This window comes from Syngnathus floridae, chromosome 10, assembly GCF_059516105.1.
Source record: "Syngnathus floridae isolate MCC-2025c chromosome 10, RoL_Sflo_1.0, whole genome shotgun sequence".
Lineage (NCBI taxonomy): Eukaryota > Metazoa > Chordata > Actinopteri > Syngnathiformes > Syngnathidae > Syngnathus > Syngnathus floridae.
In genome coordinates, this window is record NC_142422.1 from 15,734,689 (window position 1) to 15,806,777 (window position 72,089).

Here is a 72,089-nt window from a genome sequence, read left to right on the forward strand (position 1 = left end):
TTGAAAAGGACTGGTTACAAGACAGACTTTTTTAATTTATTTAATGGGAAGAAGACTTATTTAGTTTAATTGATCTATTTTTGTTCCCTGCCAAAATTCGATTTGCTGCAATTCCAAATTTCCAAAGTGAATGAAGGAAAGAAGTCGTTTAAATTATGATTTTGTTTAAATACTAGGCATAGACACAAAATCTACGGCACAAAATGGGCAGACTTTACTTGTTTGAAGAGGACTGGTTACAAGACAGACTTTTCTGATTTATTTAATGGGAAGAGGACTTATTTAGTTTATTTAATCTATTTTTGTTCCCTGGCAAAATTGGATTTGCTGAAATTGTATTTTGCCAAATCTCGATTTGAGACCTGATAGGAAGTATTAAACGCTTAGTTAAATCAATACAAGTTGGTAATAAGAGCGAGTAATGTTGGTTGAACCGATGAATGAAGGTTGAAAGCAATTTAAATTATGACTTTGTATAAATACTAGATATTAACAGAACATCTACTGCGCAAAATGGGCAGAGTTTACTTGTTTGAGAAGGAGTGGCTTATTCAAAACTAAGATTTATGTAATCTGTTTGTTCCCAGGCAAAATTGGATGTGATGCAATTCCAAATTTCACCACATGATGGTGCCCAATTTTGACTTCATAGGACATATTAAACACTTAGCTTGTTATTATGTTCAAGGTAATCAGATTTGTTTATCATTCTAATGGCCTCTTCAAAACTATTCTGGATTACTACTTTGGATCTATTCTACATTACTTGGCAACAACATACTCTGTAACAGATTAGGCAGTATAATCACATATGTTAACTTGAGAGTGCCCACACTCAATCTACTTATCGTGATGTGTTAAATCAATTACTGTTAGACATTATTTGTCTGATAATCTACCAAATCTTTGAATTGAAGAATTTGTGATTTAATTAATAGCTTGTTCAGGGTAATCAGACTTGTATATAATTCTAATGGCCTTCTTTTGAAAACTATTCTGAATTACAACTTTGGATCTTATATTACTTTGCAACAATCTACTCCGTGACAGATTAGGCAGTATAATCACATATGTTAACTTCAGTGCCCACACTGTATTTATTTATGGTTATTTGTTAAATCAAGTACTGTTAGACATGAAATAGGAAGTGTTTAACATAAATGTTATGGCTACTCACCATTGTAGCTCGCTCCTGGTCAATGATACGAGCCTCTTCTTGCAGTGGAAAACTTGCAGCCAACAAACACCGTGGAACCTAAAGGAATGAAATTAAACATTAACATTTCGCCTCGACCAATTTTCACACGTACAACGCAACGCGGCTACACTTCTGCTATTACAAACGTAAATCTCCTTAAACACAATGAGTGTTACTTACCGTGTACGCTCTAGACGGTCCAGTTGCAAGCAGAAAATAAAGATATTTCTGTTGATAATCGTCGCTGCTCAGTGGCTCACGGCCATCGCGCCAACAGATTTGAATTTTGGCGGAGGTTCGGGCAATTACGTCATATCCGCGGCATTTGACTGCGACGTAATACCCGCTTATCTGAAACGGCAGTTAAAAGTAGAGTTACATCAAGTTTTCTTGGAACCTAAACGAATGAAAGAAAACTATCATTTGGCCACAACCAACATTCACAGATACAACACAACGTGCGGGGTTGAGGTTAAAGATTGAGTGAAGGGCCCTCGTTTTAAACTACTGTTTTGAAAAGGAGTGGGAACAAGTAAGACGTATTTAATTTATTTAATGGGAAGTAGTAAGACTTATTAAATTTATTTAATCTACTTTTCTTCCCAGGCAAAATTTGATGTGCTGCAATTCCAAATTTCCAAAGTGAATGAAGGAATGAAGTCCTTTAAATTATGATTTTGTATAAATACTAGGCATTAACACAAAATCGACGGCACAAAATGGGCAGACTTTACTTGTTTGAAAAGGACTGGTTACAAGACAGACTTTTTTAATTTATTTAATGGGAAGAAGACTTATTTAGTTTAATTGATCTATTTTTGTTCCCTGCCAAAATTCGATTTGCTGCAATTCCGAATTTCCAAAGTGAATGAAGGAAAGAAGTCGTTTAAATTATGATTTTGTTTAAATACTAGGCATAGACACAAAATCTACGGCACAAAATGGGCAGACTTTACTTGTTTGAAGAGGACTGGTTACAAGACAGACTTTTCTGATTTATTTAATGGGAAGAGGACTTATTTAGTTTATTTAATCTATTTTTGTTCCCTGGCAAAATTGGATTTGCTGAAATTGTATTTTGCCAAATCTCGATTTGAGACCTGATAGGAAGTATTAAACGCTTAGTTAAATCAATACAAGTTGGTAAGAAGAGCGAGTAATGTTGGTTGAACCGATGAATGAAGGTTGAAAGCAATTTAAATTATGACTTTGTATAAATACTAGATATTAACAGAACATCTACTGCGCAAAATGGGCAGAGTTTACTTGTTTGAGAAGGAGTGGCTTATTCAAAACTAAGATTTATGTAATCTGTTTGTTCCCAGGCAAAATTGGATGTGATGCAATTCCAAATTTCACCACATGATGGTGCCCAATTTTGACTTCATAGGACATATTAAACACTTAGCTTGTTATTATGTTCAAGGTAATCAGATTTGTTTATCATTCTAATGGCCTCTTCAAAACTATTCTGGATTACTACTTTGGATCTATTCTACATTACTTGGCAACAACATACTCTGTAACAGATTAGGCAGTATAATCACATAGGTTAACTTGAGAGTGCCCACACTCAATCTACTTATCGTGATGTGTTAAATCAATTACTGTTAGACATTATTTGTCTGATAATCTACCAAATCTTTGAATTGAAGAATTTGTGATTTAATTAATAGCTTGTTCGGGGTAATCAGACTTGTATATAATTCTAATGGCCTTCTTTTGAAAACTATTCTGAATTACAACTTTGGATCTTATATTACTTTGCAACAATCTACTCGGTGACAGATTAGGCAGTATAATCACATATGTTAACTTCAGTGCCCACACTGTATTTATTTATGGTTATTTGTTAAATCAAGTACTGTTAGACATGAAATAGGAAGTGTTTAACATAAATGTTATGGCTACTCACCATTGTAGCTCGCTCCTGGTCAATGATATGAGCCTCTTCTTGCAGTGGAAAACTTGCAGCCAACAAACACCGTGGAACCTAAAGGAATGAAATTAAACATTAACATTTCGCCCGGACCAACATTCACACGTACAACGCAACGCGGCTACACTTCTGCTATTACAAACGTAAATCTCCTTAAACACAACGAGTGTTACTTACCGTGTACGCTCTAGGCAAAATTGGATGTGATGCAATTCCAAATCTATCTGAAACGGCAGTTAAAAGTAGAGTTACATCAAGTTTTCTTTTTTAATCAACACAATCATTTACAACCGTTGACCAGAAAGAATCGTCGAAATTCGACGTCCCCCACAAACGCCACGCTCACTCGCTTTTCAGGGCAACAAAAGTACTTCTTTTTAAAAACGATGAGTTGTACTTACCGTGTACGCTCTGGACGGTCCAGTTGCAAGCAGAAAATAAAAATATTTCTCTTGTTAGTCGTATGTTACCATCCGCTGTGTCTTTGTCAACATCGCCGCCATTTTCCTACTTCCTGCCGCGAGCCACGCCCACGGATTTAAATTTGGGCGGAAGCTCTTTCCATTGGCGTCGTTTTCGCGTATAGCAAATCCGATTGGTTGGGAAGGGTTATGCAGCCGAGGAGTCCTGTGATCGGTGGGATGTAAAGTAGGCGTCGACGTCACGTCCGCGTCACGTGACCACGACGTGGCAGACGTCAAATAGCAACCGCTGTTTTGTTTAGTAGACTTACAGTTGTTATGCATTGACATAATGGCGCACACACCAAATAGATTTAAATAAATTAAATAATTCTTCTGCCCACTCTCTTTTAAACAAGTTAACTCTCCCCGCGGATTTGAATTCCGGCGAAAGTTACGCCCATCGACGTCACGTATGTCACGTGACCACGACGTGGCAGATGTCATATAGCAACCGCTGTTTTGTTTAGTAGATTTACAGTTGTTATGCATTGGCATAATGGTGTGCACTCAAAATAGATTTAAATAAATTAAATATTTCTTCTGCCTACTCCCTTTTAAACAAGTTAACTCTGCCCACGTCCATTGACGTCTTGTCTGCGTCACGTGACCACGACGTAGCGACGTCATATAGTAACCGCTGTTTTGACCAGTAGACTTAGTTATTATGCGTTGACATAATGGCGCACTGGTTAGCATGGCCACCTCTTAAGCATGATGATGCGGGTTCGACGCCTGATCAATGTTAGCATGGAGTGAGCTGAAGTGCATGGCGCTGAAGATTTGAATCTTTGAAATGCGCTGAGGTCTGACATATCAGGCAGAATGGTTTGCCATCACGTTCAACAAAAAATAGAAACTTTCCCACTCTGATTAAAACGTCCTGTGTTCATCTACGTATTTTTGTTTTGCTGTGCATCTTTTCCCTGCCATTTCGAGAGCCCAATTGACACTCATAGTTTAAAGAAATGTGTTTGCCCATCCTACTTTGTGGAATTTCACCACATGCGCTTTTGACCAAAATACCAAATTGAACTCAAGTGAAGCCAACACGCACAACCCCCCCCCCCCCCACACACACACACACACACACACAAATGTTGATATGAACATAAAAGAGCCGCATGCGGTTCGGGAGTTGCGGCTTGGCCAAACCTGTACTATACAACTTTATTTGTATAAAATTTTCACAACAGCTGTCACACAAACAAAGCGGGAAAAACCGAAGACGTGCGTGTTCCGCCCACGCTGGATTTATTTGCACCTTTGAAAAGACACCGTATTGCCGCAGATGTGGCAAAGAGTACTTTTGGGCATCTGAGACGGAAGGATGTCCAAAGCATCACGTCACCTGCTCTGGTAGGCATGGTGGTGGGACGTTGAGGTCAACCGCTTTGGGGTTGGCTGACTCTTTGATCGCAGGATGCCACACACTTGAAGACAGAAGCAGAAAAGCAGAGCTAAATGCAAAATGTACTCACCGGTGACTCCAATTTTTTTCCCCCCTGAAGAAACAGCTGGACGGGTGGCCCCGGCTGGCCAGTGGGACTCTTGTTATTCTGACCCTTTTTAGTGCGCGTTTGGGGCAACAACCGTTTTTTGTGGCGCTCTCTTCTGGTTCAAAAGTGCCCTGCATGTGAATTTGCTTTTCCTGCCTTCTGATTGGATGAGCGCCGGTGTGACGCGGTGCCTCTGTCACCGTGGCGGGGGGTATACGTTGGCATCGGAGCGTCTGCCAACGTCTGAGACCGGCTGGCAGTGTATCGGAGGTGTCGAGTGCGGTGCCGCTGGAGCTCACTCACCAGCTGGTGTTAGGGCCACAGAATGAAGGCCAAGGAGAAGAATAGAAAGAGAAACAGAAACTTCTCCTCCAATTGTTTGATTTGTCTCTTCTGAGCTTCGATGAATTCTTTCAGCTCTTTGTTCCTCTAGGACGGACAAATGGAAAGTGGCATTCAAAAGCCAGTAAGCGTGCAAGTAAGTGCCGGGCTGGCTTTGGGCCCTTACCTGTTGCGCGCTGTGCAGCAGATCCATTCTCTCTTGGAGGATGCAAGCGTCGCGCTCCCTCAACTCGCACATCAGGGCTCGCTTCCATTGGTCCACGGCGCTCCTAAGCTCTTCTCTCTGATCCGCCGTCAGCACGTCATTCACGCCAGCGTGGCTGGCTTTTTCGCCGTCCGTGGCGGGGCAGTCCCGCTGCGGTAGCGCCTCGTACAACATGGCCTCCAGCTCCAGGATCCTCTGGGCCGCAATCCTCGTCCATCAGTGGTCCGGCGGGAGATTTGAGGGCGGCTTACCTTATGAGCCTGGTCCATGGAACACTTCCTGAAGTCCAACTCTTCATCCAGGTAGCCCTTCTGCTTGCAGAACATATCCTAGCACAGCTCAAGGTCAGAATTGTTGGGGCACATTGCCGGAGTTCCCCTTGGCTGATGTCGCGTGTCTGTCTACCTTCTCACTTTCAATGTCCAACATCTTCTGTTGAAGTGCTGACTTGGTCACTTTGATGTATTCTAACCACTGAGGAAAGGCTGCTGTCACATAAGCAGAATGCGAGAGCGTGCGTGGACGTGCGCGTTACCTTCTCGGCTAGGGTGAGAAGGGTCCTGGCGTGAATCACGACCACCTGCTCCTCGTTGGTGAGATTCTGCAAGAGCCCAAAGGCACAGCGTCAACAAGCTTCTTTCAGCGCAAAGCCTTCCAAAAGTCACATTTGAGCCGCCGAGTCTCGTGGAGTGCGAACATAAGGAGTTCGACATACACTTACGGCGTTATAGCCCAGGATGTCCAGCTTCTTCATCAGATCACTGATGACGATGTCCGAGGGAAAGGCGCAAGGAGCAATGTAAGGTGTTCTGGGACCTCGGGTTAAGGTTAGGGTTGCGAGGGACGCCTTACCTACGCTCACGCCCTCGGCCTCGCAGTAGATCTGCAAAGGGCTGAGGCCGTCTGGGAAACGGACTTGCAGAAACTTCAAGACGGGGGAGCGCCACTCCCTCTCCTGAAAGGCAGAGGCATGCATCCGTCCGTCCGTCCGTCCGTCCGTCCGTCACATCTCTGGCCTCAACACGCTTGTGCGAGTCTTCCCACCTCCAGCTCCAGGATGCGGAACTCAAGCAGTTCGTTTTGGTCTCGGATATCCTGGATGTGCTCTTTCAGACGCGCTTCTTCCGCCTCCATCCGCCTGACCTGAAAAGACAGTCAGACCTCATCTGCGGGGCTTCCCGACAGGTGTGACGCCAAGCGACTCCGCCCAGCGCCTTTCTTTCCGTCACCTTTTCGGCCAACTGCTGATTGCTCTGACGCAGCAGCTGCTTCTCCTCCACCCACTTGACATTCTAGAAGAGACAAACGCGTGGACAGCTTTGGAATGTTGTGTCATTTTCATCCACAAATTCTTTGGTTGACTGGAAAATGACATTTGCTTTTCTCCGCATTTTCCCAGCCACGTTCGGGGGGGGGGTTGGTCCAGTAATGCCAGACGGATGAGTGACTGAAGAATGTAGCTATTTTGTCTGAGAAAAAGGTGTGCTCATTGATGAGCTTACCTGTCCTTGTTGCTTCAGCGCTGACTCCAGATCTGCTACTCTGCTTTGATAGTGACCCATTTCTACCATCAGCTTTTCTCTGGTCTGAAAGGAGGAGGAGGGAGGCTCCTCCTCCTCCTTTCAGACCAGAGAACACCCGAGGCTGGGTGAGAACGGGGAGGCTGCGACCCGGCCGGGGGTTGCGGGAAGGGGCGCCACCTTGATCTCCTTCTCGGCGTCGTAGTCCCCTTTCGCTGGTCTGGGCTAGCAGAGCGTAGGCTCGTTGCAGCGCTTGATATTCTTGCGTCAGCTGGCGGTAGCGAAGCTCCGCCTCTTCATGCACACACCAATGCAACACAGCACTAGTACCAGAATCAGTCAGACCGGCGACAAAGCACCCGCGACGCAAAGACGAGTCCGATTCCAGGCTGAAGAGGAATGTTTGGTGTCAATACGCTGGCAGAAATGGCGGGCTACCTCTTCGGGTTCCGTGTCGGGGGTTCTGTCGGTGTGAAAAGACAAGGACGATCCGTCCGAGTCCACCAACACGTCTTCGTCGTAGCCGTAAAATGTTTCGATGACCTGCGGGCGCGGAAGCAAACATCTCTCTGAACAAACTGAAGCGACACCTCACGATGAATCGACGAGAGGAACGATAGCGAGAAAAAGGCCATTTCATCTTGCGCAACACCAAGCAGCCGCAAACAAACAGACTCACCTTGCAGGACCTCACGCTTTGTTCCTCCTCAGAGATTCTCGACGTCGGTATCGTAGCAGCAAATCTCTCTCCTGTCGACACAAATAATCCGCCTTTGAGATTCTTTGGATGCAAAGGGAACGAACGGCTCCGGCGCAGAAACAAACGCGACTCACAATGACATTTCTGACATGAGCTCCTGTCTCCAGAGCCTGAAAAACACGTCACCGGCGATGATTGGAGGGACGCTCGTCTTTTCCAAAAGTGACAACTACAGGGTGTGTCAGGGTTTTCCAGATTATCTTTATCGTATCATTGTGTTGCTTTGACTTTGACTGCGACCTGTAATAAATAATATTATTTATCCCTTATTTATCCCTATCGCTTATCCCTTCCTACACAAAGTCGTAAAACACCCCTTGCTATGTTTTGACTAGAGGTCAAGGGCTTCCTCTATTCAATCCACTCTTACACCCACCCTGTTTCTCTTAATTAAAATGCTCGTGCAGGAGCCGAGAGTCAGACTTCATTCGTACAACGGATGGACTCTCCACCTGCAGGTGTCCAAAAGAACTTACTTGTCTCCCGTGTGGTTCTTGCAAAATAAGTTGGAGCGAGCGCAACTCTAACAGGGTGCATTTTGCCACTAGCTGCCTACGGACAATGACGTCGCGCTCGCGGCTCATGGTTGACGGGCTGAGCAGCCGGGCAAGTCCGTCGTTTTCAGCGCACAGCGAGTGGCAAAGGCGCTGACAAAACGGGAGCTTTGAGCTGCTGAAAACGGCAAAACAAGTCTAAAGCGTGTTCAAACGCGTGCGCACAATGCTCCTGCTTGAAAGGTCGGAATTTAAGGGGCCAATTTTTTGGATGGCGGCCGCCGGCCAAGCTTTGGACGGAAAAGGTTTCCTGGCGACAGCGAGCGAGCGCGGCGCTGCCGTACGTGCACCGAGTCGCCTGCCTGAAGACCTTGGACAAGTCGTCGATGATGTGCCGCTGCTCCACAACTTGAAGGAACTCCATTTCACCGTCCTGCTGGCCGCAACCGCGGTCCAGGTCATTGAGCGAACTAGGCCTTCTCTGTGGAACACAAATGCAGTGGACTCTGTTGGCACGCCGCCGTTGTCCGCGTCGACTTACCAAGCTTGCCATCTCCTCGTTCTCCTGGGTGACAAAGCGCACTTTGTTTTCAAGGCGACACAGCACCAGCGAGAGTTCTTCATTCTTCCTGCTCAGGCGTTTGTTTTTGTACAGGAGTGGCAGAAACTGGCTTTCTGTTTCTCTCAGTCGCTTTAGCTGCAAGCATGAAGTGCGGGATGTGAAAGACGCACAACACGCGGGCCAGAACGTATCCATTCCTTTTGCATCGGTTTGAACGGAATCGTGGCTTTGGCTCCCAATAAAAGACATCTACCAGGCAACCGACTCGCTGCGCCGCTCAACTAATAAGCAAGCGCAATGGGTGCCTCGCTGGATGGCGCGCATCAAACGTAGCGCAAACCTTCAAGCGTGCCGTCAATAAATTACCAGTTCATTGCGCTCTTCAGAAAGCAGGGCGTTTCGATCCTCCAGTTTCCTGATGACTGCGCTGAGCTCAGCGATTTTCAGATGAAACCGTCGCGTGTCCCGATCCTCCTGAGACTGAAAACGCCCCGCAACACACACACACAAGCACTCGTTCAAAGTTCAAAACTGTTTTTGTGCTACCTTCCTCCAGCAACGAACTAAGTCATGCGTACTGCAAGTGTGTGATGAGGTGGCTTACGCAATGAAGAGGATTGCTAGTAGCGGCGTTGACCCCACTTCCAGGGTAGTTTAGGCCCGCCCTTTGGGAATCCCTCAGGGCAGCGATCTGCTGCTCGGCAGCCTGAGTCTGCAGCTGAAGGCGGTGGACGTGGCCGGCCCCAGGGCTTCATCCAAAACACTAACCGCTCTGTCTTTCAGCTTGATCTCATCCGTCTGGATGTACAAACGGGGAGCGCTCAGGCAGGCGGGCAAACTCATTTGCCAGAATTGTGACAAAAACAAAGAGAGCAACCGGCCAAATTTTTTCTTGAATCGACTAGAACACCTTTGCTGTGACAAAAGCGAAGCGAGCAACCGGACATTTTCTTCTTGTGAAATAGAATAGAATAGAATGCCTTAGGTGTCGTTGCACTGCAGGTATACAACGAAATTGGGAACATAGCCACGCACCGCGCATCTGATCAGTCCTACCAGTCGGCGGATCTCCCTCTCGCAGTCTCTCTTGGTTCGGCTCAGCTCCTCCCGATGCTGGTGATGAGCCGATCGGAGCTCGGCCGCTCGGGACTGCCAGGCCTGCTGGGCCGCTGCCAGGGCTTCTTCCGCGCTCCTGGTGGAGGCGACACCGCTCGGTCTCCCGACACCGCCGCGTCTCCTCCACCTCTGCCAGCAAAGCGCCCCCCCTCCTCACCTGAGCAGACATTGCGCCACACCGGGCCGTTGAGACCGCAACGGAGCGCCGCGACGCTTACTGGGGACAAGCTACACAATACGGTAGCGGCTGCATCGAAGCCCGACGTGGCGTGCGGATAGTCAGACACGGATAGAGCGGATCACCTTGTCCATGGAGCCGTCCCTCAGGCTGAGGACCAAGGCATTCAGTCGCTGGATCTCTCCATCTTTGATTTTGATCACTCTCATCAGCTCCATTTCATGCTGCCGCAGTAATGTCTCCCTGGTAATGGCTAACTCTTTCTGCTTCTCCTCATGGAGTTTGCTTTTGAGTTCCGTCATGGCGGCGGTGGCACGGTGGTGCTCCGCCCGCAGGTCCTGACTTCTCTCTCTCTCCAGACAGCTGACCTGACATGACTTAGACTTAGACAAACTTTATTGTCATCTTGTCTGCACATGGTGCATACAAAACGAAATTCCGTTGCATACGTCTTACAACAAAGTAGTGATATTGCAGTTGAATAGAAGTAACATATCCTATGAAAATATATATATATACATATATACTATATATATATATATATATATATATTAAAAATAAGTATAAAGTGCAGCAGTGATAATTATGCAATAGTGCAAGTAGGCAAAACAGTATTCAAGAGTGTGCAGAGGAATGCTAAACCATGTATTAAACTTCTATTTAAAGGGTTTATACAAGTTCAGTAAAGTTGGTAGTGCGAGATAGTGCAAGATAGAGGTCCGTAGTGTCATAAAGTACAGTTCTGTGAATGTGTGATGCAGAGTTCAGTTTAGAGCTCAACAGTTCTAGTGTTCAACAGTCTGATGACAGCAGGGAAAAAGCTGTTGCAGAACCTGGTGGACCTGCAGCGGATGCTGCAAACCTCTTCCCAGAGGGCAGCAGGGAGAACAGTCCATGGTGGGGGTGTGATGGGTCATTGATGATGTTACGGGCACGGGACATGCAGCGCTGAGATGAAATGTCCTGAATGGAGGGAAGAGGAGCCCCTATGATCCTCTCTGCTGTCCTCACCACTCTCCTCACGTTCTTCCAATCGGAGGCGGTGCAGCCTCCACACCACACAGAGAGACAGCTTGTCAGAATGCTCTCTATGGTGCTCCTGTAGAACGTCCTCATGATGGGTGGGGGCAGGTGGGCTCTCCTCATCCTCCGCAGGAAGTACAAGCGCTTCTGTGCCCTCTTGACCAGTGCCGTAGTGTTCATAGTCCAGGTGAGGTCTTCTGTGATGTGGACCCCCAGGAATTTGGTGGTGCTGACCACCTCCACAGCTGAGCTGTTGATGATCAGTGGAGCGTGGTGAGGCTGTTTTTTCTTGAAGTCGACAATGATCTCCTTCATCTTCTCCTCATTCAGGATCAGGCTGTTTTCTCTGCACCAGCCCACCAGCTGCTCCACCTCCTCTCTGTAGTCCAGGTCGTTGTTGTCTCTGATGAGCCCCACCACCGTTGTGTCGTCTGCTGACTTCACGATGTGATTGGTGGTGAACCTGAGGACGCAGTCGTGTGTCATCAGGGTGCACAGCAGGGGGCTCAGGACGCAGCCCTGAAGGGAGCCTGTGCTGAGGGTGATGACATCAGAGGTGTTCTGTCCGACCCGGACTGACTGAGGTCTGTTGGTGAGGAAGTCTAGCAGCCAGTTGCGAAGGGGGGTGTTGAAGCCCAGGTGTTCCAATTTTCCTACCAGATGCTGTGGGATGATGGTGTTAAACGCTGAGCTGAAGTCCAGGAACAGCCTCCGCACATGGGTGTTCTTCTCCTCCAGGTGAGCCAGGCTCAGGTGAAGAACGGAGGAGATGGCGTCCTGAAGCGAGCGGTTTTGCCGGTCGGCAAACTGGAACGGGTCAAATAATAGGGGGAGTCTGGAAACGATGTGACCTTTAAGCAGCCTTTCGAAGCACTTCATCATAACCGGAGTCAGTGCAACAGGCCGGTAATCATTAAATGAGGTGATTTGAGGTTTCTTCGGCACCGGAATGATGGAGGCAGTCTTAAAGCACGCCGGCACTGTGGCTTGGCCCAGCGAGGTGTTAAAAATGTCTGTGATGACCCCAGCCAGATGACTTGCACATTCCCTGAACACACGCCCAGGAATGTTGTCGGGGCCAGGGGCCTTACAGGGGTTGACTCTCCTCAGGGTCTTCAACACATCGGCGGAGTCAAGGCAGAGTACCTCCTCTTCCTGATGGGGGACAGTTTTAACTGCTGGAGTGCCGTTTAGTGCCTCGAACCTCCCAAAGAAGTTATTTAGACCATTTAGAAAGTCAGCATCAACTACACCCACCGGGGGGGGGGAGGGTGAGTTGTAGTCTGTAATCGCCCGTATGCCTTGCCACATACTCCTGATGTTTTTGACGTCGTGGAAACGATCCTGAAATTTTCGACTGCGGTCTCGCTTCGCTATCCTGATGGCACGGTTCAAGTTGGCTCTCGCTGTCCTCAGTGTCTCCTTGTCGCCAGACTTGAAGGCAGAGTTCCGCGCTCGTAGCGTTTGACGTACCTCCTCAGTCATCCAGGGTCGTTGGTTGCCCCGGGTGATGATATTCTTAGTGGTGCTGACGTCCTCGGTGCATTTGTTGATGTAGGCTGACACAGTCATGGCACACGCATGTCTAATCTACATCGGGAAAACTGGGAGGGAGGGAGGCAGGCAGGGAGGCAGGCAGGGAGGCAGGCAGGGAGGCAGGCAGTGTCTGTCTGTTGAGGTTTTCACCTTGTTCTTCTCCTGCTGAAGTTCTAACTGGACGTCCATCAGTTTGGTTCTCAGCTCGTCATTGGCGGCCTGAAGGGCGTCCGTTCGCTCCGCCTTGGCCCGCCCTGCCGGAGCTCGTTTGGACATCTCTTACTCGAGTCTCGCCCGGTCGTCAGTCAGAGATCACAACATTTGTACCTGGAGAGCACAAACGCAGCGCTGTTTTCCACTGGCTTCGAACTCAACTTCAATCGGTACCGTAACTTACAACATCATAAACATAGAACTAGCTTGACTTATTCATTGAATAAATGCATTTGGTTCTTCAAAACTGCATCACGCAACATAGCGTGACCGAGACGGCCGTTATCCACCTGCGTGAAGTTATTTGGTGAAATGAATGAGATGTTTAAGACACCATCGTTCTGTCTCTATGTAGATGAAGGTAAATAATCGATTGCTGAAGGTCCAAAGGTGTTGTGATAAACAAATAAACATATTAGTGATTAGTGACATATTTGTGATAAACATATTAGGCAGGATAATCACATATGTTAACGTGACTGCCCACACTGTATTTATTTATGGTTATTTGTTAAATCGAGTACTGTTAGACATGAAATAGGAAGTGTTTAACATAAATGGAAGACGAAAGGGGTACTCACCATTGTAGCTCCTGCTGGTCAATGATACGAGCCTCTTCTTGCAGTGGAAAACATACAGCCAACAAACACCGTGGAACCTAAAGGAATGAAATTAAACATTAACATTTAGCCTCAACCAACATTCACAGATACAACGCAACGCAAACTACACAAACGTAAATCTTTTTAAACACAATGAGTTGTACTTACCGTGTACGCTCTAGACGGTCCACTTGCAAGCGGAAAATAAAGATATTTCTGTTGATAATCGTCGTGTTTGTATCCGGTGTCTCGCTCAAGGCCATTGCGCCCACAGATTTGAATTTTGGCGAGAGTTCAGCCTATTGACGTCATTTCCGCGGTGTAATACCCGCATATCTGAAACGGCAAAGTTAAGAGTAGAGTTAAATAAAGTTTTTAGTCAACGCAATAATTTACAACCGTTGACCAGTCGAAATAATCGTCGAAATTTGGCGTCTGTGGCTGGAAGCAGACGCCGAGTTCGACATTCCTCCCAAACGCCACACTCCCTCGCTTTTCAGGGCTAAAAAAAAACAGTTGTAATTACCTTGTACGCTCTAGACCAGGGATGTCAAAGTCAAACACACCGAGGGCCAAAAAAACAAATTTGCTACAAGCCGAGGGCCGGACTGGTTCAATGTTTATTAAAATATATCGGAATGATTGCACATAGCCTATTGAACTAAGACCTAACACAGTGTACATTATTTAATGATTAAATGAATATGGCAATATTTTGTTATGGCTCTGTCAGTAACTTCAAGGGAAAATATTTTCAATAGCCAAACAGCAAAAAATTAAATTGTTTTAAAAACAAAATGTGTTTCTTAATATCAAGATAAATGCATAAATAAAAGTGCATGCATTATAAACTGAAAGTTTATTATTGTGCTGCTCTATGATCTACCGATCATTGCTTTCAAATCGTAAAATAAAAAATTAATCAAATCAGTTGTATTCTTTCTCATGGCTCTTATCTGCAATTTTCCCTTGGTCCATTCAACTGAAAAATAAATATAAATAAATAAAATTCAAAAATTTACGGCACACAGACAAAACAATACTTTCTTCAAAGAAAAATCACGTCTTGTAGAAACAAATGTAAAAATGTAACCGAATTAAAAAACGGTAAATACATTACTGCTCTGTGATGCTCACTTGTCTGAGGCTGAGCCTGATACTTAGAGGTGTCTCATCTTTTGTACAAGTTCATCAATGTTCGGGGTTAGGCTCTGAGGCTCAAAACCCGTTTTTGATCAACTCTCCTTCTGCAAAGGGCCGGGCTGATTTGGCGATCTCTTTTGCCACAATAAAGCTAGCCTTGGCAGCAGCCTCGCTTTGCGATTTAGCATACGTGAACATAGCCTGTCTGGACTTAAGGCCTCGTTTTAATTCTTCCACCTTCTGTAGCTTTTGTTCATATTCCATTTTCTTGTCTTTGTCTGTGTGTTTCTAAGACGTTCGATAGTGCCTTCTTAAATTTAATTCTTTCATTACAGCCACATTTTCTCCACACAGAAGACACACAGGTTTGCCTCTTACCTCCGTAAACATGTACTCTGCCTCCCACCTGGCCTGAAACCCCCTGTTCTTAGCGTCCACCTCACGTTTAGCCATTTTTGAGGAGGGGTATCAGAAAGTTGAACTCTGCTCTGACTACTGATGAATAATGAAGCCGCTTGTGCGATCTGCAGGGACATCGCGGGCTACCGTTGCATTGTGGGAAATGTAGTGTTGGTGCGTGCAAAAAACCAGCGGGCGGCTGTGGCCTGCGGGCCGGTTCTAATAGTAATTCAATATCATCCAGGGGGCCATAGATAATCAATTCGCGGGCCGGATCTGGCCCGCGGGCCGTAACTCTGACATATGTGCTCTAGACGGTCAAGTTGCAAGCTGAAAACAAAAATATTTGCCTTGTTAGTCATCGTGTTACTAACAGCTGTGTCTTGTTTGCCAGAACTGCCGGCATGGTGTTGTTCAGTGCGGCATAATGTTGTTCAGTGCGGCATAATGTTGTTCAGTGCGGCATGGTGTTGTTCAGTGCGGCATGGTGTTGTTCAGTGCGGCATGGTGTTGTTCAGTGCGGCATAATGTTGTTCAGTGCGCCATAATGTTGTTCAGTGCGGCATGGTGTTGTTCAGTGCGGGATGGTGTTGTTCAGTGCAGGATGGTGTTGTTCAGTGCGGCATGGTGTTGTTCAATGCGGCATGGTGTTGTTCAGTGCGGGATGGTGTTGTTCAGTGCGGCATGGTGTTGTTCAGTGCGGCATAATGTTGTTCAGTGCGGCATGGTGTTGTTCAGTGCGGCATGGTGTTGTTCAGTGCGGCATGGTGTTGTTCAGTGCGGCATGGTGTTGTTCAGTGCGGAATGGTGTTGTTCAGTGCGGCATGGTGTTGTTCAGTCCGGGATGGTGTTGTTCAATGCGGGATGGTGTTGTTCAGTGCGGGGTGGTGTTGTTCAGTGCGGGATGGTGTTGTTCAGTGCGGCATGGTGTTGTTCAATGCGGCATGGTGTTGTTCAGTGCGGGATGGTGTTGTTCATTGCGGCATGGTGTTGTTCAGTGCGGCATGGTGTTGTTCAGTACGGCATGGTGTTGTTCAGTGCGGCATGGTGTTGTTCAGTGCGGCATAATGTTGTTCAGTGCGGCATGGTGTTGTTCAGTGTGGAAAGGTGTTGTTCAGTGCAGGATGGTGTTGTTCAGTGCGGCATGGTGTTGTTCAATGCAGGATCGTGTTGTTCAGTGCAGCATAATGTTGTTCAGTGCAGCATGGTGTTGTTCAGTGCGGCATGGTGTTGTTCAATGCGGCATGGTGTTGTTCACTGCGGGATGGTGTTGTTCAATGCGGGATCGTGTTGTTCAGTGCGGCATAATGTTGTTCAGTGCAGCATGGTGTTGTTCAGTGCGGCATGGTGTTGTTCAGTGCGACATAATGTTGTTTAGTGCGGCATAATGTTGTTCAGTGCGGCATAATGTTGTTCAGTGCGGCATGGTGTTGTTCAGTGCGGCATGGTGTTGTTCAGTGCGGCATGGTGTTGTTCAGTGCAGGATGGTGTTGTTCAGTGCGGCATGGTGTTGTTCAATGCGGCATGGTGTTGTTCAGTGCGGGATGGTGTTGTTCAGTGCAGGATGGTGTTGTTCAGTGCGGCATGGTGTTGTTCAGTGCGGAATGGTGTTGTTCAGTGCGGCATGGTGTTGTTCAGTGCGGCATGGTGTTGTTCAGTGCAGGATGGTGTTGTTCAATGCGGGATCGTGTTGTTCAGTGCGGCATGGTGTTGTTCAGTGCGGCATGGTGTTGTTCAGTGCGGCATAATGTTGTTCAGTGCGGCATGGTGTTGTTCAGTGCGGCATGGTGTTGTTCAGTGCGGCATGGTGTTGTTCAGTGCGGCATGGTGTTGTTCAGTGCGGCATAATGTTGTCCAGTGCGCCATAATGTTGTTCAGTGCGGCATGGTGTTGTTTAGTGCGGGATGGTGTTGTTCAGTGCAGGATGGTGTTGTTCAGTGCGGCATGGTGTTGTTCAATGCGGCATGGTGTTGTTCAGTGCGGCATGGTGTTGTTCAGTGCGGCATGGTGTTGTTCAGTGCGGCATAATGTTGTTCAGTGCGGCATGGTGTTGTTCAGTGCGGCATGGTGTTGTTCAGTGCGGCATGGTGTTGTTCAGTGCGGCATGGTGTTGTTCAGTGCGGAATGGTGTTGTTCAGTGCGGCATGGTGTTGTTCTGTGCGGGATGGTGTTGTTCAATGCGGGATCGTGTTGTTCAGTGCGGGGTGGTGTTGTTCAGTGCAGGATGGTGTTGTTCAGTGCAGGATGGTGTTGTTCAGTGCGGCATGGTGTTGTTCAATGCAGGATCGTGTTGTTCAGTGCAGCATGGTGTTGTTCAGTGCAGCATGGTGTTGTTCAGTGCGGCATGGTGTTGTTCAATGCGGCATGGTGTTGTTCAGTGCGGGATGGTGTTCAGTGCGGCATGGTGTTTTTCAGTGCGGCATAATGTTGTTCAGTGCGGCATGGTGTTGTTCAGTGCGGCATGGTGTTGTTCAGTGCAGGATGGTGTTGTTCAGTGCGGCATGGTGTTGTTCAATGCAGGATCGTGTTGTTCAGTGCAGCATAATGTTGTTCAGTGCAGCATGGTGTTGTTCAGTGCGGCATGGTGTTGTTCAATGCGGCATGGTGTTGTTCACTGCGGGATGGTGTTGTTCAATGCGGGATCGTGTTGTTCAGTGCGGCATAATGTTGTTCAGTGCAGCATGGTGTTGTTCAGTGCGGCATGGTGTTGTTCAGTGCGACATAATGTTGTTTAGTGCGGCATAATGTTGTTCAGTGCGGCATAATGTTGTTCAGTGCGGCATGGTGTTGTTCAGTGCGGCATGGTGTTGTTCAGTGCGGCATGGTGTTGTTCAGTGCAGGATGGTGTTGTTCAGTGCGGCATGGTGTTGTTTAATGCGGCATGGTGTTGTTTAGTGCGGGATGGTGTTGTTCAGTGCAGGATGGTGTCGTTCAGTGCGGCATGGTGTTGTTCAGTGCGGAATGGTGTTGTTCAGTGCGGCATGGTGTTGTTCAGTGCGGCATGGTGTTGTTCAGTGCAGGATGGTGTTGTTCAATGCGGGATCGTGTTGTTCAGTGCGGCATGGTGTTGTTCAGTGCGGCATGGTGTTGTTCAGTGCGGCATAATGTTGTTCAGTGCGGCATGGTGTTGTTCAGTGCGGCATGGTGTTGTTCAGTGCGGCATGGTGTTGTTCAGTGCGGCATGGTGTTGTTCAGTGCGGCATAATGTTGTCCAGTGCGCCATAATGTTGTTCAGTGCGGCATGGTGTTGTTTAGTGCGGGATGGTGTTGTTCAGTGCAGGATGGTGTTGTTCAGTGCGGCATGGTGTTGTTCAATGCGGCATGGTGTTGTTCAGTGCGGGATGGTGTTGTTCAGTGCGGCATGGTGTTGTTCAGTGCGGCATAATGTTGTTCAGTGCGGCATGGTGTTGTTCAGTGCGGCATGGTGTTGTTCAGTGCGGCATGGTGTTGTTCAGTGCGGCATGGTGTTGTTCAGTGCGGAATGGTGTTGTTCAGTGCGGCATGGTGTTGTTCAGTGCGGGATGGTGTTCAATGCGGGATCGTGTTGTTCAGTGCGGGGTGGTGTTGTTCAGTGCAGGATGGTGTTGTTCAGTGCAGGATGGTGTTGTTCAGTGCGGCATGGTGTTGTTCAATGCAGGATCGTGTTGTTCAGTGCAGCATAATGTTGTTCAGTGCAGCATGGTGTTGTTCAGTGCGGCATGGTGTTGTTCAGTGCGGCATGGTGTTGTTCAGTGCGGCGTAATGTTGTTCAGTGCGGCATGGTGTTGTTCAGTGCGGAATGGTGTTGTTCAGTGCGGCATGGTGTTGTTCAGTGCAGGATGGTGTTGTTCAGTGCGGCATGGTGTTGCTCAGTGCGGCATGGTGTTGTTCAGTGCGGGATGGTGTTGTTCATTGCGGCATGGTGTTGTTCAGTGCGGCATGGTGTTGTTCAGTGCGGCATAATGTTGTTCAGTGCGCCATAATGTTGTTCAGTGCGGCATGGTGTTGTTCAGTGCGGGATGGTGTTGTTCAGTGCAGGATGGTGTTGTTCAGTGCGGCATGGTGTTGTTCAGTGCGGCATAATGTTGTTCAGTGCGGCATAATGTTGTTCAGTGCGGCATAATGTTGTTCAGTGCGGGATGGTGTTGTTCATTGCGGCATGGTGTTGTTCAGTGCGGCATGGTGTTGTTCAGTGCGGCATGGTGTTGTTCAGTGCGGGATGGTGTTGTTCAGTGCAGGATGGTGTTGTTCAGTGCGGCATGGTGTTGTTCAGTGCGGCATGGTGTTGTTCATTTCGGCATAATGTTGTTCAGTGCGGCATAATGTTGTTTAGTGCGGCATGGTGTTGTTCAGTGCGGGATGGTGTTGTTCAGTGCGTTATAATGTTGTTCAGTGCGGCATGGTGTTGTTCAGTGCGGCATGGTGTTGTTCAGTGCGGCATGGTGTTGTTCAGTGCGGCATAATGTTGTTCAGTGCGGCATAATGTTGTTCAGTGCGGCATGGTGTTGTTCAGTGCGGGATGGTGTTGTTCAGTGCGGGATGGTGTTGTTCAGTGCGGCATGGTGTTCAATGCGGAATGGTGTTGTTCAGTGCAGGATGGTGTTGTTCAGTGCGGCATGGTGTTGTTCAGTGCGGCATAATGTTGTTCAGTGCGGCATGGTGTTGTTCAGTGCGGCATGGTGTTGTTCAGTGCGGCATGGTGTTGTTCAGTGCGGCATAATGTTGTTCAGTGCGGCATGGTGTTGTTCAGTGCGGCATGGTGTTGTTCAGTGCGGCATAATGTTCAGTGCGGCATAATGTTGTTCAGTGCGGCATGGTGTTGTTCAGTGCGGGATGGTGTTGTTCAGTGCAGGATGGTGTTGTTCAGTGCGGCATGGTGTTCAGTGCGGGATGGTGTCTTTCAGTGCGGCATGGTGTCGTTCAGTGCGGCATGGTGTCTTTCAGTGCGGCATGGTGTCGTTCAGTGAGGCATGGTGTTGTTCAGTGCGGCATGGTGTTGTTTAGTGCGGCATGGTGTTGTTCAGTGCGGGATGGTGTTGTTCAGTGTGGCATGGTGTTCAGTGCGGCATGGTGTTGTTCAGTGCGGTATCGTGTTGTTCAGTGCGGTATCGTGTTTCTCAGTGCGGTATCGTGTTGTTCAGTGCAGTATCGTTGTGTTGTTCGTATTGTGTTTAACACTTAGCCTCTAACACTTAGCCTCTAGCATCTAGAAGGTAAATAAATAGGAAGGAAGGACTCACCGGTGACGTCTTCGCCCACGTCCAAGCGTTGTACTTTGTATTTTCATCCTTCTGACAGTGGAAAACATAGCCAACAAACACCGTGGAACCTAAACGAATGAAAGAAAACTATCATTTGGCCACAACCAACATTCACAGATACAACACAATGTGACGTGCGGGGTTGAGGTTAAAGGTTGAGTGAAGGGCCCTCGTTTTAAACTACTTTTTTGAAAAGGATTGGGAACAAGTAAGACGTATTTAATTTATTTAATGGGAAGTAGTAAGAGCTATTGAATTTAATCTATGTATTATATTCTATTGTATTGTATTCTGTTGTATTCTTTTGGATTGTATTCACACTAACCCCACTAAAACTTCAGCCCACAAAAACTCGCCTCTGGCGCCTAGCCTCTGGCACTTAGCCTCTAACACTTAGCCTTTAACACTTAGCCTTTAACACTTAGCCTTTAACACTTAGCCTAGAAGGTGAATAAATAGGGTTAAAGGTTGAGTGAAGGGACCTCGTTTTAAACTACTTTTTTGTAAAGGAGTGGGAACAAGTAAGACGTATTTAATTTATTTAATGGGAAGTAGTAAGACTTATTAAATTTATTTAATCTACTTTTCTTCCCAGGCAAAATTTGATGTGCTGCAATTCCAAATTTCCAAAGTGAATGAAGGAATGAAGTCCTTTAAATTATGATTTTGTATAAATACTAGGCATTAACACAAAATCGACGGCACAAAATGGGCAGACTTTACTTGTTTGAAAAGGACTGGTTACAAGACAGACTTTTTTAATTTATTTAATGGGAAGAAGACTTATTTAGTTTAATTGATCTATTTTTGTTCCCTGGCAAAATTCGATTTGCTGCAATTCCAAATTTCCAAAGTGAATGAAGGAAAGAAGTCGTTTAAATTATGATTTTGTTTAAATACTAGGCATAGACACAAAATCTACGGCACAAAATGGGCAGACTTTACTTGTTTGAAGAGGACTGGTTACAAGACAGACTTTTCTGATTTATTTAATGGGAAGAAGACTTATTTAGTTTATTTAATCTATTTTTGTTCCCTGGCAAAATTGGATTTGCTGAAATTGTATTTTGCCAAATCTTGCCTTGAGACCTGATAGGAAGTATTAAACGCTTAGTTAAATCAATACAAGTTGGTAATAAGAGCGAGTAATGTTGGTTGAACCGATGAATGAAGGTTGAAAGCAATTTAAATTATGACTTTGTATAAATACTAGATATTAACAGAACATCTACTGCGCGAAATGGGCAGAGTTTACTTGTTTGAGAAGGAGTGGCTTATTCAAAACTAAGATTTATTTAATCTGTTTGTTCCCAGGCAAAATTGGATGTGATGCAATTCCAAATTTCACCACATGATGGTGCCCAATTTTGACTTCATAGGACATATTAAACACTTAGCTTGTTATTATGTTCAAGGTAATCAGATTTGTTTATTATTCTAATGGCCTCTTCAAAACTATTCTGGATTACTACTTTGGATCTATTCTACATTACTTGGCAACAACATACTCTGTAACAGATTAGGCAGTATAATCATATCTGTTAACTTGAGAGTGCCCACACTCAATCTACTTATCGTGATGTGTTAAATCAATTACTGTTAGACATTATTTGTCTGATAATCTACCAAATCTTTGAATTGAAGAATTTGTGATTTAATTAATAGCTTGTTGTTATGTTAAGGGTAATCAGACTTGTATATAATTCTAATGGCCTTCTTTTGAAAACTATTCTGAATTACAATTTTGGATTTTATATTACTTTGCAACAATCTACTCCGTGACAGATTAGGCAGTATAATCACATATGTTAACTTCAGTGCCCACACTGTATTTATTTATGGTTATTTGTTAAATCAAGTACTGTTAGACATGAAATAGGAAGTGTTTAACATAAATGTTATGGCTACTCACCATTGTAGCTCGCTCCTGGTCAATGATACGAGCCTCTTCTTGCAGTGGAAAACTTGCAGCCAACAAACACCGTGGAACCTAAAGGAATGAAATTAAACATTAACATTTCGCCTCGACCAATTTTCACACGTACAACGCAACGCGGCTACACTTCTGCTATTACAAACGTAAATCTCCTTAAACACAATGAGTGTTACTTACCGTGTACGCTCTAGACGGTCCAGTTGCAAGCAGAAAATAAAGATATTTCTGTTGATAATCGTCGCTGCTCAGTGGCTCACGGCCATCGCGCCAACAGATTTGAATTTTGGCGGAGGTTCGGGCAATTACGTCATATCCACGGCACATGACTGCGACGTAATACCCGCTTATCTGAAACGGCAGTTAAAAGTAGAGTTACATCAAGTTTTCTTGGAACCTAAACGAATGAAAGAAAACTATCATTTGGCCACAACCAACATTCACAGATACAACACAACGTGCGGGGTTGGGGTTAAAGATTGAGTGAAGGGCCCTCGTTTTAAACTACTGTTTTGAAAAGGAGTGGGAACAAGTAAGACGTATTTAATTTATTTAATGGGAAGTAGTAAGACTTATTAAATTTATTTAATCTACTTTTCTTCCCAGGCAAAATTTGATGTGCTGCAATTCCAAATTTCCAAAGTGAATGAAGGAATGAAGTCCTTTAAATTATGATTTTGTATAAATACTAGGCATTAACACAAAATCGACGGCACAAAATGGGCAGACTTTACTTGTTTGAAAAGGACTGGTTACAAGACAGACTTTTTTAATTTATTTAATGGGAAGAAGACTTATTTAGTTTAATTGATCTATTTTTGTTCCCTGCCAAAATTCGATTTGCTGCAATTCCAAATTTCCAAAGTGAATGAAGGAAAGAAGTCGTTTAAATTATGATTTTGTTTAAATACTAGGCATAGACACAAAATCTACGGCACAAAATGGGCAGACTTTACTTGTTTGAAGAGGACTGGTTACAAGACAGACTTTTCTGATTTATTTAATGGGAAGAGGACTTATTTAGTTTATTTAATCTATTTTTGTTCCCTGGCAAAATTGGATTTGCTGAAATTGTATTTTGCCAAATCTCGATTTGAGACCTGATAGGAAGTATTAAACGCTTAGTTAAATCAATACAAGTTGGTAATAAGAGCGAGTAATGTTGGTTGAACCGATGAATGAAGGTTGAAAGCAATTTAAATTATGACTTTGTATAAATACTAGATATTAACAGAACATCTACTGCGCAAAATGGGCAGAGTTTACTTGTTTGAGAAGGAGTGGCTTATTCAAAACTAAGATTTATGTAATCTGTTTGTTCCCAGGCAAAATTGGATGTGATGCAATTCCAAATTTCACCACATGATGGTGCCCAATTTTGACTTCATAGGACATATTAAACACTTAGCTTGTTATTATGTTCAAGGTAATCAGATTTGTTTATCATTCTAATGGCCTCTTCAAAACTATTCTGGATTACTACTTTGGATCTATTCTACATTACTTGGCAACAACATACTCTGTAACAGATTAGGCAGTATAATCACATATGTTAACTTGAGAGTGCCCACACTCAATCTACTTATCGTGATGTGTTAAATCAATTACTGTTAGACATTATTTGTCTGATAATCTACCAAATCTTTGAATTGAAGAATTTGTGATTTAATTAATAGCTTGTTCAGGGTAATCAGACTTGTATATAATTCTAATGGCCTTCTTTTGAAAACTATTCTGAATTACAACTTTGGATCTTATATTACTTTGCAACAATCTACTCCGTGACAGATTAGGCAGTATAATCACATATGTTAACTTCAGTGCCCACACTGTATTTATTTATGGTTATTTGTTAAATCAAGTACTGTTAGACATGAAATAGGAAGTGTTTAACATAAATGTTATGGCTACTCACCATTGTAGCTCGCTCCTGGTCAATGATACGAGCCTCTTCTTGCAGTGGAAAACTTGCAGCCAACAAACACCGTGGAACCTAAAGGAATGAAATTAAACATTAACATTTCGCCTCGACCAATTTTCACACGTACAACGCAACGCGGCTACACTTCTGCTATTACAAACGTAAATCTCCTTAAACACAACGAGTGTTACTTACCGTGTACGCTCTAGGCAAAATTGGATGTGATGCAATTCCAAATCTATCTGAAACGGCAGTTAAAAGTAGAGTTACATCAAGTTTTCTTTTTTAATCAACACAATCATTTACAACCGTTGACCAGAAAGAATCGTCGAAATTCGACGTCCCCCACAAACGCCACGCTCACTCGCTTTTCAGGGCAACAAAAGTACTTCTTTTTAAAAACGATGAGTTGTACTTACCGTGTACGCTCTGGACGGTCCAGTTGCAAGCAGAAAATAAAAATATTTCTCTTGTTAGTCGTATGTTACCATCCGCTGTGTCTTTGTCAACATCGCCGCCATTTTCCTACTTCCTGCTGCGAGCCACGCCCACGGATTTAAATTTGGGCGGAAGCTCTTTCCATTGGCGTCGTTTTCGCGTATAGCAAATCCGATTGGTTGGGAAGGGGGCACGGTTATGCAGCCGAGGAGTCCTGTGATCGGTGGGATGTAAAGTAGGCGTCGACGTCACGTCCGCGTCACGTGACCACGACGTGGCAGACGTCAAATAGCAACCGCTGTTTTGTTTAGTAGACTTACAGTTGTTATGCATTGACATAATGGCGCACACACCAAATAGATTTAAATAAATTAAATAATTCTTCTGCCCACTCTCTTTTAAACAAGTTAACTCTCCCCGCGGATTTGAATTCCGGCGAAAGTTACGCCCATCGACGTCACGTATGTCACGTGACCACGACGTGGCAGATGTCATATAGCAACCGCTGTTTTGTTTAGTAGATTTACAGTTGTTATGCATTGGCATAATGGTGTGCACTCAAAATAGATTTAAATAAATTAAATATTTCTTCTGCCTACTCCCTTTTAAACAAGTTAACTCTGCCCACGTCCATTGACGTCTTGTCTGCGTCACGTGACCACGACGTAGCGACGTCATATAGTAACCGCTGTTTTGACCAGTAGACTTAGTTATTATGCGTTGACATAATGGCGCACTGGTTAGCATGGCCACCTCTTAAGCATGATGATGCGGGTTCGACGCCTGATCAATGTTAGCATGGAGTGAGCTGAAGTGCATGGCGCTGAAGATTTGAATCTTTGAAATGCGCTGAGGTCTGACATATCAGGCAGAATGGTTTGCCATCACGTTCAACAAAAAATAGAAACTTTCCCACTCTGATTAAAACGTCCTGTGTTCATCTACGTATTTTCGTTTTGCTGTGCATCTTTTCCCTGCCATTTCGAGAGCCCAATTGACACTCATAGTTTAAAGAAATGTGTTTGCCCATCCTACTTTGTGGAATTTCACCACATGCGCTTTTGACCAAAATACCAAATTGAACTCAAGTGAAGCCAACACGCACAACCCCCCCCCCCCCCCCCCCCCCCCCCACACACACACACACACACAAATGTTGATATGAACATAAAAGAGCCGCATGCGGTTCGGGAGTTGCGGCTTGGCCAAACCTGTACTATACAACTTTATTTGTATAAAATTTTCACAACAGCTGTCACACAAACAAAGCGGGAAAAACCGAAGACGTGCGTGTTCCGCCCACGCTGGATTTATTTGCACCTTTGAAAAGACACCGTATTGCCGCAGATGTGGCAAAGAGTACTTTTGGGCATCTGAGACGGAAGGATGTCCAAAGCATCACGTCACCTGCTCTGGTAGGCATGGTGGTGGGACGTTGAGGTCAACCGCTTTGGGGTTGGCTGACTCTTTGATCGCAGGATGCCACACACTTGAAGACAGAAGCAGAAAAGCAGAGCTAAATGCAAAATGTACTCACCGGTGACTCCAATTTTTTTCCCCCCTGAAGAAACAGCTGGACGGGTGGCCCCGGCTGGCCAGTGGGACTCTTGTTATTCTGACCCTTTTTAGTGCGCGTTTGGGGCAACAACCGTTTTTTGTGGCGCTCTCTTCTGGTTCAAAAGTGCCCTGCATGTGAATTTGCTTTTCCTGCCTTCTGATTGGATGAGCGCCGGTGTGACGCGGTGCCTCTGTCACCGTGGCGGGGGGTATACGTTGGCATCGGAGCGTCTGCCAACGTCTGAGACCGGCTGGCAGTGTATCGGAGGTGTCGAGTGCGGTGCCGCTGGAGCTCACTCACCAGCTGGTGTTAGGGCCACAGAATGAAGGCCAAGGAGAAGAATAGAAAGAGAAACAGAAACTTCTCCTCCAATTGTTTGATTTGTCTCTTCTGAGCTTCGATGAATTCTTTCAGCTCTTTGTTCCTCTAGGACGGACAAATGGAAAGTGGCATTCAAAAGCCAGTAAGCGTGCAAGTAAGTGCCGGGCTGGCTTTGGGCCCTTACCTGTTGCGCGCTGTGCAGCAGATCCATTCTCTCTTGGAGGATGCAAGCGTCGCGCTCCCTCAACTCGCACATCAGGGCTCGCTTCCATTGGTCCACGGCGCTCCTAAGCTCTTCTCTCTGATCCGCCGTCAGCACGTCATTCACGCCAGCGTGGCTGGCTTTTTCGCCGTCCGTGGCGGGGCAGTCCCGCTGCGGTAGCGCCTCGTACAACATGGCCTCCAGCTCCAGGATCCTCTGGGCCGCAATCCTCGTCCATCAGTGGTCCGGCGGGAGATTTGAGGGCGGCTTACCTTATGAGCCTGGTCCATGGAACACTTCCTGAAGTCCAACTCTTCATCCAGGTAGCCCTTCTGCTTGCAGAACATATCCTAGCACAGCTCAAGGTCAGAATTGTTGGGGCACATTGCCGGAGTTCCCCTTGGCTGATGTCGCGTGTCTGTCTACCTTCTCACTTTCAATGTCCAACATCTTCTGTTGAAGTGCTGACTTGGTCACTTTGATGTATTCTAACCACTGAGGAAAGGCTGCTGTCACATAAGCAGAATGCGAGAGCGTGCGTGGACGTGCGCGTTACCTTCTCGGCTAGGGTGAGAAGGGTCCTGGCGTGAATCACGACCACCTGCTCCTCGTTGGTGAGATTCTGCAAGAGCCCAAAGGCACAGCGTCAACAAGCTTCTTTCAGCGCAAAGCCTTCCAAAAGTCACATTTGAGCCGCCGAGTCTCGTGGAGTGCGAACATAAGGAGTTCGACATACACTTACGGCGTTATAGCCCAGGATGTCCAGCTTCTTCATCAGATCACTGATGACGATGTCCGGGGGAAAGGCGCAAGGAGCAATGTAAGGTGTTCTGGGACCTCGGGTTAAGGTTAGGGTTGCGAGGGACGCCTTACGTACGCTCACGCCCTCGGCCTCGCAGTAGATCTGCAAAGGGCTGAGGCCGTCTGGGAAACGGACTTGCAGAAACTTCAAGACGGGGGAGCGCCACTCCCTCTCCTGAAAGGCAGAGGCATGCATCCGTCCGTCCGTCCGTCCGTCCGTCCGTCACATCTCTGGCCTCAACACGCTTGTGCGAGTCTTCCCACCTCCAGCTCCAGGATGCGGAACTCAAGCAGTTCGTTTTGGTCTCGGATATCCTGGATGTGCTCTTTCAGACGCGCTTCTTCCGCCTCCATCCGCCTGACCTGAAAAGACAGTCAGACCTCATCTGCGGGGCTTCCCGACAGGTGTGACGCCAAGCGACTCCGCCCAGCGCCTTTCTTTCCGTCACCTTTTCGGCCAACTGCTGATTGCTCTGACGCAGCAGCTGCTTCTCCTCCACCCACTTGACATTCTAGAAGAGACAAACGCGTGGACAGCTTTGGAATGTTGTGTCATTTTCATCCACAAATTCTTTGGTTGACTGGAAAATGACATTTGCTTTTCTCCGCATTTTCCCAGCCACGTTCGGGGGGGGGGGGGGGGGGGGGGTGTTAGAGATTTGCTCACTCCAACTTACTCCTTACTTATTACTTGCAAGAACCACACGGGAGACAAGTAAGTCCTTTTTGGACACCTGCAGGTGGAGAGTTCACTCGCTCCAGAATGAAGTCTGAACCCTCGTTCCTGCGATGGGATATTTATTAAGAGAAACAGAGTGGGGGTTTGGGTAAACTGGCTAAAGCCCTTGTCCTCTAGTCTAAACATGTCAGGGGATGTTTTACGACCTTGTGATAAGGAGGACAAGGTAAGGTATTTATTACCTGTTGCATTCCAACATAATCCTATGATAAAGATAACCTGGAAAACCCTAACATCTCCCTCCTGTTTTATCATATGATTATGCTACCCCAAATAACAAAGACAAGTAAGAAAAAAAAAAACCACATATATATGCATAAAGAAGAAAGAAGAATAGGAAAAATAAAAAAACAACAATGATAGCAACTATTTCTAGTGAAGATGAGGCATTACCTCAATACCCCAAATCAAACTTATTGTGTAAGCGAAAAACCTGCTGGCCAGATGTTATTAGCAGGAAAATTCTTACACGGCCCCGTTGCCACAGGCGACCAGAACGCTATCAATAATAAAAAAAATAAAAAGAAAAACACAGAAACAGTACATCATTGTATCCATCACGTGCGAAGCATATTTGATGGTCAAATCAACAAGTTTCCGTAACACATGCTCAACAGAACAGCATCTACGCAATCCACGTCTCATTATCATTATCACATCTGTCACGTCTAAGAAGTTGTATATGTGCTCGTGTTTTCGTCAGCTGATGATGTTGTAGTCCGTAGGTGTGTTCCGTCACACACACTGGCGCACACGCTCGTGTCCAGTGGGCAGGCAGCATCGGACAACTCTTGTGACCACAAAACCACGATCCGTACTGAACAGGCACGTGCACTCATAGGATGCAGGTGAGGCAGTGCCTCTGAACTTCTGGATGAAGTAGGTCCCGTCCGATGGTGCAGCCATGTTGGTAGTAGAGCCCTTACACCTTGAAAACGGCTCTCTCATCCTGGCACACAGCGGTGATGTCCAAAGCTCCCATCCAGTTTCCTCCTGGAGAGCAGTCGTCGTTAATGCATTTGTGGGTGCTGCAACCTTGGATGCAACATGTGTAGTCAGCAAGACTTGGAATGGTCCCTCCCGTCGTGGCTGGCCCAGTTCCTTCTTTTGATGACCTCGATGTAGACCCAGTCTCCTGGATTGATGGGGTTGTCGACCTGTGAGGAGGAAAGATCAGGCGGCAGTAAATTTGTCTTTGACACAGTTTGAGCGTCCTGATCATATAATCTGCCAAGGACTGCTCTTCATCTGTTGCTTGCAACTCTCGTAGTCAATTGTCGTGCCCATTTAACTGGTAAATAGGAGTGTTTGCGGGAAGAGTTTGAACACCTCCTAATGATTCCCTTTAACCAAAAACTATTTATGACAGGGGCGTTCCCATTTATTGCCTCCTGGTTTGAAAGAGATTGTCTTACCCATGCCTTCTTTCTCCTCACAAGCTCGCACCCACACAGGGTGTGAACACACAAGGAGTGCGATTTGGTTGTCGGACACTCCAAGTCCATATCTTTTTGCCGCACTTCACCCTCTCAAGTTGGTGTTCTTTTGTTGTTGCTTCAGAGCGACCCTATCCATCACTCTTGAATGAGTCCATTGTTCAAATGAGTCAATTTTCATCATTGTGAGTTCCTCCGCTTTTCACTGTCTTTTCTCGTCCCCGAGGATGTTGTCTGTCCTCCGGAGTGTACTTGTCCCCCTCCAAGCACAGGAGTCTTTTCTTGTCCTTTGCCAAAGTTCAAAGGTGCTTCAGAGCCAGGCACCATTTTGTAGTTGTTCACGGCTGCAGGCGAAGACTCGGATTGGGTTTCAGGGACCCTGACACTGAGAATGACAGGCTGGGACGTCAAACTTGTAAGAATATCTCCAAATGTAGCTGCTGCCATCAATTTGCTGGTAACATTTATTTACCAAACTTCAAATTACAGCGGTCTCGTTTTTATATTGTAAATCCTGCAACTCATCCTATTTTTTGAGCTACATTTTATCTATAGTTCCAATTTAATCAGACAGTATGTTGTCTTCAGTATCATTATTGAAAATCAACTCATCGAGGTCTGCTTTCCACATCAAGCCCTGATCTGTATGTCTTGACCTCTCACATATTATTGTCATGCTTGCTCAAAAATGTGACTTAGAGTATGGTGCTGTGAATTCTCAATCTCCCCAATGAAATTGGATCCCACCTCGTAGTTCTTATCGTTCTCATGTTCCTGTTAGCCTGCAATTGTCCAAATCAAAAATGTTTTCTTTTAACTGTCTTTCTTTTGAACCTCTAAATCTCTCGTGTTGCTAACCTATCTACACCAGAATAAAAAATTTACCACAGTATAACACTAAATGTATTCGAAAATTCATTGTCATAAAGTGTTGTATTCTTACTATCTTCCACTATCTGTCCTACTCACTCCCCCCTTTTGAGGCTTGGCAACGCCCATGCCTCACACCTTGACAAACTTTTTGGGAGAACGCGTTCTGTACTACATACGATCATACCATCATCATTTAATTTGACTTTCTTTCCAAAACGCTTCTCAATTTCTCAGTTCACACATCTTCTACATGTGTTACCGATTCTCCAGTTTTTTCTCTAGTTAATTATCAATCCAAAAGCTACGTGTTTCTTTCTAACATTCAACCTGCTCAAAATCACTCTTTCATCAAAGTCGCTCTACTAATTTTCTATAGTAGTCGCCAACGACTTCAACCATTCAACCTCTCATTCAGGCAATCATTCATCAATGCTCATCATATGCATCTCACACAGTCTCCAAAAAGAAGTCATACTATCACATTGGTCCCTAATTCATCCAAGCTCACCACACAGCATTCATATATCATTTTCAACTCAGGTTTCCTGGTAGAACAATCCACCAGTCCAAAAAAAACTTAACTAAAACAAACAACTGGCAAATTAATCTGAATTTTTTCTTTGTGTTTAAATTTGAAGAACCCAATCTCTCAGATTTAGCTTGCATTTAGAATTTTGTATAATCAACCAATCAATTATTCCTATTAAATGTAGCATTGCAAAATCTTAAATTCACAATTTAGCTCCTTCCAATTCCTGAAAGCATGTTCTGTCGTTCTTTTTTTTTTTTTTTTCTTCATCGAATTTCTCATGTGAGCTCGACACTTAACATGCACTAGTGTGGATTAGTTTCTGCTCGCAAACAGATTTCTCTCTTTTCCTCTCATTTTTATCTGTCAAAATTGTTTCTGTTCTGCGGTGTAAATTGAATAGACAACAGTCTAGCAAATTTCTTTATATTAAAAGTAGCCAATCTTCATCAATTTGGGACTTTAACTTTAACTTTAACACATACGCACACACATGCACAGCTCTCGCGTGCAGAAGGTAGGTCTCAGCAACAATGATTCGTCAGAGGCTGGCCATTTCCTGTGGTCGATCATGAGCTGGTCCCTCCCATGCACACGAGGACAGCACATTCTAATTTTATTTATTTATCTTCTAGAAGCAAGTTGCATTTCTTTACCACTTGATTTGGATATTTTAACTTTAGTGTAACACAAATTGAGCTCTAGTCATTTGTAATTTGGGCATACAAACAGCATTGTCATACTTCTTGGATGGACAAGACTTCTAATAATCTAAAAAAATTCTAATAATCTGACAATGACATGTTTTGCTGTCATATGGGCATCTATCCTTTCTTTCTCTGTATGAGCATAAGCGGTCAAAGAGGAGGAAGCTTGTCATGCTAAAAATTTGGCTTTTCCTCTGCCCCTTCCTGCACCCTTTGATTGATATTGCTTTGCAGAACGACACTCTCGTGCAAAGTGTCCTCGTCTCCCACAGTTCCAACAGTTGTCTGAATCTGATGGGGGTTTTGATTTGAATGGTGGCTTGCGACGTTGTTGGTATCTAACTCTTCCTCTGCCCCTTTGGGAACTTTGGTAGAAGATTGTTGTATCTTCATTTAGATCATTACCATCATCTAGATGAAATACATCAAAACTTCTGCCTTTCTCAATCCCTTTGTCAGCGTCTTTGGGCCACTGCATGTTTTTTGTAAACCAAGCAGTGTCCGCTTCCACCAAGTGTTTTCTCACCCAACTGCCCAAGTCAGGGGGGAAACCAGTGAGGAGTGGAATTTTAAGATGTTGCTGATAAGCACTCTCATCTGCATCATTGAATGGGATGCCACTATGTACCCAGAATTCTTTTTCAAATCTCAATTGAATGGCGGCTTCATCACTTTTCAACTTTCTATCTTTTGTCTTCTGGATTTGTTCTCTTCTTTCTTGTGAAGCTTTCAACCACATTTTAGCACAATCCAATTCTCTCTCTTTTCTAAAACATCAACTACTATCTTCCACACTTCAACTCTCAACTTCCCTTCTACTCCATACTTTTTCTTCCACTTCGGCATATATTGCATACAATTAAGAAATCTACTCGCCATGTACTTCTCATCTCCGTCAAGAGGTAGAGATTTACCGTTTTTATTTCCCATCTTAATTCTAGTAGTTTAAGGTTTTACAATTTTTTTTTCGAAATTTTTTTCTTTGAGGATCCTCAATGCAGGTTTAAATTGACCTTTCAACAGATTACTAGCCTGTTTTATTGCCGTGGATCAACGCTAGAACTGCTTTTTAGTCAATTTATCCTACCAGTCACACACTCAATTACACTACCTCCAGCGCTTTTTTAGGCCTCATGGCTCGGACAAACCAAAGCCGTATCCCATAGCTCGGACAAACCAAAGCCGTATCTCATAGCTCGGACAAACCAAAGCCGTATCTCATAGCTCGGATAAACCAAAGCCGTATCTCATAGCTCGGACAAACCAAAGCCGTATCTCATAGCTCGGACAAACCAAAGCCGTATCTCATGGCTCGGACAAACCAAAGCCGTATCTCTCGTGCACACAACTTAAGGCCTTTAACTTACTTGTTCCCTTGGTTCGTTGCACTGCCGGGTCCCGTCAATCCACCTCTGTCAGACGAAGGCAGACCTAAGATGCTGGCCCAGCGAAGAATTCTCTTCCCAGGACTTTCTTCTCCAGGTCCTCCTAATGGACACTGGCTTGTCGACAATGCAGCACGTCCTCCTTCGTCAGCCAGATAGCGGGTATGAGGGATCCCGGGTTTCGGCACCAAAATGTTAGAGATTTGCTCACTCCAACTTACTCCTTACTTATTACTTGCAAGAACCACACGGGAGACAAGTAAGTCCTTTTTGGACACCTGCAGGTGGAGAGTTCACTCGCTCCAGAATGAAGTCTGAACCCTCGTTCCTGCGATGGGATATTTATTAAGAGAAACAGAGTGGGGGTTTGGGTAAACTGGCTAAAGCCCTTGTCCTCTAGTCTAAACATGTCAGGGGATGTTTTACGACCTTGTGATAAGGAGGACAAGGTAAGGTATTTATTACCTGTTGCATTCCAACATAATCCTTTGATAAAGATAACCTGGAAAACCCTAACAGGGGGGTTGGTCCAGTAATGCCAGACGGATGAGTGACTGAAGAATGTAGCTATTTTGTCTGAGAAAAAGGTGTGCTCATTGATGAGCTTACCTGTCCTTGTTGCTTCAGCGCTGACTCCAGATCTGCTACTCTGCTTTGATAGTGACCCATTTCTACCATCAGCTTTTCTCTGGTCTGAAAGGAGGAGGAGGGAGGCTCCTCCTCCTCCTTTCAGACCAGAGAACACCCGAGGCTGGGTGAGAACGGGGAGGCTGCGACCCGGCCGGGGGTTGCGGGAAGGGGCGCCACCTTGATCTCCTTCTCGGCGTCGTAGTCCCCTTTCGCTGGTCTGGGCTAGCAGAGCGTAGGCTCGTTGCAGCGCTTGATATTCTTGCGTCAGCTGGCGGTAGCGAAGCTCCGCCTCTTCATGCACACACCAATGCAACACAGCACTAGTACCAGAATCAGTCAGACCGGCGACAAAGCACCCGCGACGCAAAGACGAGTCCGATTCCAGGCTGAAGAGGAATGTTTGGTGTCAATACGCTGGCAGAAATGGCGGGCTACCTCTTCGGGTTCCGTGTCGGGGGTTCTGTCGGTGTGAAAAGACAAGGACGATCCGTCCGAGTCCACCAACACGTCTTCGTCGTAGCCGTAAAATGTTTCGATGACCTGCGGGCGCGGAAGCAAACATCTCTCTGAACAAACTGAAGCGACACCTCACGATGAATCGACGAGAGGAACGATAGCGAGAAAAAGGCCATTTCATCTTGCGCAACACCAAGCAGCCGCAAACAAACAGACTCACCTTGCAGGACCTCACGCTTTGTTCCTCCTCAGAGATTCTCGACGTCGGTATCGTAGCAGCAAATCTCTCTCCTGTCGACACAAATAATCCGCCTTTGAGATTCTTTGGATGCAAAGGGAACGAACGGCTCCGGCGCAGAAACAAACGCGACTCACAATGACATTTCTGACATGAGCTCCTGTCTCCAGAGCCTGAAAAACACGTCACCGGCGATGATTGGAGGGACGCTCGTCTTTTCCAAAAGTGACAACTACAGGGTGTGTCAGGGTTTTCCAGATTATCTTTATCGTATCATTGTGTTGCTTTGACTTTGACTGCGACCTGTAATAAATAATATTATTTATCCCTTATTTATCCCTATCGCTTATCCCTTCCTACACAAAGTCGTAAAACACCCCTTGCTATGTTTTGACTAGAGGTCAAGGGCTTCCTCTATTCAATCCACTCTTACACCCACCCTGTTTCTCTTAATTAAAATGCTCGTGCAGGAGCCGAGAGTCAGACTTCATTCGTACAACGGATGGACTCTCCACCTGCAGGTGTCCAAAAGAACTTACTTGTCTCCCGTGTGGTTCTTGCAAAATAAGTTGGAGCGAGCGCAACTCTAACAGGGTGCATTTTGCCACTAGCTGCCTACGGACAATGACGTCGCGCTCGCGGCTCATGGTTGACGGGCTGAGCAGCCGGGCAAGTCCGTCGTTTTCAGCGCACAGCGAGTGGCAAAGGCGCTGACAAAACGGGAGCTTTGAGCTGCTGAAAACGGCAAAACAAGTCTAAAGCGTGTTCAAACGCGTGCGCACAATGCTCCTGCTTGAAAGGTCGGAATTTAAGGGGCCAATTTTTTGGATGGCGGCCGCCGGCCAAGCTTTGGACGGAAAAGGTTTCCTGGCGACAGCGAGCGAGCGCGGCGCTGCCGTACGTGCACCGAGTCGCCTGCCTGAAGACCTTGGACAAGTCGTCGATGATGTGCCGCTGCTCCACAACTTGAAGGAACTCCATTTCACCGTCCTGCTGGCCGCAACCGCGGTCCAGGTCATTGAGCGAACTAGGCCTTCTCTGTGGAACACAAATGCAGTGGACTCTGTTGGCACGCCGCCGTTGTCCGCGTCGACTTACCAAGCTTGCCATCTCCTCGTTCTCCTGGGTGACAAAGCGCACTTTGTTTTCAAGGCGACACAGCACCAGCGAGAGTTCTTCATTCTTCCTGCTCAGGCGTTTGTTTTTGTACAGGAGTGGCAGAAACTGGCTTTCTGTTTCTCTCAGTCGCTTTAGCTGCAAGCATGAAGTGCGGGATGTGAAAGACGCACAACACGCGGGCCAGAACGTATCCATTCCTTTTGCATCGGTTTGAACGGAATCGTGGCTTTGGCTCCCAATAAAAGACATCTACCAGGCAACCGACTCGCTGCGCCGCTCAACTAATAAGCAAGCGCAATGGGTGCCTCGCTGGATGGCGCGCATCAAACGTAGCGCAAACCTTCAAGCGTGCCGTCAATAAATTACCAGTTCATTGCGCTCTTCAGAAAGCAGGGCGTTTCGATCCTCCAGTTTCCTGATGACTGCGCTGAGCTCAGCGATTTTCAGATGAAACCGTCGCGTGTCCCGATCCTCCTGAGACTGAAAACGCCCCGCAACACACACACACAAGCACTCGTTCAAAGTTCAAAACTGTTTTTGTGCTACCTTCCTCCAGCAACGAACTAAGTCATGCGTACTGCAAGTGTGTGATGAGGTGGCTTACGCAATGAAGAGGATTGCTAGTAGCGGCGTTGACCCCACTTCCAGGGTAGTTTAGGCCCGCCCTTTGGGAATCCCTCAGGGCAGCGATCTGCTGCTCGGCAGCCTGAGTCTGCAGCTGAAGGCGGTGGACGTGGCCGGCCCCAGGGCTTCATCCAAAACACTAACCGCTCTGTCTTTCAGCTTGATCTCATCCGTCTGGATGTACAAACGGGGAGCGCTCAGGCAGGCGGGCAAACTCATTTGCCAGAATTGTGACAAAAACAAAGAGAGCAACCGGCCAAATTTTTTCTTGAATCGACTAGAACACCTTTGCTGTGACAAAAGCGAAGCGAGCAACCGGACATTTTCTTCTTGTGAAATAGAATAGAATAGAATGCCTTAGGTGTCATTGCACTGCAGGTATACAACGAAATTGGGAACATAGCCACGCACCGCGCATCTGATCAGTCCTACCAGTCGGCGGATCTCCCTCTCGCAGTCTCTCTTGGTTCGGCTCAGCTCCTCCCGATGCTGGTGATGAGCCGATCGGAGCTCGGCCGCTCGGGACTGCCAGGCCTGCTGGGCCGCTGCCAGGGCTTCTTCCGCGCTCCTGGTGGAGGCGACACCGCTCGGTCTCCCGACACCGCCGCGTCTCCTCCACCTCTGCCAGCAAAGCGCCCCCCCTCCTCACCTGAGCAGACATTGCGCCACACCGGGCCGTTGAGACCGCAACGGAGCGCCGCGACGCTTACTGGGGACAAGCTACACAATACGGTAGCGGCCGCATCGAAGCCCGACGTGGCGTGCGGATAGTCAGACACGGATAGAGCGGATCACCTTGTCCATGGAGCCGTCCCTCAGGCTGAGGACCAAGGCATTCAGTCGCTGGATCTCTCCATCTTTGATTTTGATCACTCTCATCAGCTCCATTTCATGCTGCCGCAGTAATGTCTCCCTGGTAATGGCTAACTCTTTCTGCTTCTCCTCATGGAGTTTGCTTTTGAGTTCCGTCATGGCGGCGGTGGCACGGTGGTGCTCCGCCCGCAGGTCCTGACTTCTCTCTCTCTCCAGACAGCTGACCTGACATGACTTAGACTTAGACAAACTTTATTGTCATCTTGTCTGCACATGGTGCATACAAAACGAAATTCCGTTGCATACGTCTTACAACAAAGTAGTGATATTGCAGTTGAATAGAAGTAACATATCCTATGAAAATATATATATATACATATATACTATATATATATATATATATATATATATTAAAAATAAGTATAAAGTGCAGCAGTGATAATTATGCAATAGTGCAAGTAGGCAAAACAGTATTCAAGAGTGTGCAGAGGAATGCTAAACCATGTATTAAACTTCTATTTAAAGGGTTTATACAAGTTCAGTAAAGTTGGTAGTGCGAGATAGTGCAAGATAGAGGTCCGTAGTGTCATAAAGTACAGTTCTGTGAATGTGTGATGCAGAGTTCAGTTTAGAGCTCAACAGTTCTAGTGTTCAACAGTCTGATGACAGCAGGGAAAAAGCTGTTGCAGAACCTGGTGGACCTGCAGCGGATGCTGCAAACCTCTTCCCAGAGGGCAGCAGGGAGAACAGTCCATGGTGGGGGTGTGATGGGTCATTGATGATGTTACGGGCACGGGACATGCAGCGCTGAGATGAAATGTCCTGAATGGAGGGAAGAGGAGCCCCTATGATCCTCTCTGCTGTCCTCACCACTCTCCTCACGTTCTTCCAATCGGAGGCGGTGCAGCCTCCACACCACACAGAGAGACAGCTTGTCAGAATGCTCTCTATGGTGCTCCTGTAGAACGTCCTCATGATGGGTGGGGGCAGGTGGGCTCTCCTCATCCTCCGCAGGAAGTACAAGCGCTTCTGTGCCCTCTTGACCAGTGCCGTAGTGTTCATAGTCCAGGTGAGGTCTTCTGTGATGTGGACCCCCAGGAATTTGGTGGTGCTGACCACCTCCACAGCTGAGCTGTTGATGATCAGTGGAGCGTGGTGAGGCTGTTTTTTCTTGAAGTCGACAATGATCTCCTTCATCTTCTCCTCATTCAGGATCAGGCTGTTTTCTCTGCACCAGCCCACCAGCTGCTCCACCTCCTCTCTGTAGTCCAGGTCGTTGTTGTCTCTGATGAGCCCCACCACCGTTGTGTCGTCTGCTGACTTCACGATGTGATTGGTGGTGAACCTGAGGACGCAGTCGTGTGTCATCAGGGTGCACAGCAGGGGGCTCAGGACGCAGCCCTGAAGGGAGCCTGTGCTGAGGGTGATGACATCAGAGGTGTTCTGTCCGACCCGGACTGACTGAGGTCTGTTGGTGAGGAAGTCTAGCAGCCAGTTGCGAAGGGGGGTGTTGAAGCCCAGGTGTTCCAATTTTCCTACCAGATGCTGTGGGATGATGGTGTTAAACGCTGAGCTGAAGTCCAGGAACAGCCTCCGCACATGGGTGTTCTTCTCCTCCAGGTGAGCCAGGCTCAGGTGAAGAACGGAGGAGATGGCGTCCTGAAGCGAGCGGTTTTGCCGGTCGGCAAACTGGAACGGGTCAAATAATAGGGGGAGTCTGGAAACGATGTGACCTTTAAGCAGCCTTTCGAAGCACTTCATCATAACCGGAGTCAGTGCAACAGGCCGGTAATCATTAAATGAGGTGATTTGAGGTTTCTTCGGCACCGGAATGATGGAGGCAGTCTTAAAGCACGCCGGCACTGTGGCTTGGCCCAGCGAGGTGTTAAAAATGTCTGTGATGACCCCAGCCAGATGACTTGCACATTCCCTGAACACACGCCCAGGAATGTTGTCGGGGCCAGGGGCCTTACAGGGGTTGACTCTCCTCAGGGTCTTCAACACATCGGCGGAGTCAAGGCAGAGTACCTCCTCTTCCTGATGGGGGACAGTTTTAACTGCTGGAGTGCCGTTTAGTGCCTCGAACCTCCCAAAGAAGTTATTTAGACCATTTAGAAAGTCAGCATCAACTACACCCACCGGGGGGGGGGAGGGTGAGTTGTAGTCTGTAATCGCCCGTATGCCTTGCCACATACTCCTGATGTTTTTGACGTCGTGGAAACGATCCTGAAATTTTCGACTGCGGTCTCGCTTCGCTATCCTGATGGCACGGTTCAAGTTGGCTCTCGCTGTCCTCAGTGTCTCCTTGTCGCCAGACTTGAAGGCAGAGTTCCGCGCTCGTAGCGTTTGACGTACCTCCTCAGTCATCCAGGGTCGTTGGTTGCCCCGGGTGATGATATTCTTAGTGGTGCTGACGTCCTCGGTGCATTTGTTGATGTAGGCTGACACAGTCATGGCACACGCATGTCTAATCTACATCGGGAAAACTGGGAGGGAGGGAGGCAGGCAGGGAGGCAGGCAGGGAGGCAGGCAGGGAGGCAGGCAGTGTCTGTCTGTTGAGGTTTTCACCTTGTTCTTCTCCTGCTGAAGTTCTAACTGGACGTCCATCAGTTTGGTTCTCAGCTCGTCATTGGCGGCCTGAAGGGCGTCCGTTCGCTCCGCCTTGGCCCGCCCTGCCGGAGCTCGTTTGGACATCTCTTACTCGAGTCTCGCCCGGTCGTCAGTCAGAGATCACAACATTTGTACCTGGAGAGCACAAACGCAGCGCTGTTTTCCACTGGCTTCGAACTCAACTTCAATCGGTACCGTAACTTACAACATCATAAACATAGAACTAGCTTGACTTATTCATTGAATAAATGCATTTGGTTCTTCAAAACTGCATCACGCAACATAGCGTGACCGAGACGGCCGTTATCCACCTGCGTGAAGTTATTTGGTGAAATGAATGAGATGTTTAAGACACCATCGTTCTGTCTCTATGTAGATGAAGGTAAATAATCGATTGCTGAAGGTCCAAAGGTGTTGTGATAAACAAATAAACATATTAGTGATTAGTGACATATTTGTGATAAACATATTAGGCAGGATAATCACATATGTTAACGTGACTGCCCACACTGTATTTATTTATGGTTATTTGTTAAATCGAGTACTGTTAGACATGAAATAGGAAGTGTTTAACATAAATGGAAGACGAAAGGGGTACTCACCATTGTAGCTCCTGCTGGTCAATGATACGAGCCTCTTCTTGCAGTGGAAAACATACAGCCAACAAACACCGTGGAACCTAAAGGAATGAAATTAAACATTAACATTTAGCCTCAACCAACATTCACAGATACAACGCAACGCAAACTACACAAACGTAAATCTTTTTAAACACAATGAGTTGTACTTACCGTGTACGCTCTAGACGGTCCACTTGCAAGCGGAAAATAAAGATATTTCTGTTGATAATCGTCGTGTTTGTATCCGGTGTCTCGCTCAAGGCCATTGCGCCCACAGATTTGAATTTTGGCGAGAGTTCAGCCTATTGACGTCATTTCCGCGGTGTAATACCCGCATATCTGAAACGGCAAAGTTAAGAGTAGAGTTAAATAAAGTTTTTAGTCAACGCAATAATTTACAACCGTTGACCAGTCGAAATAATCGTCGAAATTTGGCGTCTGTGGCTGGAAGCAGACGCCGAGTTCGACATTCCTCCCAAACGCCACACTCCCTCGCTTTTCAGGGCTAAAAAAAAACAGTTGTAATTACCTTGTACGCTCTAGACCAGGGATGTCAAAGTCAAACACACCGAGGGCCAAAAAAACAAATTTGCTACAAGCCGAGGGCCGGACTGGTTCAATGTTTATTAAAATATATCGGAATGATTGCACATAGCCTATTGAACTAAGACCTAACACAGTGTACATTATTTAATGATTAAATGAATATGGCAATATTTTGTTATGGCTCTGTCAGTAACTTCAAGGGAAAATATTTTCAATAGCCAAACAGCAAAAAATTAAATTGTTTTAAAAACAAAATGTGTTTCTTAATATCAAGATAAATGCATAAATAAAAGTGCATGCATTATAAACTGAAAGTTTATTATTGTGCTGCTCTATGATCTACCGATCATTGCTTTCAAATCGTAAAATAAAAAATTAATCAAATCAGTTGTATTCTTTCTCATGGCTCTTATCTGCAATTTTCCCTTGGTCCATTCAACTGAAAAATAAATATAAATAAATAAAATTCAAAAATTTACGGCACACAGACAAAACAATACTTTCTTCAAAGAAAAATCACGTCTTGTAGAAACAAATGTAAAAATGTAACCGAATTAAAAAACGGTAAATACATTACTGCTCTGTGATGCTCACTTGTCTGAGGCTGAGCCTGATACTTAGAGGTGTCTCATCTTTTGTACAAGTTCATCAATGTTCGGGGTTAGGCTCTGAGGCTCAAAACCCGTTTTTGATCAACTCTCCTTCTGCAAAGGGCCGGGCTGATTTGGCGATCTCTTTTGCCACAATAAAGCTAGCCTTGGCAGCAGCCTCGCTTTGCGATTTAGCATACGTGAACATAGCCTGTCTGGACTTAAGGCCTCGTTTTAATTCTTCCACCTTCTGTAGCTTTTGTTCATATTCCATTTTCTTGTCTTTGTCTGTGTGTTTCTAAGACGTTCGATAGTGCCTTCTTAAATTTAATTCTTTCATTACAGCCACATTTTCTCCACACAGAAGACACACAGGTTTGCCTCTTACCTCCGTAAACATGTACTCTGCCTCCCACCTGGCCTGAAACCCCCTGTTCTTAGCGTCCACCTCACGTTTAGCCATTTTTGAGGAGGGGTATCAGAAAGTTGAACTCTGCTCTGACTACTGATGAATAATGAAGCCGCTTGTGCGATCTGCAGGGACATCGCGGGCTACCGTTGCATTGTGGGAAATGTAGTGTTGGTGCGTGCAAAAAACCAGCGGGCGGCTGTGGCCTGCGGGCCGGTTCTAATAGTAATTCAATATCATCCAGGGGGCCATAGATAATCAATTCGCGGGCCGGATCTGGCCCGCGGGCCGTAACTCTGACATATGTGCTCTAGACGGTCAAGTTGCAAGCTGAAAACAAAAATATTTGCCTTGTTAGTCATCGTGTTACTAACAGCTGTGTCTTGTTTGCCAGAACTGCCGGCATGGTGTTGTTCAGTGCGGCATAATGTTGTTCAGTGCGGCATAATGTTGTTCAGTGCGGCATGGTGTTGTTCAGTGCGGCATGGTGTTGTTCAGTGCAGGATGGTGTTGTTCAGTGCGGCATGGTGTTGTTCAATGCAGGATCGTGTTGTTCAGTGCAGCATAATGTTGTTCAGTGCAGCATGGTGTTGTTCAGTGCGGCATGGTGTTGTTCAATGCGGCATGGTGTTGTTCACTGCGGGATGGTGTTGTTCAATGCGGGATCGTGTTGTTCAGTGCGGCATAATGTTGTTCAGTGCAGCATGGTGTTGTTCAGTGCGGCATGGTGTTGTTCAGTGCGACATAATGTTGTTTAGTGCGGCATAATGTTGTTCAGTGCGGCATAATGTTGTTCAGTGCGGCATGGTGTTGTTCAGTGCGGCATGGTGTTGTTCAGTGCGGCATGGTGTTGTTCAGTGCAGGATGGTGTTGTTCAGTGCGGCATGGTGTTGTTCAATGCGGCATGGTGTTGTTCAGTGCGGGATGGTGTTGTTCAGTGCAGGATGGTGTTGTTCAGTGCGGCATGGTGTTGTTCAGTGCGGAATGGTGTTGTTCAGTGCGGCATGGTGTTGTTCAGTGCGGCATGGTGTTGTTCAGTGCAGGATGGTGTTGTTCAATGCGGGATCGTGTTGTTCAGTGCGGCATGGTGTTGTTCAGTGCGGCATGGTGTTGTTCAGTGCGGCATAATGTTGTTCAGTGCGGCATGGTGTTGTTCAGTGCGGCATGGTGTTGTTCAGTGCGGCATGGTGTTGTTCAGTGCGGCATGGTGTTGTTCAGTGCGGCATAATGTTGTCCAGTGCGCCATAATGTTGTTCAGTGCGGCATGGTGTTGTTTAGTGCGGGATGGTGTTGTTCAGTGCAGGATGGTGTTGTTCAGTGCGGCATGGTGTTGTTCAATGCGGCATGGTGTTGTTCAGTGCGGGATGGTGTTGTTCAGTGCGGCATGGTGTTGTTCAGTGCGGCATAATGTTGTTCAGTGCGGCATGGTGTTGTTCAGTGCGGCATGGTGTTGTTCAGTGCGGCATGGTGTTGTTCAGTGCGGCATGGTGTTGTTCAGTGCGGAATGGTGTTGTTCAGTGCGGCATGGTGTTGTTCAGTGCGGGATGGTGTTGTTCAATGCGGGATCGTGTTGTTCAGTGCGGGGTGGTGTTGTTCAGTGCAGGATGGTGTTGTTCAGTGCAGGATGGTGTTGTTCAGTGCGGCATGGTGTTGTTCAATGCAGGATCGTGTTGTTCAGTGCAGCATAATGTTGTTCAGTGCAGCATGGTGTTGTTCAGTGCGGCATGGTGTTGTTCAATGCGGCATGGTGTTGTTCAGTGCGGGATGGTGTTCAGTGCGGCATGGTGTTTTTCAGTGCGGCATAATGTTGTTCAGTGCGGCATGGTGTTGTTCAGTGCGGCATGGTGTTGTTCAGTGCAGGATGGTGTTGTTCAGTGCGGCATGGTGTTGTTCAATGCAGGATCGTGTTGTTCAGTGCAGCATAATGTTGTTCAGTGCAGCATGGTGTTGTTCAGTGCGGCATGGTGTTGTTCAATGCGGCATGGTGTTGTTCACTGCGGGATGGTGTTGTTCAATGCGGGATCGTGTTGTTCAGTGCGGCATAATGTTGTTCAGTGCAGCATGGTGTTGTTCAGTGCGGCATGGTGTTGTTCAGTGCGACATAATGTTGTTTAGTGCGGCATAATGTTGTTCAGTGCGGCATAATGTTGTTCAGTGCGGCATGGTGTTGTTCAGTGCGGCATGGTGTTGTTCAGTGCGGCATGGTGTTGTTCAGTGCAGGATGGTGTTGTTCAGTGCGGCATGGTGTTGTTTAATGCGGCATGGTGTTGTTCAGTGCGGGATGGTGTTGTTCAGTGCAGGATGGTGTCGTTCAGTGCGGCATGGTGTTGTTCAGTGCGGAATGGTGTTGTTCAGTGCGGCATGGTGTTGTTCAGTGCGGCATGGTGTTGTTCAGTGCAGGATGGTGTTGTTCAATGCGGGATCGTGTTGTTCAGTGCGGCATGGTGTTGTTCAGTGCGGCATGGTGTTGTTCAGTGCGGCATAATGTTGTTCAGTGCGGCATGGTGTTGTTCAGTGCGGCATGGTGTTGTTCAGTGCGGCATGGTGTTGTTCAGTGCGGCATGGTGTTGTTCAGTGCGGCATAATGTTGTCCAGTGCGCCATAATGTTGTTCAGTGCGGCATGGTGTTGTTTAGTGCGGGATGGTGTTGTTCAGTGCAGGATGGTGTTGTTCAGTGCGGCATGGTGTTGTTCAATGCGGCATGGTGTTGTTCAGTGCGGGATGGTGTTGTTCAGTGCGGCATGGTGTTGTTCAGTGCGGCATAATGTTGTTCAGTGCGGCATGGTGTTGTTCAGTGCGGCATGGTGTTGTTCAGTGCGGCATGGTGTTGTTCAGTGCGGCATGGTGTTGTTCAGTGCGGAATGGTGTTGTTCAGTGCGGCATGGTGTTGTTCAGTGCGGGGTGGTGTTCAATGCGGGATCGTGTTGTTCAGTGCGGGGTGGTGTTGTTCAGTGCAGGATGGTGTTGTTCAGTGCAGGATGGTGTTGTTCAGTGCGGCATGGTGTTGTTCAATGCAGGATCGTGTTGTTCAGTGCAGCATAATGTTGTTCAGTGCAGCATGGTGTTGTTCAGTGCGGCATGGTGTTGTTCAGTGCGGCATGGTGTTGTTCAGTGCGGCGTAATGTTGTTCAGTGCGGCATGGTGTTGTTCAGTGCGGAATGGTGTTGTTCAGTGCGGCATGGTGTTGTTCAGTGCAGGATGGTGTTGTTCAGTGCGGCATGGTGTTGCTCAGTGCGGCATGGTGTTGTTCAGTGCGGGATGGTGTTGTTCATTGCGGCATGGTGTTGTTCAGTGCGGCATGGTGTTGTTCAGTGCGGCATAATGTTGTTCAGTGCGCCATAATGTTGTTCAGTGCGGCATGGTGTTGTTCAGTGCGGGATGGTGTTGTTCAGTGCAGGATGGTGTTGTTCAGTGCGGCATGGTGTTGTTCAGTGCGGCATAATGTTGTTCAGTGCGGCATAATGTTGTTCAGTGCGGCATAATGTTGTTCAGTGCGGCATGGTGTTGTTCAGTGCGGCATGGTGTTGTTCAGTGCGGCATGGTGTTGTTCAGTGCGGCATAATGTTGTTCAGTGCGGCATGGTGTTGTTCAGTGCGGCATGGTGTTGTTCAGTGCGGCATAATGTTCAGTGCGGCATAATGTTGTTCAGTGCGGCATGGTGTTGTTCAGTGCGGGATGGTGTTGTTCAGTGCAGGATGGTGTTGTTCAGTGCGGCATGGTGTTCAGTGCGGGATGGTGTCTTTCAGTGCGGCATGGTGTCGTTCAGTGCGGCATGGTGTCTTTCAGTGCGGCATGGTGTCGTTCAGTGAGGCATGGTGTTGTTCAGTGCGGCATGGTGTTGTTTAGTGCGGCATGGTGTTGTTCAGTGCGGGATGGTGTTGTTCAGTGTGGCATGGTGTTCAGTGCGGCATGGTGTTGTTCAGTGCGGTATCGTGTTGTTCAGTGCGGTATCGTGTTTCTCAGTGCGGTATCGTGTTGTTCAGTGCAGTATCGTTGTGTTGTTCGTATTGTGTTTAACACTTAGCCTCTAACACTTAGCCTCTAACACTTAGCCTCTAGCATCTAGAAGGTAAATAAATAGGAAGGAAGGACTCACCGGTGACGTCTTCGCCCACGTCCAAGCGTTGTACTTTGTATTTTCATCCTTCTGACAGTGGAAAACATAGCCAACAAACACCGTGGAACCTAAACGAATGAAAGAAAACTATCATTTGGCCACAACCAACATTCACAGATACAACACAATGTGACGTGCGGGGTTGAGGTTAAAGGTTGAGTGAAGGGCCCTCGTTTTAAACTACTTTTTTGAAAAGGATTGGGAACAAGTAAGACGTATTTAATTTATTTAATGGGAAGTAGTAAGAGCTATTGAATTTAATCTATGTATTCTATTCTATTGTATTGTATTCTGTTGTATTCTTTTGGATTGTATTCACACTAACCCCACTAAAACTTCAGCCCACAAAAACTCGCCTCTGGCGCCTAGCCTCTGGCACTTAGCCTCTAACACTTAGCCTTTAACACTTAGCCTTTAACACTTAGCCTTTAACACTTAGCCTAGAAGGTGAATAAATAGGGTTAAAGGTTGAGTGAAGGGACCTCGTTTTAAACTACTTTTTTGTAAAGGAGTGGGAACAAGTAAGACGTATTTAATTTATTTAATGGGAAGTAGTAAGACTTATTAAATTTATTTAATCTACTTTTCTTCCCAGGCAAAATTTGATGTGCTGCAATTCCAAATTTCCAAAGTGAATGAAGGAATGAAGTCCTTTAAATTATGATTTTGTATAAATACTAGGCATTAACACAAAATCGACGGCACAAAATGGGCAGACTTTACTTGTTTGAAAAGGACTGGTTACAAGACAGACTTTTTTAATTTATTTAATGGGAAGAAGACTTATTTAGTTTAATTGATCTATTTTTGTTCCCTGGCAAAATTCGATTTGCTGCAATTCCAAATTTCCAAAGTGAATGAAGGAAAGAAGTCGTTTAAATTATGATTTTGTTTAAATACTAGGCATAGACACAAAATCTACGGCACAAAATGGGCAGACTTTACTTGTTTGAAGAGGACTGGTTACAAGACAGACTTTTCTGATTTATTTAATGGGAAGAAGACTTATTTAGTTTATTTAATCTATTTTTGTTCCCTGGCAAAATTGGATTTGCTGAAATTGTATTTTGCCAAATCTTGCCTTGAGACCTGATAGGAAGTATTAAACGCTTAGTTAAATCAATACAAGTTGGTAATAAGAGCGAGTAATGTTGGTTGAACCGATGAATGAAGGTTGAAAGCAATTTAAATTATGACTTTGTATAAATACTAGATATTAACAGAACATCTACTGCGCGAAATGGGCAGAGTTTACTTGTTTGAGAAGGAGTGGCTTATTCAAAACTAAGATTTATTTAATCTGTTTGTTCCCAGGCAAAATTGGATGTGATGCAATTCCAAATTTCACCACATGATGGTGCCCAATTTTGACTTCATAGGACATATTAAACACTTAGCTTGTTATTATGTTCAAGGTAATCAGATTTGTTTATTATTCTAATGGCCTCTTCAAAACTATTCTGGATTACTACTTTGGATCTATTCTACATTACTTGGCAACAACATACTCTGTAACAGATTAGGCAGTATAATCATATCTGTTAACTTGAGAGTGCCCACACTCAATCTACTTATCGTGATGTGTTAAATCAATTACTGTTAGACATTATTTGTCTGATAATCTACCAAATCTTTGAATTGAAGAATTTGTGATTTAATTAATAGCTTGTTGTTATGTTAAGGGTAATCAGACTTGTATATAATTCTAATGGCCTTCTTTTGAAAACTATTCTGAATTACAACTTTGGATCTTATATTACTTTGCAACAATCTACTCCGTGACAGATTAGGCAGTATAATCACATATGTTAACTTCAGTGCCCACACTGTATTTATTTATGGTTATTTGTTAAATCAAGTACTGTTAGACATGAAATAGGAAGTGTTTAACATAAATGTTATGGCTACTCACCATTGTAGCTCGCTCCTGGTCAATGATACGAGCCTCTTCTTGCAGTGGAAAACTTGCAGCCAACAAACACCGTGGAACCTAAAGGAATGAAATTAAACATTAACATTTCGCCTCGACCAATTTTCACACGTACAACGCAACGCGGCTACACTTCTGCTATTACAAACGTAAATCTCCTTAAACACAATGAGTGTTACTTACCGTGTACGCTCTAGACGGTCCAGTTGCAAGCAGAAAATAAAGATATTTCTGTTGATAATCGTCGCTGCTCAGTGGCTCACGGCCATCGCGCCAACAGATTTGAATTTTGGCGGAGGTTCGGGCAATTACGTCATATCCACGGCACATGACTGCGACGTAATACCCGCTTATCTGAAACGGCAGTTAAAAGTAGAGTTACATCAAGTTTTCTTGGAACCTAAACGAATGAAAGAAAACTATCATTTGGCCACAACCAACATTCACAGATACAACACAACGTGCGGGGTTGGGGTTAAAGATTGAGTGAAGGGCCCTCGTTTTAAACTACTGTTTTGAAAAGGAGTGGGAACAAGTAAGACGTATTTAATTTATTTAATGGGAAGTAGTAAGACTTATTAAATTTATTTAATCTACTTTTCTTCCCAGGCAAAATTTGATGTGCTGCAATTCCAAATTTCCAAAGTGAATGAAGGAATGAAGTCCTTTAAATTATGATTTTGTATAAATACTAGGCATTAACACAAAATCGACGGCACAAAATGGGCAGACTTTACTTGTTTGAAAAGGACTGGTTACAAGACAGACTTTTTTAATTTATTTAATGGGAAGAAGACTTATTTAGTTTAATTGATCTATTTTTGTTCCCTGCCAAAATTCGATTTGCTGCAATTCCAAATTTCCAAAGTGAATGAAGGAAAGAAGTCGTTTAAATTATGATTTTGTTTAAATACTAGGCATAGACACAAAATCTACGGCACAAAATGGGCAGACTTTACTTGTTTGAAGAGGACTGGTTACAAGACAGACTTTTCTGATTTATTTAATGGGAAGAGGACTTATTTAGTTTATTTAATCTATTTTTGTTCCCTGGCAAAATTGGATTTGCTGAAATTGTATTTTGCCAAATCTCGATTTGAGACCTGATAGGAAGTATTAAACGCTTAGTTAAATCAATACAAGTTGGTAATAAGAGCGAGTAATGTTGGTTGAACCGATGAATGAAGGTTGAAAGCAATTTAAATTATGACTTTGTATAAATACTAGATATTAACAGAACATCTACTGCGCAAAATGGGCAGAGTTTACTTGTTTGAGAAGGAGTGGCTTATTCAAAACTAAGATTTATGTAATCTGTTTGTTCCCAGGCAAAATTGGATGTGATGCAATTCCAAATTTCACCACATGATGGTGCCCAATTTTGACTTCATAGGACATATTAAACACTTAGCTTGTTATTATGTTCAAGGTAATCAGATTTGTTTATCATTCTAATGGCCTCTTCAAAACTATTCTGGATTACTACTTTGGATCTATTCTACATTACTTGGCAACAACATACTCTGTAACAGATTAGGCAGTATAATCACATATGTTAACTTGAGAGTGCCCACACTCAATCTACTTATCGTGATGTGTTAAATCAATTACTGTTAGACATTATTTGTCTGATAATCTACCAAATCTTTGAATTGAAGAATTTGTGATTTAATTAATAGCTTGTTCAGGGTAATCAGACTTGTATATAATTCTAATGGCCTTCTTTTGAAAACTATTCTGAATTACAACTTTGGATCTTATATTACTTTGCAACAATCTACTCCGTGACAGATTAGGCAGTATAATCACATATGTTAACTTCAGTGCCCACACTGTATTTATTTATGGTTATTTGTTAAATCAAGTACTGTTAGACATGAAATAGGAAGTGTTTAACATAAATGTTATGGCTACTCACCATTGTAGCTCGCTCCTGGTCAATGATACGAGCCTCTTCTTGCAGTGGAAAACTTGCAGCCAACAAACACCGTGGAACCTAAAGGAATGAAATTAAACATTAACATTTCGCCTCGACCAATTTTCACACGTACAACGCAACGCGGCTACACTTCTGCTATTACAAACGTAAATCTCCTTAAACACAATGAGTGTTACTTACCGTGTACGCTCTAGACGGTCCAGTTGCAAGCAGAAAATAAAGATATTTCTGTTGATAATCGTCGCTGCTCAGTGGCTCACGGCCATCGCGCCAACAGATTTGAATTTTGGCGGAGGTTCGGGCAATTACGTCATATCCGCGGCATTTGACTGCGACGTAATACCCGCTTATCTGAAACGGCAGTTAAAAGTAGAGTTACATCAAGTTTTCTTGGAACCTAAACGAATGAAAGAAAACTATCATTTGGCCACAACCAACATTCACAGATACAACACAACGTGCGGGGTTGAGGTTAAAGATTGAGTGAAGGGCCCTCGTTTTAAACTACTGTTTTGAAAAGGAGTGGGAACAAGTAAGACGTATTTAATTTATTTAATGGGAAGTAGTAAGACTTATTAAATTTATTTAATCTACTTTTCTTCCCAGGCAAAATTTGATGTGCTGCAATTCCAAATTTCCAAAGTGAATGAAGGAATGAAGTCCTTTAAATTATGATTTTGTATAAATACTAGGCATTAACACAAAATCGACGGCACAAAATGGGCAGACTTTACTTGTTTGAAAAGGACTGGTTACAAGACAGACTTTTTTAATTTATTTAATGGGAAGAAGACTTATTTAGTTTAATTGATCTATTTTTGTTCCCTGCCAAAATTCGATTTGCTGCAATTCCGAATTTCCAAAGTGAATGAAGGAAAGAAGTCGTTTAAATTATGATTTTGTTTAAATACTAGGCATAGACACAAAATCTACGGCACAAAATGGGCAGACTTTACTTGTTTGAAGAGGACTGGTTACAAGACAGACTTTTCTGATTTATTTAATGGGAAGAGGACTTATTTAGTTTATTTAATCTATTTTTGTTCCCTGGCAAAATTGGATTTGCTGAAATTGTATTTTGCCAAATCTCGATTTGAGACCTGATAGGAAGTATTAAACGCTTAGTTAAATCAATACAAGTTGGTAAGAAGAGCGAGTAATGTTGGTTGAACCGATGAATGAAGGTTGAAAGCAATTTAAATTATGACTTTGTATAAATACTAGATATTAACAGAACATCTACTGCGCAAAATGGGCAGAGTTTACTTGTTTGAGAAGGAGTGGCTTATTCAAAACTAAGATTTATGTAATCTGTTTGTTCCCAGGCAAAATTGGATGTGATGCAATTCCAAATTTCACCACATGATGGTGCCCAATTTTGACTTCATAGGACATATTAAACACTTAGCTTGTTATTATGTTCAAGGTAATCAGATTTGTTTATCATTCTAATGGCCTCTTCAAAACTATTCTGGATTACTACTTTGGATCTATTCTACATTACTTGGCAACAACATACTCTGTAACAGATTAGGCAGTATAATCACATAGGTTAACTTGAGAGTGCCCACACTCAATCTACTTATCGTGATGTGTTAAATCAATTACTGTTAGACATTATTTGTCTGATAATCTACCAAATCTTTGAATTGAAGAATTTGTGATTTAATTAATAGCTTGTTCGGGGTAATCAGACTTGTATATAATTCTAATGGCCTTCTTTTGAAAACTATTCTGAATTACAACTTTGGATCTTATATTACTTTGCAACAATCTACTCGGTGACAGATTAGGCAGTATAATCACATATGTTAACTTCAGTGCCCACACTGTATTTATTTATGGTTATTTGTTAAATCAAGTACTGTTAGACATGAAATAGGAAGTGTTTAACATAAATGTTATGGCTACTCACCATTGTAGCTCGCTCCTGGTCAATGATATGAGCCTCTTCTTGCAGTGGAAAACTTGCAGCCAACAAACACCGTGGAACCTAAAGGAATGAAATTAAACATTAACATTTCGCCCGGACCAACATTCACACGTACAACGCAACGCGGCTACACTTCTGCTATTACAAACGTAAATCTCCTTAAACACAACGAGTGTTACTTACCGTGTACGCTCTAGGCAAAATTGGATGTGATGCAATTCCAAATCTATCTGAAACGGCAGTTAAAAGTAGAGTTACATCAAGTTTTCTTTTTTAATCAACACAATCATTTACAACCGTTGACCAGAAAGAATCGTCGAAATTCGACGTCCCCCACAAACGCCACGCTCACTCGCTTTTCAGGGCAACAAAAGTACTTCTTTTTAAAAACGATGAGTTGTACTTACCGTGTACGCTCTGGACGGTCCAGTTGCAAGCAGAAAATAAAAATATTTCTCTTGTTAGTCGTATGTTACCATCCGCTGTGTCTTTGTCAACATCGCCGCCATTTTCCTACTTCCTGCCGCGAGCCACGCCCACGGATTTAAATTTGGGCGGAAGCTCTTTCCATTGGCGTCGTTTTCGCGTATAGCAAATCCGATTGGTTGGGAAGGGTTATGCAGCCGAGGAGTCCTGTGATCGGTGGGATGTAAAGTAGGCGTCGACGTCACGTCCGCGTCACGTGACCACGACGTGGCAGACGTCAAATAGCAACCGCTGTTTTGTTTAGTAGACTTACAGTTGTTATGCATTGACATAATGGCGCACACACCAAATAGATTTAAATAAATTAAATAATTCTTCTGCCCACTCTCTTTTAAACAAGTTAACTCTCCCCGCGGATTTGAATTCCGGCGAAAGTTACGCCCATCGACGTCACGTATGTCACGTGACCACGACGTGGCAGATGTCATATAGCAACCGCTGTTTTGTTTAGTAGATTTACAGTTGTTATGCATTGGCATAATGGTGTGCACTCAAAATAGATTTAAATAAATTAAATATTTCTTCTGCCTACTCCCTTTTAAACAAGTTAACTCTGCCCACGTCCATTGACGTCTTGTCTGCGTCACGTGACCACGACGTAGCGACGTCATATAGTAACCGCTGTTTTGACCAGTAGACTTAGTTATTATGCGTTGACATAATGGCGCACTGGTTAGCATGGCCACCTCTTAAGCATGATGATGCGGGTTCGACGCCTGATCAATGTTAGCATGGAGTGAGCTGAAGTGCATGGCGCTGAAGATTTGAATCTTTGAAATGCGCTGAGGTCTGACATATCAGGCAGAATGGTTTGCCATCACGTTCAACAAAAAATAGAAACTTTCCCACTCTGATTAAAACGTCCTGTGTTCATCTACGTATTTTTGTTTTGCTGTGCATCTTTTCCCTGCCATTTCGAGAGCCCAATTGACACTCATAGTTTAAAGAAATGTGTTTGCCCATCCTACTTTGTGGAATTTCACCACATGCGCTTTTGACCAAAATACCAAATTGAACTCAAGTGAAGCCAACACGCACAACCCCCCCCCCACACACACACACACACACACACACACACACACAAATGTTGATATGAACATAAAAGAGCCGCATGCGGTTCGGGAGTTGCGGCTTGGCCAAACCTGTACTATACAACTTTATTTGTATAAAATTTTCACAACAGCTGTCACACAAACAAAGCGGGAAAAACCGAAGACGTGCGTGTTCCGCCCACGCTGGATTTATTTGCACCTTTGAAAAGACACCGTATTGCCGCAGATGTGGCAAAGAGTACTTTTGGGCATCTGAGACGGAAGGATGTCCAAAGCATCACGTCACCTGCTCTGGTAGGCATGGTGGTGGGACGTTGAGGTCAACCGCTTTGGGGTTGGCTGACTCTTTGATCGCAGGATGCCACACACTTGAAGACAGAAGCAGAAAAGCAGAGCTAAATGCAAAATGTACTCACCGGTGACTCCAATTTTTTTCCCCCCTGAAGAAACAGCTGGACGGGTGGCCCCGGCTGGCCAGTGGGACTCTTGTTATTCTGACCCTTTTTAGTGCGCGTTTGGGGCAACAACCGTTTTTTGTGGCGCTCTCTTCTGGTTCAAAAGTGCCCTGCATGTGAATTTGCTTTTCCTGCCTTCTGATTGGATGAGCGCCGGTGTGACGCGGTGCCTCTGTCACCGTGGCGGGGGGTATACGTTGGCATCGGAGCGTCTGCCAACGTCTGAGACCGGCTGGCAGTGTATCGGAGGTGTCGAGTGCGGTGCCGCTGGAGCTCACTCACCAGCTGGTGTTAGGGCCACAGAATGAAGGCCAAGGAGAAGAATAGAAAGAGAAACAGAAACTTCTCCTCCAATTGTTTGATTTGTCTCTTCTGAGCTTCGATGAATTCTTTCAGCTCTTTGTTCCTCTAGGACGGACAAATGGAAAGTGGCATTCAAAAGCCAGTAAGCGTGCAAGTAAGTGCCGGGCTGGCTTTGGGCCCTTACCTGTTGCGCGCTGTGCAGCAGATCCATTCTCTCTTGGAGGATGCAAGCGTCGCGCTCCCTCAACTCGCACATCAGGGCTCGCTTCCATTGGTCCACGGCGCTCCTAAGCTCTTCTCTCTGATCCGCCGTCAGCACGTCATTCACGCCAGCGTGGCTGGCTTTTTCGCCGTCCGTGGCGGGGCAGTCCCGCTGCGGTAGCGCCTCGTACAACATGGCCTCCAGCTCCAGGATCCTCTGGGCCGCAATCCTCGTCCATCAGTGGTCCGGCGGGAGATTTGAGGGCGGCTTACCTTATGAGCCTGGTCCATGGAACACTTCCTGAAGTCCAACTCTTCATCCAGGTAGCCCTTCTGCTTGCAGAACATATCCTAGCACAGCTCAAGGTCAGAATTGTTGGGGCACATTGCCGGAGTTCCCCTTGGCTGATGTCGCGTGTCTGTCTACCTTCTCACTTTCAATGTCCAACATCTTCTGTTGAAGTGCTGACTTGGTCACTTTGATGTATTCTAACCACTGAGGAAAGGCTGCTGTCACATAAGCAGAATGCGAGAGCGTGCGTGGACGTGCGCGTTACCTTCTCGGCTAGGGTGAGAAGGGTCCTGGCGTGAATCACGACCACCTGCTCCTCGTTGGTGAGATTCTGCAAGAGCCCAAAGGCACAGCGTCAACAAGCTTCTTTCAGCGCAAAGCCTTCCAAAAGTCACATTTGAGCCGCCGAGTCTCGTGGAGTGCGAACATAAGGAGTTCGACATACACTTACGGCGTTATAGCCCAGGATGTCCAGCTTCTTCATCAGATCACTGATGACGATGTCCGAGGGAAAGGCGCAAGGAGCAATGTAAGGTGTTCTGGGACCTCGGGTTAAGGTTAGGGTTGCGAGGGACGCCTTACCTACGCTCACGCCCTCGGCCTCGCAGTAGATCTGCAAAGGGCTGAGGCCGTCTGGGAAACGGACTTGCAGAAACTTCAAGACGGGGGAGCGCCACTCCCTCTCCTGAAAGGCAGAGGCATGCATCCGTCCGTCCGTCCGTCCGTCCGTCCGTCACATCTCTGGCCTCAACACGCTTGTGCGAGTCTTCCCACCTCCAGCTCCAGGATGCGGAACTCAAGCAGTTCGTTTTGGTCTCGGATATCCTGGATGTGCTCTTTCAGACGCGCTTCTTCCGCCTCCATCCGCCTGACCTGAAAAGACAGTCAGACCTCATCTGCGGGGCTTCCCGACAGGTGTGACGCCAAGCGACTCCGCCCAGCGCCTTTCTTTCCGTCACCTTTTCGGCCAACTGCTGATTGCTCTGACGCAGCAGCTGCTTCTCCTCCACCCACTTGACATTCTAGAAGAGACAAACGCGTGGACAGCTTTGGAATGTTGTGTCATTTTCATCCACAAATTCTTTGGTTGACTGGAAAATGACATTTGCTTTTCTCCGCATTTTCCCAGCCACGTTCGGGGGGGGGGGGGGGGGGGGGTTGGTCCAGTAATGCCAGACGGATGAGTGACTGAAGAATGTAGCTATTTTGTCTGAGAAAAAGGTGTGCTCATTGATGAGCTTACCTGTCCTTGTTGCTTCAGCGCTGACTCCAGATCTGCTACTCTGCTTTGATAGTGACCCATTTCTACCATCAGCTTTTCTCTGGTCTGAAAGGAGGAGGAGGGAGGCTCCTCCTCCTCCTTTCAGACCAGAGAACACCCGAGGCTGGGTGAGAACGGGGAGGCTGCGACCCGGCCGGGGGTTGCGGGAAGGGGCGCCACCTTGATCTCCTTCTCGGCGTCGTAGTCCCCTTTCGCTGGTCTGGGCTAGCAGAGCGTAGGCTCGTTGCAGCGCTTGATATTCTTGCGTCAGCTGGCGGTAGCGAAGCTCCGCCTCTTCATGCACACACCAATGCAACACAGCACTAGTACCAGAATCAGTCAGACCGGCGACAAAGCACCCGCGACGCAAAGACGAGTCCGATTCCAGGCTGAAGAGGAAAGTTTGGTGTCAATACGCTGGCAGAAATGGCGGGCTACCTCTTCGGGTTCCGTGTCGGGGGTTCTGTCGGTGTGAAAAGACAAGGACGATCCGTCCGAGTCCACCAACACGTCTTCGTCGTAGCCGTAAAATGTTTCGATGACCTGCGGGCGCGGAAGCAAACATCTCTCTGAACAAACTGAAGCGACACCTCACGATGAATCGACGAGAGGAACGATAGCGAGAAAAAGGCCATTTCATCTTGCGCAACACCAAGCAGCCGCAAACAAACAGACTCACCTTGCAGGACCTCACGCTTTGTTCCTCCTCAGAGATTCTCGACGTCGGTATCGTAGCAGCAAATCTCTCTCCTGTCGACACAAATAATCCGCCTTTGAGATTCTTTGGATGCAAAGGGAACGAACGGCTCCGGCGCAGAAACAAACGCGACTCACAATGACATTTCTGACATGAGCTCCTGTCTCCAGAGCCTGAAAAACACGTCACCGGCGATGATTGGAGGGACGCTCGTCTTTTCCAAAAGTGACAACTACAGGGTGTGTCAGGGTTTTCCAGATTATCTTTATCGTATCATTGTGTTGCTTTGACTTTGACTGCGACCTGTAATAAATAATATTATTTATCCCTTATTTATCCCTATCGCTTATCCCTTCCTACACAAAGTCGTAAAACACCCCTTGCTATGTTTTGACTAGAGGTCAAGGGCTTCCTCTATTCAATCCACTCTTACACCCACCCTGTTTCTCTTAATTAAAATGCTCGTGCAGGAGCCGAGAGTCAGACTTCATTCGTACAACGGATGGACTCTCCACCTGCAGGTGTCCAAAAGAACTTACTTGTCTCCCGTGTGGTTCTTGCAAAATAAGTTGGAGCGAGCGCAACTCTAACAGGGTGCATTTTGCCACTAGCTGCCTACGGACAATGACGTCGCGCTCGCGGCTCATGGTTGACGGGCTGAGCAGCCGGGCAAGTCCGTCGTTTTCAGCGCACAGCGAGTGGCAAAGGCGCTGACAAAACGGGAGCTTTGAGCTGCTGAAAACGGCAAAACAAGTCTAAAGCGTGTTCAAACGCGTGCGCACAATGCTCCTGCTTGAAAGGTCGGAATTTAAGGGGCCAATTTTTTGGATGGCGGCCGCCGGCCAAGCTTTGGACGGAAAAGGTTTCCTGGCGACAGCGAGCGAGCGCGGCGCTGCCGTACGTGCACCGAGTCGCCTGCCTGAAGACCTTGGACAAGTCGTCGATGATGTGCCGCTGCTCCACAACTTGAAGGAACTCCATTTCACCGTCCTGCTGGCCGCAACCGCGGTCCAGGTCATTGAGCGAACTAGGCCTTCTCTGTGGAACACAAATGCAGTGGACTCTGTTGGCACGCCGCCGTTGTCCGCGTCGACTTACCAAGCTTGCCATCTCCTCGTTCTCCTGGGTGACAAAGCGCACTTTGTTTTCAAGGCGACACAGCACCAGCGAGAGTTCTTCATTCTTCCTGCTCAGGCGTTTGTTTTTGTACAGGAGTGGCAGAAACTGGCTTTCTGTTTCTCTCAGTCGCTTTAGCTGCAAGCATGAAGTGCGGGATGTGAAAGACGCACAACACGCGGGCCAGAACGTATCCATTCCTTTTGCATCGGTTTGAACGGAATCGTGGCTTTGGCTCCCAATAAAAGACATCTACCAGGCAACCGACTCGCTGCGCCGCTCAACTAATAAGCAAGCGCAATGGGTGCCTCGCTGGATGGCGCGCATCAAACGTAGCGCAAACCTTCAAGCGTGCCGTCAATAAATTACCAGTTCATTGCGCTCTTCAGAAAGCAGGGCGTTTCGATCCTCCAGTTTCCTGATGACTGCGCTGAGCTCAGCGATTTTCAGATGAAACCGTCGCGTGTCCCGATCCTCCTGAGACTGAAAACGCCCCGCAACACACACACACAAGCACTCGTTCAAAGTTCAAAACTGTTTTTGTGCTACCTTCCTCCAGCAACGAACTAAGTCATGCGTACTGCAAGTGTGTGATGAGGTGGCTTACGCAATGAAGAGGATTGCTAGTAGCGGCGTTGACCCCACTTCCAGGGTAGTTTAGGCCCGCCCTTTGGGAATCCCTCAGGGCAGCGATCTGCTGCTCGGCAGCCTGAGTCTGCAGCTGAAGGCGGTGGACGTGGCCGGCCCCAGGGCTTCATCCAAAACACTAACCGCTCTGTCTTTCAGCTTGATCTCATCCGTCTGGATGTACAAACGGGGAGCGCTCAGGCAGGCGGGCAAACTCATTTGCCAGAATTGTGACAAAAACAAAGAGAGCAACCGGCCAATTTTTTTCTTGAATCGACTAGAACACCTTTGCTGTGACAAAAGCGAAGCGAGCAACCGGACATTTTCTTCTTGTGAAATAGAATAGAATAGAATGCCTTAGGTGTCATTGCACTGCAGGTATACAACGAAATTGGGAACATAGCCACGCACCGCGCATCTGATCAGTCCTACCAGTCGGCGGATCTCCCTCTCGCAGTCTCTCTTGGTTCGGCTCAGCTCCTCCCGATGCTGGTGATGAGCCGATCGGAGCTCGGCCGCTCGGGACTGCCAGGCCTGCTGGGCCGCTGCCAGGGCTTCTTCCGCGCTCCTGGTGGAGGCGACACCGCTCGGTCTCCCGACACCGCCGCGTCTCCTCCACCTCCGCCAGCAAAGCGCCCCCCCTCCTCACCTGAGCAGACATTGCGCCACACCGGGCCGTTGAGACCGCAACGGAGCGCCGCGACGCTTACTGGGGACAAGCTACACAATACGGTAGCGGCCGCATCGAAGCCCGACGTGGCGTGCGGATAGTCAGACACGGATAGAGCGGATCACCTTGTCCATGGAGCCGTCCCTCAGGCTGAGGACCAAGGCATTCAGTCGCTGGATCTCTCCATCTTTGATTTTGATCACTCTCATCAGCTCCATTTCATGCTGCCGCAGTAATGTCTCCCTGGTAATGGCTAACTCTTTCTGCTTCTCCTCATGGAGTTTGCTTTTGAGTTCCGTCATGGCGGCGGTGGCACGGTGGTGCTCCGCCCGCAGGTCCTGACTTCTCTCTCTCTCCAGACAGCTGACCTGACATGACTTAGACTTAGACAAACTTTATTGTCATCTTGTCTGCACATGGTGCATACAAAACGAAATTCCGTTGCATACGTCTTACAACAAAGTAGTGATATTGCAGTTGAATAGAAGTAACATATCCTATGAAAATATATATATATACATATATACTATATATATATATATATATATATATATATATATATATATATATATTAAAAATAAGTATAAAGTGCAGCAGTGATAATTATGCAATAGTGCAAGTAGGCAAAACAGTATTCAAGAGTGTGCAGAGGAATGCTAAACCATGTATTAAACTTCTATTTAAAGGGTTTATACAAGTTCAGTAAAGTTGGTAGTGCGAGATAGTGCAAGATAGAGGTCCGTAGTGTCATAAAGTACAGTTCTGTGAATGTGTGATGCAGAGTTCAGTTTAGAGCTCAACAGTTCTAGTGTTCAACAGTCTGATGACAGCAGGGAAAAAGCTGTTGCAGAACCTGGTGGACCTGCAGCGGATGCTGCAAACCTCTTCCCAGAGGGCAGCAGGGAGAACAGTCCATGGTGGGGGTGTGATGGGTCATTGATGATGTTACGGGCACGGGACATGCAGCGCTGAGATGAAATGTCCTGAATGGAGGGAAGAGGAGCCCCTATGATCCTCTCTGCTGTCCTCACCACTCTCCTCACGTTCTTCCAATCGGAGGCGGTGCAGCCTCCACACCACACAGAGAGACAGCTTGTCAGAATGCTCTCTATGGTGCTCCTGTAGAACGTCCTCATGATGGGTGGGGGCAGGTGGGCTCTCCTCATCCTCCGCAGGAAGTACAAGCGCTTCTGTGCCCTCTTGACCAGTGCCGTAGTGTTCATAGTCCAGGTGAGGTCTTCTGTGATGTGGACCCCCAGGAATTTGGTGGTGCTGACCACCTCCACAGCTGAGCTGTTGATGATCAGTGGAGCGTGGTGAGGCTGTTTTTTCCTGAAGTCGACGATGATCTCCTTCATCTTCTCCTCATTCAGGATCAGGCTGTTTTCTCTGCACCAGCCCACCAGCTGCTCCACCTCCTCTCTGTAGTCCAGGTCGTTGTTGTCTCTGATGAGCCCCACCACCGTTGTGTCGTCTGCTGACTTCACGATGTGATTGGTGGTGAACCTGAGGACGCAGTCGTGTGTCATCAGGGTGCACAGCAGGGGGCTCAGGACGCAGCCCTGAAGGGAGCCTGTGCTGAGGGTGATGACATCAGAGGTGTTCTGTCCGACCCGGACTGACTGAGGTCTGTTGGTGAGGAAGTCTAGCAGCCAGTTGCGAAGGGGGGTGTTGAAGCCCAGGTGTTCCAATTTTCCTACCAGATGCTGTGGGATGATGGTGTTAAACGCTGAGCTGAAGTCCAGGAACAGCCTCCGCACATGGGTGTTCTTCTCCTCCAGGTGAGCCAGGCTCAGGTGAAGAACGGAGGAGATGGCGTCCTGAGTGGAGCGGTTTTGCCGGTCGGCAAACTGGAACGGGTCAAATAATAGGGGGAGTCTGGAAACGATGTGACCTTTAAGCAGCCTTTCGAAGCACTTCATCATAACCGGAGTCAGTGCAACAGGCCGGTAATCATTAAATGAGGTGATTTGAGGTTTCTTCGGCACCGGAATGATGGAGGCAGTCTTAAAGCACGCCGGCACTGTGGCTTGGCCCAGCGAGGTGTTAAAAATGTCTGTGATGACCCCAGCCAGATGACTTGCACATTCCCTGAACACACGCCCAGGAATGTTGTCGGGGCCAGGGGCCTTACAGGGGTTGACTCTCCTCAGGGTCTTCAACACATCGGCGGAGTCAAGGCAGAGTACCTCCTCTTCCTGATGGGGACAGTTTTAACTGCTGGAGTGCCGTTTAGTGCCTCGAACCTCCCAAAGAAGTTATTTAGACCATTTAGAAAGTCAGCATCAACTACACCCACCGGGGGGGGGGAGGGTGAGTTGTAGTCTGTAATCGCCCGTATGCCTTGCCACATACTCCTGATGTTTTTGACGTCGTGGAAACGATCCTGAAATTTTCGACTGCGGTCTCGCTTCGCTATCCTGATGGCACGGTTCAAGTTGGCTCTCGCTGTCCTCAGTGTCTCCTTGTCGCCAGACTTGAAGGCAGAGTTCCGCGCTCGTAGCGTTTGACGTACCTCCTCAGTCATCCAGGGTCGTTGGTTGCCCCGGGTGATGATATTCTTAGTGGTGCTGACGTCCTCGGTGCATTTGTTGATGTAGGCTGACACAGTCATGGCACACGCATGTCTAATCTACATCGGGAAAACTGGGAGGGAGGGAGGCAGGCAGGGAGGCAGGCAGGGAGGCAGGCAGGGAGGCAGGCAGTGTCTGTCTGTTGAGGTTTTCACCTTGTTCTTCTCCTGCTGAAGTTCTAACTGGACGTCCATCAGTTTGGTTCTCAGCTCGTCATTGGCGGCCTGAAGGGCGTCCGTTCGCTCCGCCTTGGCCCGCCCTGCCGGAGCTCGTTTGGACATCTCTTACTCGAGTCTCGCCCGGTCGTCAGTCAGAGATCACAACATTTGTACCTGGAGAGCACAAACGCAGCGCTGTTTTCCACTGGCTTCGAACTCAACTTCAATCGGTACCGTAACTTACAACATCATAAACATAGAACTAGCTTGACTTATTCATTGAATAAATGCATTTGGTTCTTCAAAACTGCATCACGCAACATAGCGTGACCGAGACGGCCGTTATCCACCTGCGTGAAGTTATTTGGTGAAATGAATGAGATGTTTAAGACACCATCGTTCTGTCTCTATGTAGATGAAGGTAAATAATCGATTGCTGAAGGTCCAAAGGTGTTGTGATAAACAAATAAACATATTAGTGATTAGTGACATATTTGTGATAAACATATTAGGCAGGATAATCACATATGTTAACGTGACTGCCCACACTGTATTTATTTATGGTTATTTGTTAAATCGAGTACTGTTAGACATGAAATAGGAAGTGTTTAACATAAATGGAAGACGAAAGGGGTACTCACCATTGTAGCTCCTGCTGGTCAATGATACGAGCCTCTTCTTGCAGTGGAAAACATACAGCCAACAAACACCGTGGAACCTAAAGGAATGAAATTAAACATTAACATTTAGCCTCAACCAACATTCACAGATACAACGCAACGCAAACTACACAAACGTAAATCTTTTTAAACACAATGAGTTGTACTTACCGTGTACGCTCTAGACGGTCCACTTGCAAGCGGAAAATAAAGATATTTCTGTTGATAATCGTCGTGTTTGTATCCGGTGTCTCGCTCAAGGCCATTGCGCCCACAGATTTGAATTTTGGCGAGAGTTCAGCCTATTGACGTCATTTCCGCGGTGTAATACCCGCATATCTGAAACGGCAAAGTTAAGAGTAGAGTTAAATAAAGTTTTTAGTCAACGCAATAATTTACAACCGTTGACCAGTCGAAATAATCGTCGAAATTTGGCGTCTGTGGCTGGAAGCAGACGCCGAGTTCGACATTCCTCCCAAACGCCACACTCCCTCGCTTTTCAGGGCTAAAAAAAAACAGTTGTAATTACCTTGTACGCTCTAGACGGTCAAGTTGCAAGCTGAAAACAAAAATATTTGCCTTGTTAGTCATCGTGTTACTAACAGCTGTGTCTTGTTTGCCAGAACTGCCGCTTTCCTACTTCCTGTTGCAAGCCACGCCCACGGATTATAATTTTGCCGTGAGTTCCGCCTATTGACGTCATGTCCGCGTCACATGACTGCGACGTAATATTATCTAAAACTGTTTGTGCGGTATTGTGTTGTTCTGTGCGGTATTGTGTTATTCTGTGCGGCGTCGTGTTGTTCTGTGCGGCGTCGTGTTGTTCAGTGCGGCATGGTGTTGTTCAGTGCGGCATGGTGTTGTTCAGTGCGGCATGGTGTTGTTCAGTGCGGCATAATGTTGTTCAGTGCGGCATAATGTTGTTCAGTGCGGCATGGTGTTGTTCAGTGCGGCATGGTGTTGTTCAGTGCGGCATGGTGTTGTTCAGTGCGGCATAATGTTGTTCAGTGCGCCATAATGTTGTTCAGTGCGGCATGGTGTTGTTCAGTGCGGGATGGTGTTGTTCAGTGCAGGATGGTGTTGTTCAGTGCGGCATGGTGTTGTTCAATGCGGCATGGTGTTGTTCAGTGCGGGATGGTGTTGTTCAGTGCGGCATGGTGTTGTTCAGTGCGGCATAATGTTGTTCAGTGCGGCATGGTGTTGTTCAGTGCGGCATGGTGTTGTTCAGTGCGGCATGGTGTTGTTCAGTGCGGCATGGTGTTGTTCAGTGCGGAATGGTGTTGTTCAGTGCGGCATGGTGTTGTTCAGTCCGGGATGGTGTTGTTCAATGCGGGATCGTGTTGTTCAGTGCGGGGTGGTGTTGTTCAGTGCGGGATGGTGTTGTTCAGTGCGGCATGGTGTTGTTCAATGCGGCATGGTGTTGTTCAGTGCGGGATGGTGTTGTTCATTGCGGCATGGTGTTGTTCAGTGCGGCATGGTGTTGTTCAGTGCGGCATGGTGTTGTTCAGTGCGGCATGGTGTTGTTCAGTGCGGCATAATGTTGTTCAGTGCGGCATGGTGTTGTTCAGTGTGGAAAGGTGTTGTTCAGTGCAGGATGGTGTTGTTCAGTGCGGCATGGTGTTGTTCAATGCAGGATCGTGTTGTTCAGTGCAGCATAATGTTGTTCAGTGCAGCATGGTGTTGTTCAGTGCGGCATGGTGTTGTTCAATGCGGCATGGTGTTGTTCACTGCGGGATGGTGTTGTTCAATGCGGGATCGTGTTGTTCAGTGCGGCATAATGTTGTTCAGTGCAGCATGGTGTTGTTCAGTGCGGCATGGTGTTGTTCAGTGCGACATAATGTTGTTTAGTGCGGCATAATGTTGTTCAGTGCGGCATAATGTTGTTCAGTGCGGCATGGTGTTGTTCAGTGCGGCATGGTGTTGTTCAGTGCGGCATGGTGTTGTTCAGTGCAGGATGGTGTTGTTCAGTGCGGCATGGTGTTGTTCAATGCGGCATGGTGTTGTTCAGTGCGGGATGGTGTTGTTCAGTGCAGGATGGTGTTGTTCAGTGCGGCATGGTGTTGTTCAGTGCGGAATGGTGTTGTTCAGTGCGGCATGGTGTTGTTCAGTGCGGCATGGTGTTGTTCAGTGCAGGATGGTGTTGTTCAATGCGGGATCGTGTTGTTCAGTGCGGCATGGTGTTGTTCAGTGCGGCATGGTGTTGTTCAGTGCGGCATAATGTTGTTCAGTGCGGCATGGTGTTGTTCAGTGCGGCATGGTGTTGTTCAGTGCGGCATGGTGTTGTTCAGTGCGGCATGGTGTTGTTCAGTGCGGCATAATGTTGTCCAGTGCGCCATAATGTTGTTCAGTGCGGCATGGTGTTGTTTAGTGCGGGATGGTGTTGTTCAGTGCAGGATGGTGTTGTTCAGTGCGGCATGGTGTTGTTCAATGCGGCATGGTGTTGTTCAGTGCGGGATGGTGTTGTTCAGTGCGGCATGGTGTTGTTCAGTGCGGCATAATGTTGTTCAGTGCGGCATGGTGTTGTTCAGTGCGGCATGGTGTTGTTCAGTGCGGCATGGTGTTGTTCAGTGCGGCATGGTGTTGTTCAGTGCGGAATGGTGTTGTTCAGTGCGGCATGGTGTTGTTCAGTGCGGGATGGTGTTGTTCAATGCGGGATCGTGTTGTTCAGTGCGGGGTGGTGTTGTTCAGTGCAGGATGGTGTTGTTCAGTGCAGGATGGTGTTGTTCAGTGCGGCATGGTGTTGTTCAATGCAGGATCGTGTTGTTCAGTGCAGCATAATGTTGTTCAGTGCAGCATGGTGTTGTTCAGTGCGGCATGGTGTTGTTCAATGCGGCATGGTGTTGTTCAGTGCGGGATGGTGTTGTTCAGTGCGGCATGGTGTTTTTCAGTGCGGCATAATGTTGTTCAGTGCGGCATGGTGTTGTTCAGTGCGGCATGGTGTTGTTCAGTGCAGGATGGTGTTGTTCAGTGCGGCATGGTGTTGTTCAATGCAGGATCGTGTTGTTCAGTGCAGCATAATGTTGTTCAGTGCAGCATGGTGTTGTTCAGTGCGGCATGGTGTTGTTCAATGCGGCATGGTGTTGTTCACTGCGGGATGGTGTTGTTCAATGCGGGATCATGTTGTTCAGTGCAGCATAATGTTGTTCAGTGCAGCATGGTGTTGTTCAGTGCGGCATGGTGTTGTTCAGTGCGACATAATGTTGTTTAGTGCGGCATAATGTTGTTCAGTGCGGCATAATGTTGTTCAGTGCGGCATGGTGTTGTTCAGTGCGGCATGGTGTTGTTCAGTGCGGCATGGTGTTGTTCAGTGCAGGATGGTGTTGTTCAGTGCGGCATGGTGTTGTTTAATGCGGCATGGTGTTGTTCAGTGCGGGATGGTGTTGTTCAGTGCAGGATGGTGTCGTTCAGTGCGGCATGGTGTTGTTCAGTGCGGAATGGTGTTGTTCAGTGCGGCATGGTGTTGTTCAGTGCGGCATGGTGTTGTTCAGTGCAGGATGGTGTTGTTCAATGCGGGATCGTGTTGTTCAGTGCGGCATGGTGTTGTTCAGTGCGGCATGGTGTTGTTCAGTGCGGCATAATGTTGTTCAGTGCGGCATGGTGTTGTTCAGTGCGGCATGGTGTTCAGTGCGGCATGGTGTTGTTCAGTGCGGCATGGTGTTGTTCAGTGCGGCATAATGTTGTCCAGTGCGCCATAATGTTGTTCAGTGCGGCATGGTGTTGTTTAGTGCGGGATGGTGTTGTTCAGTGCAGGATGGTGTTGTTCAGTGCGGCATGGTGTTGTTCAATGCGGCATGGTGTTGTTCAGTGCGGGATGGTGTTGTTCAGTGCGGCATGGTGTTGTTCAGTGCGGCATAATGTTGTTCAGTGCGGCATGGTGTTGTTCAGTGCGGCATGGTGTTGTTCAGTGCGGCATGGTGTTGTTCAGTGCGGCATGGTGTTGTTCAGTGCGGCATGGTGTTGTTCAGTGCGGGATGGTGTTCAATGCGGGATCGTGTTGTTCAGTGCGGGGTGGTGTTGTTCAGTGCAGGATGGTGTTGTTCAGTGCAGGATGGTGTTGTTCAGTGCGGCATGGTGTTGTTCAATGCAGGATCGTGTTGTTCAGTGCAGCATAATGTTGTTCAGTGCAGCATGGTGTTGTTCAGTGCGGCATGGTGTTGTTCAATGCGGCATGGTGTTGTTCAGTGCGGGATGGTGTTGTTCAGTGCGGCATGGTGTTGTTCAGTGCGGCATAATGTTGTTCAGTGCGGCATGGTGTTGTTCAGTGCGGCATGATGTTGTTCAGTGCGACATAATGTTGTTCAGTGCGGCATAATGTTGTTCAGTGCGGCATGGTGTTGTTCAGTGCGGCATGGTGTTGTTCAGTGCGGCATGGTGTTGTTCAGTGCAGGATGGTGTTGTTCAGTGCAGGATGGTGTTGTTCAATGCGGGATGGTGTTGTTCAGTGCGGGATGGTGTTGTTCAGTGCAGGATGGTGTTGTTCAGTGCGGCATGGTGTTGTTCAATGCGGCATGGTGTTGTTCAGTGCAGGATGGTGTTGTTCAGTGCGGCATGGTGTTGTTCAATGCGGCATGGTGTTGTTCAATGCGGCATGGTGTTGTTCAGTGCGGCATGGTGTTGTTCAGTGCGGCATGGTGTTGTTCAGTGCAGCGTAATGTTGTTCAGTGCGGCATGGTGTTGTTCAGTGCGGAATGGTGTTGTTCAGTGCGGCATGGTGTTGTTCAGTGCAGGATGGTGTTGTTCAGTGCGGCATGGTGTTGCTCAGTGCGGCATGGTGTTGTTCATTGCGGGATGGTGTTGTTCATTGCGGCATGGTGTTGTTCAGTGCGGCATGGTGTTGTTCAGTGCGGCATGGTGTTGTTCAGTGCGGCATAATGTTGTTCAGTGCGCCATAATGTTGTTCAGTGCGGCATGGTGTTGTTCAGTGCGGGATGGTGTTGTTCAGTGCAGGATGGTGTTGTTCAATGCGGCATGGTGTTGTTCAGTGCGGCATGGTGTTGTTCAGTGCGGCATAATGTTGTTCAGTGCGGCATAATGTTGTTCAGTGCGGGATGGTGTTGTTCATTGCGGCATGGTGTTGTTCAGTGCGGCATGGTGTTGTTCAGTGCGGCATGGTGTTGTTCAGTGCGGGATGGTGTTGTTCAGTGCAGGATGGTGTTGTTCAGTGCGGCATGGTGTTGTTCAGTGCGGCATGGTGTTGTTCATTTCGGCATGGTGTTGTTCAGTGCGGCATGGTGTTGTTCAGTGCGGCATAATGTTGTTCAGTGCGGCATAATGTTGTTCAGTGCGGCATGGTGTTGTTCAGTGCGGGATGGTGTTGTTCAGTGCGGGATGGTGTTGTTCAGTGCGGCATGGTGTTCAATGCGGAATGGTGTTGTTCAGTGCAGGATGGTGTTGTTCAGTGCGGCATGGTGTTGTTCAGTGCGGCATAATGTTGTTCAGTGCGGCATGGTGTTGTTCAGTGCGGCATGGTGTTGTTCAGTGCGGCATGGTGTTGTTCAGTGCGGCATAATGTTGTTCAGTGCGGCATGGTGTTGTTCAGTGCGGCATGGTGTTGTTCAGTGCGGCATAATGTTCAGTGCGGCATAATGTTGTTCAGTGCGGCATGGTGTTGTTCAGTGCGGGATGGTGTTGTTCAGTGCAGGATGGTGTTGTTCAGTGCGGCATGGTGTTCAGTGCGGGATGGTGTCTTTCAGTGCGGCATGGTGTCGTTCAGTGCGGCATGGTGTCTTTCAGTGCGGCATGGTGTCGTTCAGTGAGGCATGGTGTTGTTCAGTGCGGCATGGTGTTGTTTAGTGCGGCATGGTGTTGTTCAGTGCGGGATGGTGTTGTTCAGTGTGGCATGGTGTTCAGTGCGGCATGGTGTTGTTCAGTGCGGTATCGTGTTGTTCAGTACGGTATCGTGTTTCTCAGTGCGGTATCGTGTTGTTCAGTGCAGTATCGTTGTGTTGTTCGTATTGTGTTTAACACTTAGCCTCTAACACTTAGCCTCTAACACTTAGCCTCTAGCATCTAGAAGGTAAATAAATAGGAAGGAAGGACTCACCGGTGACGTCTTCGCCCACGTCCAAGCGTTGTACTTTGTATTTTCATCCTTCTGACAGTGGAAAACATAGCCAACAAACACCGTGGAACCTAAACGAATGAAAGAAAACTATCATTTGGCCACAACCAACATTCACAGATACAACACAATGTGACGTGCGGGGTTGAGGTTAAAGGTTGAGTGAAGGGCCCTCGTTTTAAACTACTTTTTTGAAAAGGATTGGGAACAAGTAAGACGTATTTAATTTATTTAATGGGAAGTAGTAAGAGCTATTGAATTTAATCTATGTATTATATTCTATTGTATTGTATTCTGTTGTATTCTTTTGGATTGTATTCACACTAACCCCACTAAAACTTCAGCCCACAAAAACTCGCCTCTGGCGCCTAGCCTCTGGCACTTAGCCTCTAACACTTAGCCTTTAACACTTAGCCTTTAACACTTAGCCTTTAACACTTAGCCTAGAAGGTGAATAAATAGGGTTAAAGGTTGAGTGAAGGGACCTCGTTTTAAACTACTTTTTTGTAAAGGAGTGGGAACAAGTAAGACGTATTTAATTTATTTAATGGGAAGTAGTAAGACTTATTAAATTTATTTAATCTACTTTTCTTCCCAGGCAAAATTTGATGTGCTGCAATTCCAAATTTCCAAAGTGAATGAAGGAATGAAGTCCTTTAAATTATGATTTTGTATAAATACTAGGCATTAACACAAAATCGACGGCACAAAATGGGCAGACTTTACTTGTTTGAAAAGGACTGGTTACAAGACAGACTTTTTTAATTTATTTAATGGGAAGAAGACTTATTTAGTTTAATTGATCTATTTTTGTTCCCTGGCAAAATTCGATTTGCTGCAATTCCAAATTTCCAAAGTGAATGAAGGAAAGAAGTCGTTTAAATTATGATTTTGTTTAAATACTAGGCATAGACACAAAATCTACGGCACAAAATGGGCAGACTTTACTTGTTTGAAGAGGACTGGTTACAAGACAGACTTTTCTGATTTATTTAATGGGAAGAAGACTTATTTAGTTTATTTAATCTATTTTTGTTCCCTGGCAAAATTGGATTTGCTGAAATTGTATTTTGCCAAATCTTGCCTTGAGACCTGATAGGAAGTATTAAACGCTTAGTTAAATCAATACAAGTTGGTAATAAGAGCGAGTAATGTTGGTTGAACCGATGAATGAAGGTTGAAAGCAATTTAAATTATGACTTTGTATAAATACTAGATATTAACAGAACATCTACTGCGCGAAATGGGCAGAGTTTACTTGTTTGAGAAGGAGTGGCTTATTCAAAACTAAGATTTATTTAATCTGTTTGTTCCCAGGCAAAATTGGATGTGATGCAATTCCAAATTTCACCACATGATGGTGCCCAATTTTGACTTCATAGGACATATTAAACACTTAGCTTGTTATTATGTTCAAGGTAATCAGATTTGTTTATTATTCTAATGGCCTCTTCAAAACTATTCTGGATTACTACTTTGGATCTATTCTACATTACTTGGCAACAACATACTCTGTAACAGATTAGGCAGTATAATCATATCTGTTAACTTGAGAGTGCCCACACTCAATCTACTTATCGTGATGTGTTAAATCAATTACTGTTAGACATTATTTGTCTGATAATCTACCAAATCTTTGAATTGAAGAATTTGTGATTTAATTAATAGCTTGTTGTTATGTTAAGGGTAATCAGACTTGTATATAATTCTAATGGCCTTCTTTTGAAAACTATTCTGAATTACAACTTTGGATCTTATATTACTTTGCAACAATCTACTCCGTGACAGATTAGGCAGTATAATCACATATGTTAACTTCAGTGCCCACACTGTATTTATTTATGGTTATTTGTTAAATCAAGTACTGTTAGACATGAAATAGGAAGTGTTTAACATAAATGTTATGGCTACTCACCATTGTAGCTCGCTCCTGGTCAATGATACGAGCCTCTTCTTGCAGTGGAAAACTTGCAGCCAACAAACACCGTGGAACCTAAAGGAATGAAATTAAACATTAACATTTCGCCTCGACCAATTTTCACACGTACAACGCAACGCGGCTACACTTCTGCTATTACAAACGTAAATCTCCTTAAACACAATGAGTGTTACTTACCGTGTACGCTCTAGACGGTCCAGTTGCAAGCAGAAAATAAAGATATTTCTGTTGATAATCGTTGCTGCTCAGTGGCTCACGGCCATCGCGCCAACAGATTTGAATTTTGGCGGAGGTTCGGGCAATTACGTCATATCCACGGCACATGACTGCGACGTAATACCCGCTTATCTGAAACGGCAGTTAAAAGTAGAGTTACATCAAGTTTTCTTGGAACCTAAACGAATGAAAGAAAACTATCATTTGGCCACAACCAACATTCACAGATACAACACAACGTGCGGGGTTGGGGTTAAAGATTGAGTGAAGGGCCCTCGTTTTAAACTACTGTTTTGAAAAGGAGTGGGAACAAGTAAGACGTATTTAATTTATTTAATGGGAAGTAGTAAGACTTATTAAATTTATTTAATCTACTTTTCTTCCCAGGCAAAATTTGATGTGCTGCAATTCCAAATTTCCAAAGTGAATGAAGGAATGAAGTCCTTTAAATTATGATTTTGTATAAATACTAGGCATTAACACAAAATCGACGGCACAAAATGGGCAGACTTTACTTGTTTGAAAAGGACTGGTTACAAGACAGACTTTTTTAATTTATTTAATGGGAAGAAGACTTATTTAGTTTAATTGATCTATTTTTGTTCCCTGCCAAAATTCGATTTGCTGCAATTCCAAATTTCCAAAGTGAATGAAGGAAAGAAGTCGTTTAAATTATGATTTTGTTTAAATACTAGGCATAGACACAAAATCTACGGCACAAAATGGGCAGACTTTACTTGTTTGAAGAGGACTGGTTACAAGACAGACTTTTCTGATTTATTTAATGGGAAGAGGACTTATTTAGTTTATTTAATCTATTTTTGTTCCCTGGCAAAATTGGATTTGCTGAAATTGTATTTTGCCAAATCTCGATTTGAGACCTGATAGGAAGTATTAAACGCTTAGTTAAATCAATACAAGTTGGTAATAAGAGCGAGTAATGTTGGTTGAACCGATGAATGAAGGTTGAAAGCAATTTAAATTATGACTTTGTATAAATACTAGATATTAACAGAACATCTACTGCGCAAAATGGGCAGAGTTTACTTGTTTGAGAAGGAGTGGCTTATTCAAAACTAAGATTTATGTAATCTGTTTGTTCCCAGGCAAAATTGGATGTGATGCAATTCCAAATTTCACCACATGATGGTGCCCAATTTTGACTTCATAGGACATATTAAACACTTAGCTTGTTATTATGTTCAAGGTAATCAGATTTGTTTATCATTCTAATGGCCTCTTCAAAACTATTCTGGATTACTACTTTGGATCTATTCTACATTACTTGGCAACAACATACTCTGTAACAGATTAGGCAGTATAATCACATATGTTAACTTGAGAGTGCCCACACTCAATCTACTTATCGTGATGTGTTAAATCAATTACTGTTAGACATTATTTGTCTGATAATCTACCAAATCTTTGAATTGAAGAATTTGTGATTTAATTAATAGCTTGTTCAGGGTAATCAGA